Genomic DNA, 68355 nt, shown 5'->3' on the forward strand with positions numbered 1-68355 from the left:
CTCTATCAGTAACTTCTGGGTCATAGAACTAAGGGCTGAAATGACATGTAACTTACCAACTCCAGCCTGTACTGAAGATAGCTGAGCTTCAAAAATAAGGCTAGTGGCCTTTTCTAGTTGGCCCAATTTCTTATCATGTTCTTTGCTTTTAAGATATTGGCCCTAGCCCACAGGGATCTGCTCAATTCCCTTTTTGTACAGAGGAAATAACCCAGGCCTTTTGTTGTGCTAATCTAATGGCAGCCCCTTGTGAGCAATCTGGGTATGTAGAAGTGATTTGAAAACCTGATAAGGGCAATGTCATTTAAAATCCAATTAGGGAGGGCAATACATACTGAAGGATTTATCCAGAACACAGGGCGCAGCCTGTAGAATAAACCCCAAAATCCAATTAATACCACAGTCCCAAGCATGGGTCCCACAAATTTCTTCCTGCCAGTATGTAATTCTTTGTTTCTTCACCAGGGTCAGTTCTCAATGTCCTTTTCAGCCAGGAATTCCTGGACTTTGGCAATGTCAGTGGAGTGAGTGTGTCTTCTTCTTTCCCAAAACAATTGCGGTGTAGCATCCTACAGGGGAGAGGTTGCCAGCACATATCACCCTGTAATGGCTTTGCTTCTTCTTGAAAAGTCTAAAGGCACAGTTGGTCTGTCAGTGGACAAGGGAGAGGTTGCCAGTACGGCACCTTGTCCTTTTTCCTGCTGTCCAGAAGCACAGTGGAACTAGAAGAAAGAATAGAGTAATCATCAGTAGGAAAATTCTCCTGATGCGGAGGGGTCTTTTTTGCAGTGAGAATCCTAAGTCCAAGCAGTCAGTCTGTGGCACTGCACAACGGTGTTGGTAGTCAGCAGGACTTGGAAAGGGCCTTTCCAGCGTGGAGCCAAGGCAGTCCTTCGTTGATGGATCTTTATGTAGACCCAGGCTCCTGGTCCCAACGAGTGGCAAGGTTGCACAGGATCCTTCGGTAGTGCTTCCTTCACCTGTGTATAAAAAGACTTAACACATTTCATTAGTGCCTGACAATACTTAAGCATTATGTTATCCAGCAAATGAATGTCCATCTGAGCTGGGGTTAGTGGGGATGCAGTTGGTAGGCGCATTGGGTGTCCTGTCAAAATTTCATGAGGGCCGAGTCCAGTCTTTCGATTGGGAATGGCTCTCATACACATCAGTGCCAAAAGAAGGGCATCCGGCCACCTTAAGTTCGTTTCAGCACAAATCTGGGCCAGTTTATTCTTTAAAATCCCGTTCTGGCGTTCCACTGTCCCAGCAGATTGTGGATGATGAGGGCAGTGAAGGTTGTGTCGGATCTGCAAAACTGCACATAACTCCTTTACAATCTGTCCAGTAAAGTGAGTTCCACGATCACTGTTGATAGTCACAGGGATGCCAAAACGTGGCACAAAATCTGTAAGCAAAGACATCTACTGTCCTGCAGGGAAAAGCTTCAACCCAAGTGGTAAATACATCAACTAAAACTAATACATATTCATAACCACAACATTTAGACATTTAAATAAAATCAATCTGAATATTTACAAAAGGTCCCCAAGGAGGAGAGTGGGCTGGCCGCTGCACACCAATCTCGTGTAACTGCAGCAACCATTCCCCCCCCCTTCCCTTGGTAGGCAGCCAAGCGGTGTCCTTGACTGGGGCCAGCGCATGTTAGCCATTCTCTTTTTCCTTCCTTCTTGGCGTTTTTTTTTTCTTTTTTTTACGTTAACATACAAAGGAAACTTTTACCCTTTACTTATACACCTTCTTTTATACCATGAACACATAAACATTACTGTTATACAGTACATTAGTCTTATTATTCAATTTATGCCACATATACCCTTTCACTAAAATAACCTTATTACAGAACTTTGGAACAACAAGCCAGGACAAGCACACCCACTTTGAGAAATTCACTTAATATAACCTCTAGTCCAATAGCTTTCCACCATCCCCAGCCCTCTGGCTAAAAGTCTGAGGTAGCCAGAAGGATCCCTCGTACAATATGGGGAGTGGGTTAACTTTTCATGTCCTTGCTTCCAAAGACTGTCAGTATGCAAATTTTAACAACAATTCTCAATTAAAAGATTTGGCCAATGTAGTTTCTTTCTCTTACTGAAGAAAATGTATTAGACTTTAGTATATCACATTTTTTGATGTAACCAAACACTTTGTATTCTAAGTCGAACAAAACAAGTATCTGCATTGCAATGCAACATTTTCGCTTGATGTCAAATCAGACCATCTCATGAAAATATTAAACACAACAATTTTGGCCACGAGACAAACACCACAAGACAGAACATAGAACACACAACATAATTGTGACTGCCAGTAAATCATAGTACGTTGAATGCTGTGCAGCTGGCATTAATGTTCTTTGATTATCTGAAAGACAAAAACAGAGGTCCACCCCTTCAGGGCAGTTAAATACTTAAAATATACAAATACTCTTGTTGATTCTAGGCAAAACAGAGGAATTACCCCATATTTTCTCGTATGTGCTTCTTAGACAGCCCTGGTTCAGCGGCCTCTACCTTATCAGTTAGTTAATTTGCATTAACACAGATGCTCTCCGGCTTGCTTTTTTTACTGTTAACTCCTGCTTTCAAACACTGACAGAAAACATCACCTCTTACAGTGCCGTTAGAGCCTAATACAATTTTAATTACATAGCACTATATCCATTTTTCAGCTAATTGAACAAAATTGGTCACAGCCAAATTATTACAATCTAATAAATTTATTTGCCTGAATTCATTCACAAACATGTCAAAGACACCAAAAACTGTTCTCTTTAGCATTTTCACAAAGTTCAACTGCTGTTCCCCCCAGCAAACACAGAGTCAATTTTTCATTTTCCCTTAAAAATCAATTGCTTTTCCCTTCCAACAGCCACTTTACCAATGCAAATCACCATTCCAAATATCCTTCTGAGTATTTGAAATCCTCATGCTTATATTCACTTACTCCTTCTTTCCACTACACCCTCAAAAGTTTCCAACCTGTTTTCCAAATCTCTCTGTCTGTTGCCCGCCTGCCTGGGCCCGATCCTTTTTTCTCGCTGAGCCGTCCCTATCCTAGGCACAACTTGTGCCACTACCAGTTTAGCTAGGAGGGTGGGCTTCACAACTAGCCCCCACCCTTTTGGTCTTTTCCCTAAAACATTTTTACTCCCAAACTACTCGAATCCTCCCTAGTAAGGCTTGCCACCTGGGCAAAAATACATGGCCATTGGGTAAAGGCCATTTACTTAACACATAATCCAAACCCCTTTGGGGGTCTACCCAGAGACCCACCCATTTGTCTGCTGACACTTAAACAGAAAAGAAAAGTACACAGAGAGCAGAGAAAATTACAGTCTAAGCCAGATTTTTCCACTTCTATTACATTGTCCGTCACAGGGGGCGGGACAGAATTATCTCAATACAACCTCAGAGCTTCATCACACACATGGCTTCCACCCTGAGGAATTACGAACGAGAAGTTCAGTTCCGCTCACACACCCAACGCCCAAATGAACAGAGCAGAAAAACATCAGTAACCAGTTAAACAAAACAGAACAAAACTAAATAGTGCACCAAAACCAAATAGTGTTTCCTTATTCTATTAGAGCTCACCTTTAATCATGCAATCCTTATCATATAACACCAACAATACCAAACAAAGCAAACACAAAATAACAAGGGTAAAACAGATAGATGGTATAAATTCTGCAGGGCTCCCCCATTATTAAGTGCTCACCAAACTGTGACAAATTCCTGTTACTAATTTATCCCTCATGTCAGGTGATCAGACTGACAGAGCACATAATCAAATTTTAAAGCTTCATTAAAAATAATAAAACAACAATGGAGAGTATTGGGAATGCTCCCACCTCACACAGGAAAAACATGAATGCCCCAAGCCTTAAACCACTTTAATACTCACACATGTCTCACTGGGAAGTTAAGCTTTGCAAATATAATTCCAATTCTGTAACTCCTGCTTTTGGTTTGCCTCAGTTTCTATTTTCCACAAGCAGCTGGGGCTGAAAGCAGTTTTCTTTGCACTTAGCATAGTCCGCACTGATTCATGACCTTGAACACAAAACAACTTCTCCTATCTCTGGGTGAAGCCGAATTTCAAATTAACCCGTTCCTAGACAAATTGCTCACACTGTGTCAGAGGTTTTTCTTTGTGATTAAAGCTCCACTGAGATATATGATCTTATCTAGATTGAAGGTACCTTCTAATGGGCATTATTTAGATGGCTTTTTCACGCGTGTGAAGATTCCAATTCGCTAAATACCTGCAGGTTTTAGGACCATAATGTACGTACATGTAATATGCTGGGGTACCCTTAGGGGGTGAGGTGGAATATTTAGACAGTCCCTTACCCATTTTCCACTCACACAGGAGAGACTCACAAGGAAAGGGGAGGGAAGATGGGTTCACACACTCCTAGACCCAGGCAGCTTCCTCGCCGGACTATGCCAGGCCGAGTCAGCCCACCGTGGGTCGGATCTCCTAAAGATCCACTAGTTACCGGGCTAGCCCAGTAACAGCCACTCACACTGGTGTACACACACACACCAAGGCCTCTTTTTCTTCCTTTTTCTCTTTTTTAACTTTTTTTTTTTTTTTAACCACGATGCATCTTTACCTGGTCCGGACCAATACCATGAGGTGGTATGACAACCCCTCTTGAGGCGGTAAAAACCCCTCAGCACCGGTGCATTCTAATGCATTTACCTATGCATTACCTTGGCCAACTCAGCAGTTCCCAGTACTGCTATAAACTAACCTTATTGGGGCCTCTCCCCAATACCACTTTGCATCTGATCCTGCTGCACAGTCAATAAGTTCAGATGGCGTGAGCCCAACAGAGAGACAGACGTCCTCACGGAAAGTCCTCCTCCGATACCCCAATAGAGATTTCAAAAGGTCTCATACCTCTCATGTGGCGCCATGAGGTTCGAAGGGGAATGATCCGTAGTAGTTGTCTGTGGGTCCGTGGGCGTTGCCATCCCGGACGAGCCCCCAAATTATCGAAGAAAAACTCAGTTCTCGCTTTTTGTTTGGGTGCAGCAAAATCAAATACTTTATTATTTCTCCAGTAATTACAATGGAGGGAGAGAGTGCCATAGGACACAGGGTCCTGGACAGGTCTCTCAACTGGTAAACAATTACATCAAGCCTTTATACCTTTGTTACAGACAAGCTTAGACAATCATGGAGACAGTAAAAAGCAACAAATACATTTTGTTTATACATAAGCTTTTCTGCTATCTTACTAGAAAAAGCAAGACTGCACATTGCAAGGTCGTAATACTTTCACACAGTTCACTCTGTCTTACATTATCTTGCTTCTACAAATCTCACGTCATAAGGGTCACAGTATGGCCTGACTCTTGCTAACTGACTAACATGCATTAAAATCCCCTTCAAATCCTTATTAATTCTTTCCTTGCTTCCACACTCCTAAGCATGGAGAGCCAGGGACAGGTGGTAAGTGACACCTTGGGAGATGGAGGGATAGAACGGAGACAGGTTAAACTTTCCATGGCTGGGACAGAGCCTGCTGTGTTGAGAGTGGAGCGTGACAGTGACAGGGGAAGGAGGTTTCAGAGAGGGAGCCGTATTAGTCTGTATCCACAAAAAGAACGAGGACTCCTTGTGGCACCTTAGAGACTAACAAATTTATCTGGGCATAAGCTTTCGTGGGCTATGACGCACTTCATCAGATGCATGGAGTGGAGCATACAGTAGGAAGACACACACACACACACACACACCATGAAAAAATGGAGGTTGCCATACCAACTCTGTAAGACTAATCATCCCAGGTGAGCTATTATCAGTTTTCCCTGATTATCACTACAAACGTTTTTTTTCTCCTCCTAATAGCTCACCTTAATTGACTAGTCCCAGAGTTGGCATGGCAACCCCCATCTTTTCATGTTCTCTGTATGTATATCTTCCTCCTGTATGTTCCACTCTATGCATCTGAAGTGGGTTTTAGCCCACCAAAGCTTATGCCCAAATAAAGGTGTTCGTTTCTAAGGTGGCACAAGAACGCCTCATTCTTTCTTTAGGGGAAGGAGGGAATCTCTCACACTCATCCCGTCACCCTGAAATAGCAGAGAAGCTAACACACCCCATTTTACTGTCCCTGCTCCCCACTTTTTTAGCATCTAGTTAGTTCTGGTGCATAAGGGATAAAATGTACAAACACTAAATGCTTTCCGGCACGGCCTGGTGTAATGCGAGACTATCTGGGAACGAGAAAGTCTGGCCGCCAAGGGGGAACTCAGGAACTAGCAATCACTCTGCTAACGGGAGATTGGGGTGGGGGGGGTCAGAAACTGTGTTCCCTGCAGGCTACGCAGCTGCACTGCAGGCTATCGAGGGCCAGAGGCAGGCAGGGAGGCTTAGCCTGGATCCACTGGAGCTGCAGGGGAGAGGAACCCCTCCCTCAGCCCGGCCCAGGACCACAGGAGCTGCGATGGCTGGGGAGAGGTGCCTCTCACCCAGGGCCGGCTCCAGGCACCAGCCAAGCAAGCTCTTGCTTGGGGCGGCAGATTCTACGGGGCGGCAACGCCCAAGGCTAGGGTGGCATGTTGTTTCCTGCTCTGGCCGCCCTGTAGGGGGCGGCAGTGTGGAGGAGGGGAGCGCCCTGCAGCAAACTTGGCAGGGCAGCCTGCGCCCTTCCCTCCCCGCCGACCGGAGCAGCGCAGAGCCCTCCCGGCAGGCGGCGCGGCGATCAAGGCCGCGGGGTGAAAGCCCCACTGAAGCCCTGGCCGCCTTCTCTCTCTGGCCCCCGCTCCCTCCCCATTAGACCAGGTGTGCACTGCAGCACAGGGAGTCCCCTGGCTCCGGCAGCCCTGGAGGGTTTTGTTGTTTTTTCCCGTTTTGCCGGCCGCGCCGTTCCCCCCCCCCCCCCACAACACACCCCGCTTTGCCGCTCCAACCGCTCCGCAGGTTGTTTTTTTTTCACCTGCTTTGCAGCTCCAGCCGTGCAGTGTTTTTTGTTTTGTTTTCCCCCCCGTGCTTTCCTGCTCCGGCTGTGCTGCAGGTTTCTTTTTTCCCCCTGCTTTGCCGTTTCAGCCGCGCCGTTTTTTTGTTCCCCCCACCCCGCTTTGCTGCTCTGGCCGCACCGTGGGTTTTGTTTCCCGCTTTGCTGCTCCGGCTTTGCTGCATTCCCCCCACACACACTTAGCGGTTCCAGACGCGCTGTTTATTTGTTCCCCCTACCCCGCTTTGCCGCTCTGGCCGCACTGTGGGTTTTTGTTTTTTTCCCCTGCTTTGCCACTCCGGCGCCCCCCCACACACACCTTTTTTTTTTTTTTGCTTGGGGCGGCAAAAAAGCCAGAGCCGGCCCTGCTCTCACCTGGCCCCGAGCTGCTGTGGTGAGAGTGGGCTGGGGAGAGTCCTGTCACCAACGCAGCCTGCAAACCAATTCCCTCATTCCCAGCCCCACCTCACAGGCCTAGCCAGAGCCATCACCCCTCCACACCCAACCCTCTGCCCAGCCCTGAGCCCCCTCCCACTCTCCGAACCCCTTGGCCCCACCCCCACATGAATTATCTTCTGTGCGCCAGTATGGAGATGATGCGTCACATTCGGGTGCATAGAACCAAATTAATTCCGCACATGGATGTAAAAGACGAGGGAGCACTGGTCAGAGCACATAAGATGCTCAGAGTGAGTTTACACTAGGAAATCTGGTGGAGGGTCACAGAGATCTGCTGGCTAATCCCCACCACACCTCCTAGCGGAGCCAGAACTTCAGAGGCTGATGGTGCGGAGGCAGAGGTGGGGTCTCCAGGCCTCATACAAAAGGCCCTGTAGGAACCAGTCCCTCTCAGTGGTGCTGTCTGCATGCAGACGGGCGGGGGCAGAGGGGCTGAGTAAAGAGAGGCAGCACCTCTCTACCCCTGTCAGTGGACAAGGGAGAGGTTACTAGCACTTTATCTTGTCCTTTTTTCTTGCTGCCCAAAAAAAACAGCGGCACCAGAAGGAGAAACAGGCTGATCATCAGTCGTAAAGTGCTCTTGAGGTGGAGAGGCCTTTTTGCAGTGAGAAGCACGGGTCCAGGCAGTCAGTTCTTGGCATTTTACAGCGGTGTTGGTAGTCAGCAGGACTTGATAAGGCCCTTTCCAGCGTGGAGCCAGGGCGGTCTTTCGCTGATGGACCTTTATGTAGATCCAGTTTTCTGGTTTCAGCAAGTGGGAAGGTTGTTCAGCTATAATCATTATTGTCGATTAAAAGAAAGGTAGAAAGTCTTGCTCCAACTGTTTATCTTTGGAGCCCTACCTGGAGGAAGAGAGATTCCCTGCCCGGGTGTGCAGTTCCCCTCTTGCAATTGCTTAAGAATAAACTGTCTCTGATTTGTTACAACCAACCTAAAAGTAAAAACTCTGTTTTCTTCCTCAATTATTGATGCCGTGACTCGGATGGTAACGCCAGGCTGAGCCCGCGGCAGCTACTGCGGACTGTTCCCCTTTGAACCCCAACGCGCCAATCAAGAGGTAAGAGACCTTCTGAAATCTCTAATGGGGTATCGAAGGAGGACTGCCCGTGGAACCATCTGTCCCTCTGGGGCTCATGCCATCCGAACTTATTGATTTTGTAACAAAATCAAATGCAGAGAGGTACTGAGGAACTGTTGCCGCTCTCAATAAGATTACTTTGAAGTGATCAGGGCCAGCTCAAGCTTTTTTTGCCACCCCAAGCAAAAAGTGCCGCCCCAGGCACGTGCTTCCTTGTCTGATGCCTGGAGCCGGCCCTGGAAGTGGTACTGAGAATTTAGTTTTCCCTGATGTGTAACAAGGCCTGATCTGAGTCAATTACATGGAAGCTGCTTAACCCTTTTTGTCATGTGTCACAGAAGTTTACATCCTGTGTGGATTCTCTCATGTTTAATGAGGTGTGATCTCTTTATGAAACTTTTCCCTCAGTCCAAGCACTTGTGGAGTCTCTCTCCTGTGTGGATTGCCTGATGTTGAACAAGGTGTGACCTCCGTTTGAAACTTTTCCCACAGTCCAAGCACTTGTGGAGTCTCTCTCCTGTGTGGAATGCCTGATGATAAACAAGTTCTGACCTCCGTATGAAACTTTTCCCACAGTCTGAACACCTGTGAGGTCTCTCTCCTGTGTGGATTGCCTGATGTTGAACAAGGTGTGACCTCCGTTTGAAACTTTTCCCACAGTCCAAGCACTTGTGGAGTCTCTCTCCTGTGTGGAATGCCTGATGATAAACAAGTTCTGACCTCCGTATGAAACTTTTCCCACAGTCTGAACACCTGTGAGGTCTCTCTCCTGTGTGGATTGCCTGATGTTGAACAAGGTGTGACCTCCGTTTGAAACTTTTCCCACAGTCCAAGCACTTGTGGAGTCTCTCTCCTGTGTGGAATGCCTGATGATAAACAAGTTCTGACCTCCGTATGAAACTTTTCCCACAGTCTGAACACCTGTGAGGTCTCTCTCCTGTGTGGATTGCCTGATGATAAACAAGTTCTGACCTCCGTATGAAACTTTTCCCACAGTCCAAGCACTTGTGGGGTCTCTCTCCTGTGTGGATTGCCTGATGTCGAACAAGGTCTGACCTTCTTATGAAACTTTTCTCACAGTCCACGCACTTGTGGGGTCTCTCTCCTGTGTGGCCTGACTGATGACAAACAAGGTCTGACCTTCGTATGAAACTTTTCCCACAGTCCAAGCACTTGTGGGGTCTCTCTCCTGTGTGGATTGCCTGATGTTGAACAAGCTGTGACCTCCATATGAAACTTTTCCCACAGTCCAAGCACATATGGGGTTTCTCTCCTGTGTGGATTGCCTGATGTTGAACAAGGGTTGACCTTCTTCTGAAACTTTTCTCACATTCCACGCACTTGTGGGGTCCCACTCCTGTGTGGATTGCCTGATGATAAACAAATTCTGACCTTCGTGTGAAACTTTTCCCACAGTCCAAGCACATATGGAGTCCCTCTCCTGTGTGGACTGACTGATGACAAACAAGGTCTGACCTTCTTAGGAAACTTTTCCCACAGTCCAAGCACTTGTGGGGTCTCTCTCCTGTGTGGATTGCCTGATGTTGAACAAGCTGTGACCTCCGTATGAAACTTTTCCCACAGTCCAAGCACATATGGGGTCTCTCTCCTGTGTGGATTGCCTGATGTCGAACAAGGGTTGACCTTCTTCTGAAACTTTTCTCACAGTCCACGCACTTGTGGGGTCTCTCTCCTGTGTGGATTGCCTGATGTCGAACAAGCTGTGACCTCCGTATGAAACTTTTCCCGCAGTCCAAGCACTTGTGGGATCTCTCTCCTGTGTGGATTGCCTGATGTCGAACAAGGTGTGACCTTTGCATGAAACTTTTCCCACAGTCCAAGCACTTATGGGGTCTCTCTCCTGTATGTCTTTTATTAAGTGACTTTTGTGCTGACTTTGGACTGAAACATTTCCCTTCAGCTCCTCCCACAAAGGTCGCCTGGGGTTGCACTTCTCCAGAAACTTCCTTATGATTCTCCTCCTCCTCATTCTCATTCCCTAGCTCAGCACCTGCTGGGAGAGAGACAATCCAGACAGGAGTCATTGTGCTGGGGAGAAAGAGGAATAGCACCGAGGGAAAACCCAACAGAGAGACTGAGCAACTGGATTCTGCCTCCACATCCCACCCAAACACTCAAAGTGAAGGAGAAATGGGAAGGAAATTCCTGCAGCTAAGAGGATGGGTGGAAAGTCGTGAGCGATATTTGCTGACTACAGCCCTGTCCTAGCTGAAACGAGGAAGAACAGGGGGTGCTTACTCACACCATATTTGGGGATTCTCAACTTTTTCCTTCACTCCCTAGATGGTTTCTGTGTCAGTTCTCACCTGTATGGATGCATCTTGGAAGCCTTTTTTCCTCACAGGCCTGGAGATCGGGCACCCACGGCTCTTCCCCTTGCTCCAGGCGGGCGATAAGCTCAGGTTTGGAAAGGGGAAATCCTGTGCAGGGGGTGAAATCAGACCAGATCAGGGTGCATAGAGCACTGGTGGAGTATTTGTCACCAAGGACATTCAGTGAGTGGAACCTGTCCCTGTGCTCTGTTGGAGGAACGTGGCATCCAAGAGGAAGGGAACGTGGTCACTGGGCCCCCTTGCACAGAGGAAGTTGTCTGGGGAGGTGAGTTGAATTATTACTACACCCTCACTAGGCGTTCCCAGGATCTGTGCGCTGGGGGCCTTGCTGACTCACACACAGCTCTGCATTTAAACCCCTGCCTCTTTCTAAACCTGCAGAGCCGAGAGCCCTCCCCTGGGCTGGAGCTAGTCCCAACGAGGGAGGTGAACAGGGATTGTGTGTGCAGCCAAGAAACAACACAGACAGGACAATGCTGGATTTATGCCCCATGGAAAGGTGGCATGGGGGGATGGTTTGGTTGTCCACTGGGTTTTGACACCCATGTTCCACTGGAGAGGGCACAGAGATGCAAGTCTCTCACACATGGCAGCTGAGCATTATGGAACCCACTCACCTCTAATGTAACTGACTGAGGAAGAACCTGAACACATTCAGATACGTAGGTCCCACGGCTTCTAATAACAGAGTGGACGGGAAGCCCTTACCCAGCGAGGTCACCATCTCATAGGTCTCCTGCATGACGTCCCTGTAGAGGGCTCTCTGAGCGGGGTCCAGCAAAGCTCCCTGCCCCTGGGTGAAATACACAGCCACCTCCTCGAAGGTCACCGGCATCTGAAACAACAAGAGTCTCCCACTCAGCACCTGCTGCCCCAGATACAATCCCACTAGTCACGGGAAGGGGAAAAAAAATGTGAAGCTCTGGGAGGGCCAGACTGGCAGAATCCCACCCCCACCCAGCTCAGAGGCTTCAGGGTGGGAAGAAGGTGAGCGCTCCCTGTCCCCCACATCAGACGGAGCAGAGCCGGGATTTCTTATTTCCCACTTGCCTGCCAGCCACAGGCTGACATGGGAAGCAGAGCTCTGAGCTGGAGACAGGGACAGGAATCCCAACAACTTCCCTGCATATTTCACAGCAGCCTGAGGCCAGTGGGTCCAGACTCCAGCACTGGGAGTCTGGAAAATGTTCCCAGGCCTGCCTACGGGGTTGTATCCTGTTTGAGAAATGGAGGAATGTCCCCTCACCCCTCCCCCGCCTCCAATGGGCCTACTCAGAAAATCAGCAGGTTTCTCACACCCTGTCTCCTCTCTGCCTCTCCCTCACCCCGCCCAGTACCTCCCTGAAAATCTCCTACCTGAGCTGGCTCCATCACAGCCATTTCCCTTCCCAGTCTCCTGGAAGACGGGACCATCTGGAGTGAAATGTGGACGTGATTCGTCAGTCTGTCGGGGCGAGAGGAGCAATGGGGGAGGTTACAGAAGGGGCTTCAGTCCATGTCACCCGCAGATTCCCATGGAAGAAACAGAGTCTTCACTCTTGTGTTTGTTAGCAGCAAGTCAGAGGCAGTTTAATTCAAGCAATTGCAGGGGGAGCCTACGGAGAGGGGGGGGTCCCTTTCTTAGGCAGGTCTCCAAAGTACAACAGTTTAAAGCACATATTTATAGGTTCCCCTCACATATATCAACGGATACAGCTGAATCTTGTTATACATTTTCCTTTCCATTCTTATCTGAAAGCAAGGTTAGAAAACAGCTTCCCATGTCGTTTGTCTCGCACAATCCCCGCTTCTACAAATCTCGTGACATTAGGGTTAGGGTTAGCCTTGTTGTGGAAAAACGACCACGCATTCTGTTTGGATCAGAACAGCCTGAGGCCTTTGATTGATTACCAGCGCACAGGGCCGGACCGCTATTGGAAACAGCCTCCCCGAAGCTGGTTACACACAGGCTTATAAAGCTTAAAAGCACAAACTCGTTACACAAGGCTGCAGACATTTCCTTGTTATTTCCTTACTAGAAATATTGCAAAATCAATATAAATTAGAGCAAACTTAAATTCTTCCCACGTTAGACCTCTCCTGGTATTTACTGTCTGTCCTTTTGCGGTTAAACGGTGACCGTGAAGGATATGGCACAATTGATTTGGCTAGGGGACTGTTGGATACTTTCCACTGTCTCCTCTGTGCCCTCATTTCAGCGAGCTGACCTTGGCAGCTCGACATGAGGCTTGGGCCTATAAGGTTTGGATGCCACTGGATTTTCCCTTACAAGGGTTTTGGGGTGCAGACTGCGGTGGGGAGAGGACACCCCCCAGCCCTCTCTCACCGCAGCAGCTCGGGGACGGGTGAGAGGCACATCTCCCCAGCCAGGGCAGCTGCTGTGGTCCTGAGCCGGGCTGAGGGAGGGGTTCCTCTCCCCAGCAGCTCTGGTGGACCTGGGTCGAGCCTGGGGAGGGGATTTTTTCCACTCTGACTCCTTCTGCCCCTTGTACACAGAAACAAGCAGGATCTTAGTTCAAGGCCTGTAAGCAAGCTTGACCAAACGCAGGCCCTTGTCTAAAGTTTAAGGCCGACTAAATTTTCCCTCACAGCCTGTCTTCTGCTCTGTCTCTTAAAAACACTAAGATGGCTGCTGCAAATCCCCTTTTCACACTTCCACATTCCCCCGAGGCTCTTCAGACCCTTCCAGTAACAGCAATTCGGAGCCAAATGCTAGAAAAAGAAAAGGAAAAAAAGGGGCCACTTTGGGGGATTTCCCCGCACTGCCCTGTAAACTCCTCTCCCTGAGGAACAGCCGGAGCCCTCTGGTGGCATCACCCGAAGAACGAGCTGCCCTGGACTCCTGCAGCAGCCCCCAGGGACAGGCAGACAAAGGCTGATTCCATTGGCCCATCCACTCTCCCTACCAGCCAGAATCAGCAGCAACTCCGGTGGGGCTGAGATCTGAATCCTGCAGGAAAATCAGACCAGGGCCCCGGACAGACCCCAAAACTCATGAGACACAGACCCCAGCAGCACGGGGGTGTCTGACAATACATAGGGTGACCAGATATCCCGATTTTTGGGTCTTTTTCATATATAGGCTCCTATCACCCCCCACTCCTATCCTGATTTTTCACACTTGCTGTCTGGTCACCCTAGACAATAACACACTGGGACGGCCCCATCCCAGCCTGCCCCCTGCAGCCCCCGCACCCGCCTCCTGCCCCCACCCCGCTCCCCCGCCTGCCCTCACCCCCGGCACCTCTTTAGCCTCCGCCCCCTGCAGCCCGGGGGTGCCGGGGGGGGCGGGTCTCTCTCACCTTCCCTCCGAGCGGGCCCCCGGGGGCAGGGGCCGGGCCGGGCTGGGGGCTCTGCCCTGGGAGAGGCTCCTGGGGGGGAGCAGCGGGAAGGGCCCTGCTGGAGATTCCCCTCTCCCGGCTGCAGCCAGGGCTCCGGGCTCCCCGCACCAGCCGCCCCCCGGGGCTCGGGGATCTCGCCAGGAGCCTGGGAGCCAGAGTCACCGCAGCGGCTGCGAGTCACTTCCTGCGGCCGGGCCGGAGCCCAGCGCTCGCTGCCCGGAGCCGCCTCCCGGCAGCTCCTGGGTCCTAGCGCTCAATGGGTCGCGCTGCAGCATCTCGGGGTCCGGAGAAACCAATAAATATGCACAGAGGTAAGAGGGGGGAACGTTCCTGCCTCTCTCTTTGCGGGGAAGAGGCAGTGGAGGGGGGCAGCCCAGCAGGTCACACACAGCTTGTAGTGCAGCCGCATTGCTGGGAGAGAGCTGCTGCTGGTCCTCCAGGGAATTATCTCAGTCCATCAGCAGGGCACCCTCCTCTGGTGGCGTCTCACGCTCTGTCACTGCTTCGCTGGCTCCATGTCTTCAGAAGCCAGAGCCGCATCTCTCCTGGACCAGTGTCCTCTTCGGGGTACAGCCCTCTGGCTGAGCCCCAAACTCCGTTCTCCCCCTTTCTGCGGTGTAAAGGTTTGCTTTAGTGGGACACTACTGAGAGTATCCAATTCAGGATGAACTGCTGAGACGAAGGGCAGGCACAGCCCATGATAGGTAGTCCTTCACTCACAAGGTACAGCGAAAAGCGAACTTCTTTGTCATCGCTCTGGCTAACAAAGTCAGAGAAGCAATTCCCTCGGGTACTCCAGTCCCCTTGTATCACCACTAGAAGCATTGCTTAGAGCAGGGGTCTCAAACATGCGGCGGCCCGCGGAGCTCTTCCCTGCGGCCCGCGGAGCTCCCCAGGGCCGCCCAGAGGGGGGAGCAAAGGGGGCAATTTGCCCCGGGTCCCGGGCTCTGCAGGGGCCCCCAAGAGAAAAGCGGAGGCTCCCGCCTCCGCCCCTCTCCTGGAGCCTCGGCGCATAGAGCGCCGAGTCTCCGTCCGAGCGCCTGAGCCCCGCCCCGATCCGAGCCGCGTGGGGAGGGGGCGGGGCTGGGAGCTCTGGGCTGAGCGCTGCGCTCGGCGTGGAGCTCACAGCCCCGCCCCCTCACCACGTGGCTCTGAGCGGGACGAAGCTCAGGCCTCGCCAGAGACGCGCCGGTAAGGGGGAAGCAGGAGCCGCGGGCCGGGCCGGGCCTGGGTGGGAAGCGGACCGCCGGGCCGGGGCCGGGCCGGGGGGGGGGGAAAGGGAAGCGAGACCCGCCGGGGCCGCCGGGGGGGGGGTGAAGGGAAGCGAGACCCGCCGTGGCCGGGCCGGGGGGGGGAAGGGAAGCGAGACCCGCCACGGCCGGGCCGGGCCGGGCCGGGGGGGGGGGAGGGAAGCGGGACCGGCCGGGGCCGGGGTGGGAAGCGGGACCAGCTGGGGTGGGGAAAAGAGGGACCCGCCGCCGCTGAAGCGCAGCCCGGTCTTCGGCGGTGGGGGGCCCCTTCTGTTCCAGGACCCGCCGCCTAAGTGCCCCGCCGCCAAGCCACCAAAGAGCTCTTGGTGGCGCTTAGCACTTTCCAGGAGGGAGGGGGGAGGAGCGGGGAGCCGCGTGCTTAGGGGAGGAGGTGGAGAAGAGACAGGGCAGGGGCTGGGCCTCATGGAAGGGGTGGATTGGGGGTGGGGCCAGGGCAGCAAGGGGGCGTGTCAGTGATGCGGTCCTCGGGCCAATGCACTAGTCCTCATGCGGCCCTCGGGGTCATTTGAGTTTGAGACCCCTGGTTTAGAGGGATGAGTGGTCATTAAAACCAGTGTCCCCAGTTAAAGGTTCTCCTGATCCCAAAGGATCAGCTGCACACTCATGTCAATATACAAATCAGATCTTACCCAGAAAACATGCTGTTGCCAATTCTTTAGTATTTAACATTTAAAAGTTTATTAATAAAAAGAAAGGTGAGTTAAAATTGGTCCATGGAATCAAATACATACAATAATCACAAAGCTCTTGATTTGGCAGCGATGGAATAAACTGCAGGCTTATATCAAGGTTCCTGTTATTCCCAAATCATTAGAAGGACCTCCATTCCCCGGTTGGAATGCTCCCCTTCGTATAAATGCATAGTCCAGGGGTTTGAGCAGCAGAGAAGCTGGAGCAGGAAAGAGGTAAGATGCAGGGCCGCCCCGAGGATTCCGGGGGCCCAGAGTCTTCGGCGGTGGGGGGCCCTTCCGTTCTGGGACCCGCCGCCGATGTCCCCCGAAGACCCGCGACGAGGGCCCCCCGGCCGCCGAATTACCGCCAAAGCGGGACCCGCCGCCGAAGTGCAGCCCGGTCTTCGGCGGTAATTCGGCGGCGGGGGACCCCCGCTGCGGGTCTTGGGGGCACTTCGGCGGCGGGTCCCGCTCCGTCTTTGGCGGTAATTCGCCAGCGGGGGGTCGTTCCGCCCCAGAGCGGAAGGACCCCCCGTGGGAGACCAGGAGCGAAGAAGCTCCTGGGCCCGGCCCCACAAGAGTTTTCCGGGTCCCCCGGAGCGAGTGAGGGACCCCACTCCAGGGGCCCCAAAAAACTCTTGTGGGGGCCCCTGTGGGGCTCGGGACCTGGGGCAAATTGCCCCTCTTGCCCCCCCGTCTGGTAAGATGGAGATGTTTCCAGGGTCTTTTATATCTTGCATCATGTGCAGGGAATTGAAAAGAACACTAATAATGTCCAGTCACATGAGCCATCACATGGCCAAATCACCCATCCACGCATGACTCAGGTCTTTACAGGCAAAAGCCATGGCGCACACACTAGTTTGAATGTTCCCAGGAAGGCTCATCAGATGTGGACTGGCATCTCCCAAGGCCTGTTGTCAGTCAGGTACTTCTTGATGGGCCATGCAATTTGAATCGTCCCCTCACAATACGCTGGCCAAATGCTTCACTGATGCTACTCAGAATCAAAGTCATGGAAGCATGGAAGCATGGAAGTACATGTATGTAGCCAATACTCATAATTTCAAACACAACAATAACATATGCTTGCAACTAGGGGCAGGTCCATACTCACCGTCCGGTCTACACGGTGAGTTCGACTTCTCGGAGTTCGAACTATTGCGTCTGATCTAGACGCGATAGTTCGAACTCCGGAAGCACTGCGGTCGACTCCGGTACTCCACCACTGCAAATGGCGGTGGTGGAGTCGACGGGGGATCTGCGGAGTTCGACCCCGCCGAGTCTGGATGGGTGAGTAGTTCGAATTTGGGTACTTCGAATTCAGCTACGCTATTCCCGTAGCTGAATTTGCGTACCCTAATTTGAACCCCCTTTTTAGTGTGGACCAGGCCTAGAACAAACATACCCAGCTATTGCTATCCTTTCCATAGGCACCTCACTTGACCACCTTTGCACAAGATTTCTTGCAAACACAGAACAGTGGTTGCAACAATGATCCATATGATATTTTAATCAGATCGCGTCATACAGGAGAACCAGCAGCCCTTGCTCCCAGCCTGTCACCGTGGTGCCGAATTGCAGCCCCGAGTACAGCCCTTCCCTCAGGGGCAAACTGCGGTTCTTCGATGGGCCAGTCTCTATGGCAGCAAGTGGGACAGACCCGCTTGCTTCTCTGGGCCCCTCCCCCAGGACCCTCTAGCAGCAGCACTTACTGCCTCCCCTCCAAGTGCTGCTGCTTACCTCTTTATCCCTGGGCCAATTCCCTGTAGCCCCAGCACCTTCCCTGCCTCCTATCGGGACTTCTGTCTGGCAGGCAGTGAGGCTGCAGCTCCGCTTACTCGCCTGACCCCACCCTGCTCTTCCTGACACTTCTCTTTATAGACAGCTAGTCCTCTTCCATCAGGCTGGAGAAAGAGACTGTTCTCTGCTCTGCAGAACAGTCCTTTTTATATGCCCTCACTGGCTGCTCCATCAAGCCTCCTTTCCATTGGCTCTCTCCGCAAGTCCTCCTCTCATTGGCTGGGCTTTGCACAGCCTCCCCAAGGGCTGCTTTAACCCCTCTTCTCCCAGAGTAGGAAACTGCACTACACCTAGGGTGACCAGACAGCAAATGTGAAAAATTGGGATGGGGGAGTGGGGGTAATAGGAGCCTATATAAGAAAAAGACGCAAAATCAGGACTGTCCCTATAAAAATCAGGACTTCTGGTCACCTTAACTACACCTCAACTTGTGAATACCCCTGCTGCATCCACTCCAGCACACACTATACCCCCTCCAGCTCCCACCTTCCTCAGTGTCTCTTTTTGGGCACCTGGGATATGGTCACCCTAGCAACAAACATACACTAAAAATGCACCATTCTACATGCACTGGTGTTACACACATTTCAACGGCAGATCACGACTTTTCCAATGATCCCTCACCAGGCCTACGTTGTACACGATATATCAGAACCATACATAAGTGGTGAGCATGGGGGACAAAGAGAGTCTCTGTCATCCCAACACAGGACACTGAGGTAGATGGGGAAGGGGTGACCAGGTGCACTGCCAGGTTCCTCATCTTCCTCTGGCCTCAGTGATGGGGGTCGGCCTGGCTTCAAGGCTGCCCAGGTCGGTTGACATCCCCGGCTCCCTTCTTGCCTCAGCCCAAGTTTGGCATCTCAAGAATAGGGAGACGCTACTGCCTCCCCTATCATTGTCCGGGGTGTCGTTCATGGACCTTTAGAGTTCAGGGGCAGCTTCACACGACACAGCCAGTCCACGTTGAGTCCCTCCCTCTCTGGTACCGGTGCAGCAAGTTCACACTCAGCCTCGGCTGTCAGGCTCGGAGGAGCAAACCCAGCAGATTCCCAGCTCTGTTCCCCCAACTTCTCCCCTTCCTAACAGTATCTCACATCTCTGCAGGGATCAGACAGTGTCGTGGAAATTACCCAGGCCTTGCGTTTGGCTCAGACAGCCTGATGCCTCTTTATTGTAATACAAGCATGCGGGGAGAGACAGCTGCACCGAGCCACTCTGCAAAGATGAAAACAATAAAAGCTTACATAGATTTTTAACAATATACAGATAAGCACATTTCCTCATTAATATTTCCTTATTAGGAACACAGCAAAACCAAGTTGTCCCGTTTTAAAGAGTTGTTCTTTTGCGGTTAACAGCTTTCTTAAGATTACCTGTTGCAATTGTGTTTCTCAGAGCTCCCTCATTCCCCCTCTTTATCATGTACACAGTTAACTTGACAAAAGTTTAGGCTCACTTAACATTGCTTTCACAGGCAGTAACTTCCATTTCAGTCTCTGCCTCTCGCATTCTGAATCTAGGGGCAGGTCTACACTGGGGGAGGGGGTATCGATCTAAGATACGCAACTTCAGCTACGTGAATAGCATAGCTGAAGTCAAAGCATCTTAGATCGATTTACCTCGGGTCTTCACGGCGCAGGATCGACGTCCGCGGCTCCCCGTGTCGACTCCGCTAACTCCACTCACTCCAGTGGAGTTCCAGAGTCGACAGGAGCACGTTCGGGGATCGATATATCGCATCTAGATGAAACGCGATATATCGATCCCTGAAAAATCGATTGCTACCTGCGGATATGGCGGGTAGTCTGGACGTACCCAACTCTCACCATCAGTGTTCATGCTGAGAGACACGGATCACTAAAGGGATAGCTCAGTGGTTTGAGCATCGGCCTGCTAACCCAGGGTTGAGGAGGCCACTTAGGGATCTGGGGCAAAAATTGGTCCTGCTAGTGAAGGCAGGGGGCTGGACTCGATGACCTTTCAAGGTTTCCTCCAGTTTTAGGAGATTGGTATATCTCCAATTATTATTATTATTATTACTGTCATTGTTCAAACCACACAAAAATCTCACGACAAAGGGTTACACAAACATTAAAATAAAATAATATCTAAAAAAGGATGATTCGTGCAAATGACCATTTGTCTCTTGAAATCTGCAGGAAATCTGAGCGACAAACTATCCAACTAAACTAATATCAAATGTGTGACCTCACGGCCTTCACGAAGAGAGAAAAACCCACAGGCCAGGGTGGACTATAAAATGATTTCACATTCATAAAGTAAAATCTCAGAGACTCTTAAGAAATTTACCCATTTTCTTCTGAAGTGGTTAAACCAGCTTCACTTCTCACCTCCTTATTCGGCTGTATGAGTTAGAAAAGTTTTAGCATCATCATCATAAAAGAAAGAGAATGAAAGACAAAACCACCTTCCTATCTACAAATGATCTGGACTAAACCTAGAAAAAGCCAGGAAGCAATTTTATCAATAGATGGAAACAGGGCTATAAAATCTGAAGTTCAAACTGTGCTTTGAATTTCATTGAGATTTCCCTGCCCACTCCCACGTCTGTGACACTTCCTTCTCTAGCACTCAGGCGTCTGACCTAAGACCATAGCCATCAAAGCTCTGACTCCTAAGCATGGAGAGCCAGGGACAGGTGGTAAATTACACCTTGGGAAACGGAGGTATAGAACGGAGACAGGTTAAACTTTCCATGGCTGGGACAGAGCCTGCTGTGTTGAGAGTGGAGCGTGACAGTGACAGGGGAAGGGGGTTTCAGAGTGGGAGCCGTATTAGTCTGTATTCGCAAAAAGAACGAGGACTCCTTGTGGCACCTTAGAGACTAACAAATTTATTTGGGCATAAGCTTTCGTGGGCTATGACGCACTTCATCAGATGCATGGAGTGGAGCATACAGTAGGAAGACACACACACACACACACCATGAAAAGATGGAGGTTGCCATACCAACTCTGTAAGACTAATCATCCCAGGCGAGCTATTATCAGTTTTCCCCTACTGTTACTCACACCGTCTTGTCAATTGTTTGAAATGGGCCATCCTGATTATCACTACAAACGTTTTTTTTCTCCTCCTAATAGCTCACTTTAATTGACTAGTCTCAGAGTTGATGTGGCAACCCCCATCTTTTCATGTTCTCTGTATGTATATCTTCCCCCTGTATGTTCCACTCTATGCATCTGAAGTGGGTTTTAGCCCACCAAAGCTTATGCCCAAATAAAGGTGTTCGTTTCTAAGGTGGCACAAGAACGCCTCATTCTTTCTTTAGGGGAAGGAGGGAATCTCTCACACTCATCCCATCACCCTGAAATAGCAGAGAAGCTAAAACACCCCATTTTACTGTCCCTGCTCCCCACTTTTTTAGCATCTAGTTAGTTCTGGTGCATAAGGAATAAAATGTACAAACACTAAATGCTTTCCGGCACGGCCTGGTGTAATGCGAGACTATCTGGGAAGGAGAAAGTCTGGCCCCCAAGGGGGAACTCAGGGACTAGCAATCACTCTGCTAACGGGAGATTGGGGTGGGGGGGGTCAGAAACTGTGTTCCCTGCAGGCTACGCAGCTGCACTGCAGGCTATTCACGGCCATAGAGGCAGGCAGGGAGGCTTAGCCCGGGTCCACTGGAGCTGCAGGGGAGAGGAACCCCTCCCTCAGCCCGGCCCAGGACCACAGGAGCTGCAATGGCTGGGGAGAGGTGCCTCTCACCCAGGGCCGGCTCCAGGCACCAGCCAAGCAAGCTCTTGCTTGGGGCGGCAGATTCTACGGGGCGGCAACGCCCAAGGCTAGGGCGGCACGTTGTTTCCTGCTCTGGCCGCCCTGTAGGGGGCGGCAGTGTGGAGGAGGGGAGCGCTCTGCAGCAAACTCGGCAGGGCAGCCCGCGTCCTTCCCTCCCCGCTGCCCGGAGCAGCGCAGAGCCCTCCCAGCAGGCGGCGCGGCGATCAAGGCCGCAGGGTGAGCGCCCCGCTGAAGCCCTCGCCACTCCCTTCTCTCTGGCCCCCGCTCCCTCCCCATTAGACCAGGCGTGCACTGCAGCAGAGGGAGTCCCCTGGCTCCGGCAGCCCTGGAGGGTTTTGTTTTGTTTTTTCCCCTGCTTTGCCGGCCGCGCCGTTCCCACACCCCCACCCCGCTTTGCCGCTCCAGCCGCTCCGCAGGTTGTTTTTTTTTCACCTGCTTTGCAGCTCCAGCCGTGCAGTGTTTTTTGGTTTTTTTTCCCCCCGTGCTTTCCCGCTCCGGCTGTGCTGCAGGTTTCTTCCCCCCCCGGCTTTGCCGTTTCAGCCGCACCGTTTTTTTGTTCCCTCCACCCTGCTTTACCGCTCCGGCCGCACCATGGGTTTTTGGTTCCTCCCCCCCCCCCTGCTTTGCTGCTCCGGCTTTGCTGCATTCCCCCCACACACACTTTGCCGTTCCAGACGCGCTGTTTATTTGTTCCCCCTACCCCGCTTTGCCGCTCTGGCCGCGCTGTGGGTTTTGGGGTTTTTTCCCCTGCTTTGCCACTCCGGCGGCCCCCCCCCTTTTTTTTTTGCTTGGGGCGGCAAAAAAGCCAGAGCCGGCCCTGCTCTCACCTGGCCCCGAGCTGCTGTGGTGAGAGTGGGCTCGGGAGAGTCCTGTCCCCAACGCAGCCTGCAACCCAATTCCCTCATTCCCAGCCCCACCCGACAGGCCTAGCCAGAGCCCTCACCCCTCCACAACAAACCCTCTGCCCAGCCCTGAGCCCCCTCCCACTCTCCGAACCCCTTGCCCCACCACCACATGAATTATCTTCTGTGCGCCAATATGGAGATGATGTGTCACATCCTGGTGCATAGAACCAAATTCATTCCGCACATGGATGTAAAAGACGAGGGAGAACTGGTCAGAGCACATAAGATGCTCAGAGTGAGTTTACACTAGGAAATCTGGTGGAGGATCACAGAGATCTGCTGGCTAATCCCCACCACACCTCCTAGCGGAGCCAGAACTTCAGAGGCTGATGCTGCGGAGGCAGAGGTGGGGTCTCCAGGCCTCCTACAAAAGGCCCTGTAGGAACCAGTCCCTCTCAGTGGTGCTGTCTGCATGCAGACGGGCGGGGGCAGAGGGGCTGAGTGAAGAGAGCCAGCACCTCTCTACCCCTGTCAGTGGACAAGGGACAGGTTACTAGCACTTTATCTTGTCCTTTTTTCCTGCTGCCCAAAAAAAACAGCGGCACCAGAAGGAGAAACAGGCTGATCATCAGTCGTAAAGTGCTCTTGAGGTGGAGAGGCCTTTTTGCAGTGAGAAGCACGGGTCCAGGCAGTCAGTTCTTGGCATTTTACAGTGATGTTGGTAGTCAGCAGGACTTGATAAGGGCCTTTCCAGCGTGGAGCCAGAGTGGTCTTTCGCTGATGGATCTTCATGTAGATATAGTTTTCTGGTTTCAGCAAGTGGCAAGGTTGTTCATGTATAATCATTATTGTCAATTAAAAAAAAAGGTAGAAAGGCTTGCTCCATCTACTTATCTTTGGAGCCCTACCTGGAGTAAGAGAGATTCCCTGCCCGGGTGTGCAGTTCCCCTCTTGCAATTGCTTAAGAATAAACTGTCTCTGATTTGTTACAACCAACCTTAAAGTAAAAACTCTGTTTTCTTCCACAATTATTGATGCTGTGACTCGGATGGTAACGCCAGGCTGAGCCCGCGGCAGCTACTGCGGACTGTTCCCCTTCAAACCGCAAGGCGCCAATCAAGAGGTAAGAGACCTTCTGAAATCTCTAATGGGGTATCGAAGGAGGACTGCTCGTGGAACCGTCTGTCCCTCTGGGGCTCATGCCATCCGAACTTATTGATTTTGTAACAAAATCAAATGCAGAGAGGTACTGAGGAACTGTTACTGCTCTCAATAAGATTACTTTGAAGTGATCAGGGCCAGCTCAAGCTTTTTTTGCCACCCCAAGCAAAAAGTGCCGCCCCCGGCACGTGCTTCCTCGTCTGATGCCTGGAGCCGGCCCTGGAAGTGGTACTGAGGATTTAGTTTTCCCTGATGTGTAACAAGGCCTGATCTGAGTCAATTACATGGAAGCTGCTTAACCCTTTTTGTCATGTGTCACAGAAGTTTAGATCCTGTGTGGATTCTCTCATGTTTAATGAGGTGTGATCTCTTTATGAAACTTTTCCCACAGTCCAAGCACTTGTGGAGTCTCTCTCCTGTGTGGATTCTCCCACGTTGAACGAGGTCTGATCTCCATGTGAAACTTTTCCCCAGTCCAAGCACTTACACAGTCACTCTCTTATGTGGATTTTCTGGTGTTTAACCAGGGCTGATCTCTGTCTGAATGTTTACTTACAGAGCAAGCACCTGTGGGGGTCTCTCTCCTGTGTGGACTGCCTGATGTTGAACAAGGTGTGACCTCCGTATGAAACTTTTCCCACAGTCTGAACACTTGTGAGGTCTCTCTCCTGTGTGGATTGCCTGATGATAAACAAGTTCTGACCTCCGTATGAAACTTTTCCCACAGTCCAAGCACTTATGGGGTCTCTCTCCTGTGTGGATTGCCTGATGTCGAACAAGGTCTGACCTTCTTATGAAACTTTTCCCACAGTCCACACACTTGTGGGGTCTCTCTCCTGTGTGGCCTGACTGATGACAAACAAGGTCTGACCTTCGTATGAAACTTTTCCCACAGTCTGAACACCTGTGAGGTCTCTCTCCTGTGTGGATTGCCTGATGTTGAACAAGGTGGGACCTTTGCTTGAAACTTTTCCCACAGTCCAAGCACATATGGGGTTTCTCTCCTGTGTGGATTGCCTGATGTCGAACAAGGGTTGACCTTCTTTTGAAACTTTTCTCACAGTCCACGCACTTGTGGGGTCGCACTCCTGTGTGGATTGCCTGATGATAAACAAATTCTGACCTTCGTGTGAAACTTTTCCCACAGTCCAAGCACTTATGGGGTCTCTCTCCTGTGTGGATTGCCTGATGTTGAACAAGGGTTGACCTTCTTCTGAAACTTTTCTCACAGTCCATGCACTTGTGGGGTCTCTCTCCTGTGTGGAGTGCCTGATGTTGAACAAGCTGGGACCTTTGCTTGAAACTTTTCCCACAGTCCAAGCACTTGTGAGGTTCCACTCCTGTGTGGATTGCCTGATGACAAACAAGGTTTGACCTTTTTATGAAACTTTTCCCACAGTCCAAGCACTTGTGGGGTCTCTCTCCTGTGTGGATTGCCTGATGTTGAACAAGGTGGGACCTTTGCTTGAAACTTTTCCCACAGTCCAAGCACTTGTGGGGTCTCTCTCCTGTGTGGAGTGCCTGATGTTGAACAAGCTGTGACCTCCGTATGAAACTTTTCCCACAGTCCAAGCACATATGGAGTCCCACTCCTGTGTGGATTGCCTGATGATAAACAAATTCTGACCTTCGTGTGAAACTTTTCCCACAGTCCAAGCACTTGTGGGGTCTCTCTCCTGTGTGGATTGCCTGATGTCGAACAAGGGTTGACCTTCTTCTGAAACTTTTCTCACAGTCCACGCACTTGTGGGGTCTCTCTCCTGTGTGGATTGCCTGATGATAAACAAATTCTGACCTTCGTATGAAACTTTTCCCACAGTCCAAGCACATATGGAGTCCCACTCCTGTGTGGATTGCCTGATGTTGAACAAGCTGTGACCTCCGTATGAAACTTTTCCCACAGTCCAAGCACTTGTGGGGTCTCTCTCCTGTGTGGAGTGCCTGATGTTGAACAAGCTGTGACCTCCGTATGAAACTTTTCCCACAGTCCAAGCACATATGGAGTCCCACTCCTGTGTGGATTGCCTGATGATAAACAAATTCTGACCTTCGTGTGAAACTTTTCCCACAGTCCAAGCACTTATGGGGTCTCTCTCCTGTGTGGATTGCCTGATGTCGAACAAGGGTTGACCTTCTTATGAAACTTTTCTCACAGTCCATGCACTTGTGGGGTCTCTCTCCTGTGTGGATTGCCTGATGATAAACAAATTGTGACCTTCGTATGAAACTTTTCCCACAATCCAAGCACATATGGAGTCCCACTCCTGTGTGGATTGCCTGATGTTTAACAAGGTGTGACCTTTGCATGAAACTTTTCCCACAGTCCAAGCACTTATGGGGTCTCTCTCCTGTATGGCTTTTATTAAGTGATTTTTGTGCTGACTTTGGACTGAAACATTTCCCTTCAGCTCCTCCCACAAAGGTCGCCTGGGGTTGCACTTCTCCAGGAACTTCCTTATGATTCTCCTCCTCCTCATTCTCAGTCCCTCGCTCAGCACCTGCTGGGAGAGAGACAATCCAGACAGGAGTCATTGTGCTGGGAAGAAAGAGGAATAGCACCGAGGGAAAACCCAACAGAGAGACTGAGCAATTGGATTCTGCCTCCACATCCCACCCAAACACTCAAAGTGAAGGAGAAATGGGAAGGAAACTCCTGCAGCTAAGAGGATGGGTGGAAAGTCATGAGCGATATTTGCTGACTACAGCCCTGTCCTGGCAGAAACGAGGAAGAAAAGGGCGTGCTTATTCACACCATATTTGGGGATTCTCAACTTTTTCCTTCCCTCCCTAGATGGTTTCTGTGTCAGTCCTCACCTGTATGGGGGCAACTCGGAAGCCTTCTTTCCTCGCAGGCCTGGAGATCGGGCACCCACGGCTCTTCCCCTTGCTCCAGGCGGGCGATAAGCTCAGGTTTGGCAAGGGGAAATCCTGCGCAGGGGGTGAAATCAGACCAGATCAGGGTGCATGGAGCATTGGTGGAGTATTTGTCACTAAGGACATTCCGTGAGTGGAACCTGTCCCTGTGCTCTGCTGGAGGAACGTGGCATCCAAGAGGATGGGAACATGGTCACTGGGCCCCCTTGCGCAGAGGAAATTGTCTGGGGAGGTGAGTTGAATTATTACTACACCCTCACTAGGCGTTCCCAGGATCTGTGCGCTGGGGGCCTTGTTGACACACACATGGCTCTGGACTTAAACCCCTGCCTCTTTCTAAACCTGCAGAGCCCAGAGCCCTCCCCATGGTTGGAGCTAGTCCCAACGAGGGAGGTGAACAAGGATTGTGTGTGCAGCCAAGAAACAACACAGACAGGACAATGCTGGATTTATGCCCCTTTGAAAGGTGGCGTGGGTGGATGGTTTGGTTGTCCACTGGGTTTTGACACCCATGTTCCACTGGAGAGGGCACAGAGATGCAAGTCTCTCTCACATGGCAGCTGTGCATTATGGAACCCATTCACCTCTAATGTAACTGACTGAGGAAGAACTTGAACACATTCAGATACGTAGGTCCCCTGGCTTCTAATAACAGAGTGGACGGGAAGCCCTTACCCAGCGAGGTCACAATCTCGTAGTTCTCCTGCATGACGTCCCTGTAGAGGGCTCTCTGAGCGGGGTCCAGCAGAGCCCCCTGCCCCTGGGTGAAATACACAGCCACCTCCTCGAAGGTCACCGGCATCTGAAACAACAGGAGTCCCCCACTCAGCGCCTGCTGCCCCAGATACAATCCCACTAGTCACGGGAAAGAGAAAAAAATGTGAAGCTCTGGGAGGGCCAGACTGGCAGAATCCCACCACCACCCAGCTCAGAGGCTTCAGGGTGGGAAGAAGGTGAGCGCTCCCTGTCCCCCACATAAGACGGAGCAGGGCCGGGATTTCTTATTTCCCACATGCCTGCCAGCCACAGGCTGACATGGGAAGCAGAGCTCTGAGCCGGGGACAGGGACAGGAATCCCAACAGCTTCCCTGCGCATTTCACAGCAGCCTCAGGCCAGTGGGTCCAGACTCCAGCACTGGGAGTCTGGAAAATGTTCCCAGGCCTGCCTACGGGGTTGTATCCTGTTTGAGAAATGGGGGAATGTCCCCTCTCCCCTCCCCCGCCTCCAATGGGCCTACTCAGAAAATCAGCAGGTTTCTCACACCCTGTCTCCTCTCTGCCTCTCCCTCACCCCGCCCAATAGCTCCCTGAAAATCTCCTACCTGAGCTGGCTCCATCACAGCCATTTCCCTTCCCAGTCTCCTGGAAGACGGGACGATCTGGAGCGAAATGTGGACGTGATTCCTCAGTCTGTTGGGGCGAGAGGAGCAATGGGGGAGGTTACAGAAGGGGCTTCAGTCCATGTCACCCGCAGATTCCCATGGAAGAAACAGAGTCTTCACTCTTGTGTTTGTTAGCAGCAAGTCAGAGGCAGTTTATTTCAAGCAATTGCAGGGGGAGCCTACGGAGAGGGGGGGTTCTCTTTCTTAGGCAGGTCTCCAAAGCAGAGCCGGCTCCAGACCCCAGCGCACCAAGCGCGTGCTTGGAGCGGCATTTTGCCAGCAGGGCAGAAGGCGGCTCCGGTGGACCTTCCGCAGTCATGCCTGTGGAAGCTCCACCGGAGCTGCGGGACTGGCGACCGGCAGCCCGCCCCCTGCGGCATGACGCCTGCTTGGGGTGTCCGGATTCCTAGAGCTGCCCCTGCTCCACAGTACAACAGTTTAAAGCACATATTTATAGGTTCCCCTCACATATATCAACGGATACAGCTGAATCTTGTTATACATTTTCCTTCCCATTCTTATCTGAAAGCAAGGTTAGAAAACAGCTTCCCATGTCGTTTCCCCATCCGCCTCGCACAATCCCCACTTCTACAAATCTCGTGACGTTAGGGTTAGGGTTAGCCTTGTCGTGGAAAAACGACCAGGCGTTGTGTTTGGATCAGAACAGCCTGAGGCCTTTGATTGATTACCAGCGCACAGGGGTGGACCGCTATTGGAAACAGCCTCCCCGAAGCTGGTTACAGACAGGCTTATAAAGCTTAAAAGCACAAACTCGTTACACAAGGCTGCAGACATTTTCTTGTTATTTCCTTACTAGAAATGTTGCAAAATCAATATAAATTAGAGCAAACTTAAATTCTTCCAATGTCAGGCCTCTCCTGGTATTTACTGTCTGTCCTTTTGTGGTTAAACGGTGACCGTGAAGGATATGACACAATTGTTTTTAGCTAGGGGATTGTTGGATACTTTCCACTGCCTCCTCTGTGCCCTCATTTCAGCGAGCTGACCTTGGCAGCTCAACATGAGGCTTGGGCCTATAAGGTTTGGATGCCACTGGATTTTCCCTTACAAGGGTTTTGGGGTGCAGACTGCGGTGGGGAGAGGACACCCCCCAGCCCTCTCTCACCGCAGCAGCTCGGGGCCGGGTGAGAGGCACCTCTCCCCAGCCACGGCAGCTGCTGTGGTCCTGAGCCGGGCTGAGGGAGGGGTTCCTCTCCCCAGCAGCTCTGGTGGACCTGGGTCGAGCCTGGGGAGGGGATTTTTTCCACTCTGACTCCTTCTGCCCCTTGTACACAGAAACAAGCAGGATCTTAGTTCAAGGCCTGTAAGCAAGCTTGACCAAACTCAGGACCTTGACTAAAGTTTAAGGCCGGCTAAATTTTCCCTCACAGCCTGTCTTCTGCTCTGTCTCCTAAAAACACTAAGATGGCTGCTGCAAATCCCCTTTTCACACTTCCACATTCCCCCGAGGCTCTTCAGACCCTTCCAGTAACAGCAACTCTGAGGCAAATGCTAGAAAAAGAGCAGAACTGAAGGGGCCACTTTTGGGGATTTCCCTGCACTGCCCTGTAAACTCCTCTCTCTGAGGAACAGCCGGAGCCCTCTGGTGGCATCACCTGAAGAACGAGCTGCCCTGGACTCCTGCAGCAGCCCCCAGGGACAGGCAGACAAAGGCTGATTCCATTGGCCCATCCACTCTCCCTACCGGCCAGAATCAGCAGTGACTCTGGTGGGGCTGAGAACTGAATCCTGCAGGAAAAACAGACCAGGGCCCCGGGCAGACCCCAAAACTCATGAGACACAGACCCCAGCAGCACGGGGGTGTCTGACAATACATAGGGTGACCAGATGTCCCGATTTTATAGGGATGGTCCCGATTTTTGGGTCTTTTCCATATATAGGCTCCTATCACCCCCCACCTCCTGTCCTGATTTTTCACACTTGCTGTCTGGTCACCCTAGACAATAACACACTGGGACCTCCCCATCCCAGCCTGCCCCCCCGCAGCCCCGCACCCGCCTCCTGCTCCCACCCCGCTCCCACGCCTGCCCTCACCCCCGGCACCTCTTTAGCCTCCGCCCCCTGCACCCCGGGGGTGCCGGGGGGGGCGGGTCTCTCTCACCTTCCCTCCGAGCGGGGCCCCCGGGGCAGGGGCCGGGCCGGGCTGGGGGCTCTGCCCTGGGAGAGGCTCCTGGGGGGGAGCAGCGGGAATGGCCCTGCTGGAGATTCCCCTCTCCCGGCTGCAGCCAGGGCTCCGGGCTCCCAGCACCAGCCGCCCCCGGGGATCTCGCCAGGAGCCTGGGAGCCAGAGTCACCGCAGCGGCTGCGAGTCGCTTCCTGCGGCCGGGCCAGAGCCCAGCGCTCGCTGCTCGGAGCCGCCTCCCGGCTGCTCCTGGGTCCTAGCGCTGAAGGGTTCGCGCTGCACTTACAAATTTGCAGCGCTGCAGCAGGGTGTGAAAACACACCCTCTGCAGCGCTGCAAATTGCGGCGCTACAAAGCGCCAGTGTAGTCAAAACCCCAGCGCTGTCCGTTATTCCCCACAGGGAAGTGGAGTACGGACAGCGCTGGGAGAGTTTTCTCCCAGCGCTGGCGCTTTGACTACACTTAGCGCTTCAAAGCGCTGCCGCGGCAGCGCTTTGAAATGCAAGTGTAGCCAATAGGTCCGGCTCCTGTTCCACTCCCAGGCGCTATGGTCAGAAGGGCCCATCACGAGCATCTGGCCCAGGGGGTCTCATGACCAAATTTGGTGGCCTCAGAGTGTGGCCAGGAACTCTCGCTGGTGGCCGCTCTGACACTTTCCCCTAGAATCCTAACTAACGTTAGGAGAAACCAATAAATATGCACAGAGGTAAGAGGGGGGAAACGTTCCTGCCTTACTCTTTGTGGGGAAGAGGAAGTGGAGGGGGGCAGCCCAGCAGGTCACACAGAGTTTGTAGTGCACGTCCAGGGAATTATCTCAGCCCATCAGCAGGGCACCCTCCTCTGGTGGTGTCTCACGCTCTGTCACTGCTTCGCTGACTCCATGTCTTCAGAAGCCAGATCCGCATCTCTCCTGGCCGAGTGTCCTCTTCGGGGTACAGCCCTCTGGCTGAGCCCCAAACTCCGTTCCCCCCCTTTCTGCGGTGTAAAGGTTTGCTTTAGTGGGACACTACTGAGAGTATCCGATTCAGGATGAACTGCTGAGACCAAGGGCAGGCACAGCCCATGATAGGTAGTCCTTCACTCACAAGGTACAGCGAAAAGCGAACTTCTTTGTCATCACTCTGGCTAACAAAGTCAGAGAAGCAATTCCCTCGGATACTCCAGTCCCTTGTATCATCACTGGAAGCATTGCTTAGAGGGATGAGTGGTCATTAAAATCAGAGTCCCCAGTTAAAGGTTCTCCTGATTCCAAAGGATCAGCTGCACACTCATGGCTCTCTCCGCAAGTCCTCCTCTCGTTGGCTGGGCTTTGCACAGCCTCCCCAAGGGCTGCTTTAACCCCTCTTCTCCCAGAGTGGGAAACTGCACCACTACACCTCACCTCACCGCATCCCCTCCAGCACCCACCACTCTACCCGCTCTAGCTCACCTCCAACCTTCATCAGTGTCCTCTTTTTGGGCAGCTGGGATATGGTCACCCTAGCAACAAACATACAGTAAAATCTCACCATTCTACATGCACTGGTGTTACACACATTTCAACGGCAGATTGTGACTTTTCCAATGACCTACGTTGTACACGATATATCAGAACCATACATAAGTGGTGAGCATGGGGGGCAAAGAGTCTGTCATCCCAACACAGGACAATAAGGTAGATGGGGAAGGGGTGACCAGGTGGACTGTCAGGTTCCTCATCTCCCTTTGGCCTTAGTGATGGGGGTTGGCCTGGCTTCAAGGCTGCCCAGGTCTGCTGACATCCCCGGCTCCCTTCTTGCCTCAGCCCAAGTTTGGCATCTCAAGAATAGGGAGATGCTACTGCCTCCCTTATCATTGTCCGAGGTGTCGTTCATGGACCTTTAGAGTTCAGGGGCAGCTTCACACGACACTCACAGGCCAAGTTGAGTCCCTCCCTCGCTGGTACCAGTGCAGCGAGTTCACAGTTCTCAGCCTCAGCTATCAGCTATCAGGCTCGGAGGAGCAAACCCAGCAGTTTCCCAGCTCTGTTCCCCCAACTTCTCCCCCTCCCAACGGTATCGCACATCTCTGCAGGGATCAGGCAGTGTCATGGAAATTACCCACGCCTTGCATTTGGATCAGACAGCCTGAGGCTTCTTTATTGTAATACAAGCATGCGGGGAGAGACAGCTGCACCGAGCCGCTCTGCAAAGATGAAAACAATAAAAGCTTACATAGATTTTTAACAATATACAGATAAGCACATTTCCTCATTAATATTTCCTTATTAGGAACACAGCAAAACCAAGTTGTCCCGTTTTAAAGAGTTGTTCTTTTGTGGATCTCGGTCCAGTGGAGTTCCAGAGTCGACGGGAGCGCGTTCGGGGATCGATATATCGCATCAAGATGAAACGCGATATATCGATCCCCGAAAAATTGATTGCTACCTGCGGATATGCCGGGTAGTCTGGACATACCCTAGCTCTCACCATCAGTGTTCATGCTGAGAGACACTGATCACTAGAGGGATAGCTCAGTGGTTTGAGCATTGGCCTGCTAACCCAGGGTTGAGGGGGCCACTTAGGGATCTGGGGCAAAAATTGGCCCTGCTAGTGAAGGCAGGGGGCTGGACTCGATGACCTTTCAAGGTTTCTTCCAGTTTTAGGAGATTGGTATATCTCCAATTATTATTACTGTCATTGTTCAAACCACACAAAAATCTCACGTCAAAGGGTTACACAAACATTAAAATAAAATAATATCTAAAAAAGGATGATTCGTGCAAATGACCATTTGTCTCTTGAAATCTGCAGGAAATCTGAGCTACAACCTATCCAACTAAACTAATATCAAATATGTGACCTCACGGCCTTAACGAAGAGAGAAAAACCCACAGGCCAGGATGGACTATAAAATGGTTTCACATTCATAAAGTGAAATCTCAGAGACTCTTAAGAAATGTATCCATTTTCTTCTGAAGTGGCTAAACCGGCTTCACTTCTCACCTCCTTATTCAGCTGTATGAGTTACAAAAGTGTTAGCATCATCATCATAAAAGAAAGAGAATGAAAGACAAAACGTCCTTCCCATCTACAAATGATCTGGACTAAACCTAGAAAAAGCCAGGAAGCAATTTTACCAATAGATGGAAACAGGGCTATAAAATCTGAAGATCAAACTGTGCTTTGAAGTTCACTGAGATTTCCCTGACCACTTTCGAGTTCTGTTACACTTCCTTCTCCAGCACTCAGGAGTCTGACCCAAGACCATAGACATCAAAGCTGTGACTCCTAAGCATGGAGAGCCAGGGACAGGGTGGTAAGTGACACCTTGGGAGATGGAGGGATAGAACGGAGACAGGTTAAACTTTCCATGGCTGGGACAGAGCCTGCTGTGTTGAGAGTGGAGCGTGACAGTGACAGGGGAAGGAGGTTTCAGAGTGGGAGCCGTATTAGTCTGTATCCACAAAAAGAACGAGGACTCCTTGTGGCACCTTAGAGACTAACAAATTTATTTGGGCATAAGCTTTCGTGGGCTATGACGCACTTCATCAGATGCATGGAGTGGAGCATACAGTAGGAACACACACACACACACCATGAAAAGATGGAGCTTGCTGTACCAACTCTGTGAGACTAATCAACTCGGGTGAGCTATTATCAGTTTCCCCTACTTTACTCACACCTTGTCAACTGTTTGTAATGGGCCATCCTGATTATCACTACAAACGTTTTTTTTCTCCTCCTAATAGCTCACCTTAATTGACTAGCCTCTTAGAGTTGGTATGGCAACCCCCATCTTTGCATGTTCTCTGTATATATATCTTCCTCCTGTATGTTCCACTCTATGCATCTGAAGTGGATTTTAGCCCACAAAAAGCTTAAGCCCGAATATAGGTGTTCGTTTCTAAGGTGCCACAAGAACGCCTCATTCTTTTTTTAGGGGAAGGAGGGAATCTCTCACACTCATCCCATCACCCTGAAATAGCAGAGAAGCTAAAACACCCCATTTTACTGTCCCCCCACTTTTTTTTTCTTTTCTAGTTAATTCTGGTGCATAAGGGATAAAATGTACAAACACTAAATGCTTTCCGGCATGGCCTGGTGTAACGCGAGACTATCTGGGAACGAGAAAGTCTGGCCCCCAAGGGGGAACTCAGGGACTAGCAATCACTCTGCTAATGAGAGATTGGAGGGGGTGGGGGTCAGAAACTGTGTTCCCTGCAGCCTATCGAGGACCGTGGACGCAGGCAGGGAGGGGCCCCTCTGAGGGCTTAGCCCGGATCCACTGGAGCTGCTGGGGAGAGGAACCCCTCCCTCAGCCCGGCCCAGGACCACAGGAGCTGCGACCGCTGGGGAGAGGTGCCTCTCACCTGGCCCCGAGTTGCTGTGGTGAGAGTGGGCTGGGGAGAGTCCTGTCCCCAACGCAGCCTGCAACCCAATTCCCTCATTCCCAGCCCCACCCCACAGCCCTAGCCAGAGCCCTCACCCCTCCACACCCAACCCTCTGCCCAGCCCTGAGCCCCCTCCCACTGTCCGAACCCCTTGGCCCCACCCCCACCACATGAATTCTCTTCTGTGCGCCAATATGGAGATGATGTGTCACATCCTGGTGCATAGAACCAAATTCATTCCGCACATGGATGTAAAAGACGAGGGAGCACTGGTCAGAGCACATAAGATGCTCAGAGTGAGTTTACACTAGGAAATCTGGTGGAGGGTCACAGATATCTGCTGGCTAATCCCCACCACACCTCCTAGCAGAGCCAGAACTTCAGAGGCTGATGGTGCGGAGGCAGAGGTGGGGCCTCTCTTCACTCAGCCCCTCTGCCCCCGCCCGTCTGCATTCAGACAGCACCTCTCTACCCCTGTGCTCTCCCTCTGCCCTTATCCCATGAGCCCCAAACACTCGATAGTCCCAGCACCCAGCTCCCCCTGCTCCCCAGCCATTCAATCCACGGTTTCCCCCCCAGAACCCAAACCCTGGTGTCTCAATATTTGATTCCCCCAGAGCCCAGCACAATGAGGGATTCAGGCCGGGGATATTTGATTCCCCCAAAGCCCAGTCCAGGGGCTGGTGGAAATTGAGGGGTGGAGACAGGGGTCTAGAGTGATGGTGGGGCCTGGCCCAAGTGTCCTTCTTCTCATCTCCATGGCAGGGGGATCTCGGCTGGGAGGGGAAGGGAGAGGCGGGAACTTCAGCCAGGCAGAGGGAGCGGCCGGAGGAGTTTCTCTCTCTCCCTTCCCCACCTGTGGCTCATCAGCTCAGCAGCCAGGGCTGCAGCAGGGAGGAGGGGCTGATCGGGGCTTCTCCTCCTCTGTCTGGGGTTTGCTTAGACCAGGCAGAGGCAGGGGTCACTGACCAGCTGCTGCTGGATCCTCACCCCAGCGATGGGCACCTGGATCCTTGGGAGCCAAATGCCCCTGATGTGTGTGGGAACGAGGAAATGGGGTTGTTACTATGGCCTGGTCAGGGCCCTGAGAGAATTCCCCTGCTTCGTGGAGGAGTCCAACATGGTGTTAGCTCCACTTGGAGCATTTTCTGCACTGAGAACATCTCAGAAGTTTCTTCCCTCTGCGGATTTCTGGATGCTGATACTCCGGGAGCACCTAATGGAGCTTCCCCCATATTCAAGGCCTCTCTGCTCTGTGAGTCACTGAGGTGTGAGGTCAAATTGAATTTTTTTCTGCAGTCAGACTATTCCTAGGGTCTTTCATACCTATGTGGATTCTCGGTTACTGAAGCTTTTCTGACATGCCAAACATCTTTAAAGTCTCTCTCCTGTGTGGCTTGCTTGTTGTGTAACAAGGCTTGAGCTGAGTCAGTTACATGCAAGCTGCTTAATCCTTTCTGGTCACTTGTCACAGAACTTTAGATCCTGTGTGGATTCTACCATGTTTATTGAGCTGTGATCTCTCTCTGAAACTTTTCCCACAGTCCAAGCATTTATGGGGTCTCTCTCCTGTGTGGATTTTCTGATGTTTAAGAAGGTCTGACCTCCATATGAAACTTTTCCCACAGTCCAAGCACTTATGGGGTCTCTGTCCTGTGTGGATTGCCTGATGTTTAATAAGCGCTGATGTCGTTATAAAGTATTTCCCACAGTCGAAGCATTTATGGGGTCTCTCTCCTGTGTGGATTGCCTGATGCTTAACAAGCTTTGACCTCCCTGTGAAACTTTTCCCACAGTCCAAGCATTTATGGGGTCTCTCTCCTGTGTGGATTGCCCGGTGATGAACAAGGTCTGATCTCCGCTTGAAACTTTTCCCACAGTCCAGGCACTTATGGGGTCTCTCTCCTGTGTGGATTGCCTGATGACTGACAAGGTCTGATCTCCGTGTGAAACTTTTCCCACAATCTAAGCACTTATGAGGGCTCTCTCCTGTATGGATTGCCTGATGTCTACGAAGGTGTGACCTCTGCCTGAAACTTGTCCCACAATCCAAGCACTTGTGAGGTCTCTCTCCTGTGTGGGTTGCCTGATGTCTACGAACGTGTGAGCTCTGCTTGAAACTTTTCCCACAATCCAAGCACTTATGGGGTCTCTCTCCTGTGTGGATTACCCGATGTTTAAGAAAGTCTGACCGTCGCTTGAAACTTTTCACACAATCCAAGCACTTATGGCGTCTCTCTCCTGTGTGGCTTTCCTGATGTGAAATTAGTGCTGACTTAGAACTGAAACATTTCCTGCACTCCCGGCACTGAATGGGCTTCTCTCCAGTGTGGCTTCCCCCCTGGGTATTAAGATCTGAGCGGTTACTGAAACTTTCGCTACGGTCCAAGCATTGAAGGGGTTTCTCTCCAGTATAGATTGTCTGATGTGTCACAAGCTGTGATCTCACAATGAATCCTTTCCCACACTGCCGGCAGTGCCATGGTGTCTCTTCATTGGGATTTGTCTGCTGCGCTCTGGGATCCTTGTCTACTCCCCCACTGTTAATAGATTCATCCACTTTCTTCCTTGGGTGGTTTCCCAGCAGCTTCTGTGACCTGTGCCCATTTCCCCAGGCTTCTCCCTGTTCCACACACTGGGAAAAATTCCCTTCAGCTCTTCCCACAAAGGTCCCCTGTGGTTCCACTTCCCCAGGAACTTTGTCATGATGATTCCTCTCCACGTTCTCACTCCCTCGCTCAGCACCTGCTGGGAGAGACAATCCAGACAGGAGTCATTGTGCTGGGGAGAAAGAGGAATAACACAGATGGAAAACCCAACACCCTAACGCTGTGAAGACTGAGCATTTGGATTCTGCCTCCACTTCTCACCCAAACACTCCTGCAGCTCACAGGATAGGTGAAAACGTGGGAGCGATATCTGCTGACTCCAGCCCTGCCCTGGCTGAAACGAGGAAGAACTGAGGGCGTTCCGCTGTATTTTGGGATTCTCAACTTTTCCTTTCATTCCCCAGATGGTTTCTGTGTCAGTCCTCACCTGTGCGGGCGCCTCTTGGGATCTCTCTTTCGTCGCAGGCCTGGAGATCGGGCACCCATGGCTCTTCCCCTCGTTCCAGCCGGGCGATCAGCTCAGGTTTGGGAATGGGAAATCCTGCGCAGGGGGTGAAATCAGACCAGATCTAGATGCATAGGGCATTGGTGGAGTATTTGTCACAAAGGACGTCCTGTGAGTGGAACCTGTCCCTGTGCTCTGCTGGAGCAACATGGAATCCAAGATGACAGGAACATGGTCACTGAGCCCCCTTGCGCAGAGGAAGTTGTCTGGGGAGGTGAGTTGAATTATTACTACACCCTCACTAGGCGTTCCCAGGATCTGTGCGCTGGGGGCCTTGTTGACTCACACACAGCTCTGCACTTAAACCCCTGCCTCTTTCTAAACCTGCAGAGCCCAGAGCCCTCCCCTGGGCTGGAGCTAGTCCCAACGAGGGAGGTGAACAGGGATTGTGTGTGCAGCCGAGAAACAACACAGACAGGACAATGCTGGATTTATGCCCCTTTGAAAGCTGGAGGGGTGGGGATGGTTTAGCTTGTCCATTGGGTATTGACACCCATGTCCGACTGCAGAGGGCACACAGATGCAAGTCTCTCTCAAATGGCAGCTGTGATTTATGGAACCCACTCGCCTCTGATCTAACTGACCAGGGAAGAACCTGACCAGATTCAGATACGCAGACCCCACGGCTTCTAGTATCTGAGGAGACAGGACTCCCTTACTGTGAGGAAGTGGGACTTTTCCTAATGTTTCCTCTGAATACTCTGTGGGTGCCTCAGTTTCCCCTATGCATTTCTTAAGTCTCCAGTGTGCATAAATGGCCAACACTTTGTATCCTGGCAACAAATGGCTGGGGCCCTTCCCCCCCCTGCAAGGGGATAGCTAAAGGTGAACAAAGAGATGAGGTGACCTCCTGGCCCAGGAAAGAGACAAAGGCCAGAAAGGAGGGGCTGGAGGGGGGTTCAGTTTGGGGCTGGCTGGGGATGGGAAGTAAGTGCAGACAGGGTTGTTTGGCTTGCTGGGCCCCAAAATGGACCCGGCTGAGGGGTTCACTGTACCTACAAGCTCTGTTTTAGATCTTGTTCCTGTCATCTAATAAACCTCTATTTTACTGGCTGGCTAAGAGTGTCGTCTGACTGCGAAGCGAAGTGGGGGTGAAGGACCCTCTGGCTTCCCCAGGACCCCACCTGGGGGAACTCGCCATGGGAAGCACACGGAGGTGCATATGCTGAATGCTCCAAGGTCAGACCCAGGAAGGTGAAGCCGTGTGAGCTTCTTGCCCTGAAGACAGTCTGCTCCAAGGGAGAGGAGGCTCCCCAAAGTCCTGACTGGCTTTGTGGGGAGCAGTTCCAGAGCATCGCCCGGGGACTCCGTGACACTTACCCAGCGAGGTCACCGTCTCGTAGTTCTCCTGCATGACGTCCCTGTAGAGGGCTCTCTGAGCAGGGTCCAGCAGAGCCCCCTGCCCCTGGGTGAAATACACAGCCACCTCCTCGAAGGTCACCGGCATCTGAAACAACAAGAGTCCCCCACTCAGCGCCTGCGGCCCCAGCCACAATCCCGCTAGTCATGGGAAAGAAAGAAAAAGGTGAATCTCTGGGAGGTCCAGAGTAGCAGAATCCCACCTCCACCCTGCTCAGAGCACCTAGGAGACTTCAGGGGGTGGGGAGAAGGTGAGAGCTCCTTGTCCCCGTTCCCCCCTACTGCCCCCCAGCACACGGAGCAGGGCAGGGTCTTCTCATTTCCCACACGCCTGCCAGCCACAGAGCTGAGCGGAAAGCAGAGCTCTGAGCTGGGGACGGGGACAGGAATCCTGACAGCTTCCCTGCGTATTTCACAGCAGCCTCTGGCTAATGCAGTGGCTCTTAAACTTTTTTACTGGTGACCCCTTTCACATAGCCAGCCTCTAAATGCGACCTCTCTTATAAATTAAAAACACTTTTTTATATATTGACCACCACTATAAATGAAGCAGGCAAACCAGCTTCCAGTTTGAGACCCACCCCCCCAGGCTAATGGGTTCAGACTCCAGCACTGGGAGCATGGAAAATGTTCCCAGCCGTGCCGAGGGGGTTGTATCCTGTTTGAGAAATGGGGGAATGTCCCCTCCCCCGCCACCAATGGGCCTACTCAGAAAAATAGTAGGTTTATCACATGCTGTCTCCTCCCTGCCCCCACTCAGCAGCTCCCTGAAAATCCCCTACCTGAGCTGGCTCCATCACAGCCATTTCCCTTCCCTGTCTTCTGGAAGATGGTCCCATCTGGAGCAAAATGTGGACGTGATTCCTCAGCCTGTCGGGAGGAGAGGAGTGATGGGGGAGGTTACAGAAGGGGCTTCAGTCCATGTCACACCCCGATTCCCCCCAGACTCTTCAGACCCTCCCAGTAATGGCATCTCTGAGCCAAATACTAAAAAAAGTGCAAAATCAAAGGGGCCACTTTGGGGGATTCCCCCCATTGCTGTGTAAACCCCTCCCCCTTAGCAATAGCCGGAGCCCTCTGGTGGCATCACCTGAAGAACGAGCTGCCCTGGGCTCCTGCAGCAGCCCCCAGGGACAGGCAGGCAGAGGCTGAGCCCAGTGGCCCATCCACACTCCCCTCTGCCAGAGCCAGCAGTGACTCCAGTATGACACGGGTGTGGCTGAGATGTGAATCCTGCAGGGAAAACAGACCAGGGCCTCGGGCAGCCCCCAAACCCCAAGAGACACAAACCCCACCAGCACTGGAGGAGGGTGCGGGGGGGCGGGGGCTGGGTTTTGCCTTGTAATCTCTGCGCCCTGAGGGGTTAGTCCCTGATCACTCCCAAAGCTGGTTTGATCAGTTCCAGCAGGAGAAAAGCTTCTCTCCGCCCTCTCCCGTCGTGTCCCATGGGGCGGAGAAGCTGCCTGGGCATCTCCCCCCTCCCGCCTCCCCATCTCCCCCCTTTTCCCCGCCAGTCTCCCCACACACCCCTTCCCTCGCAGTGCCCCCCCTCACATCTCCCCCCATTCCAGCCTCGCTCCCCTCAGCCCCACAATCCCCCCGCATCGCCCCATCTTCCCTTCAGTGCCCCCCCCGCCCCCATACCAGCCTGCCCCCCGCAGCCCCGCACCCGCCTCCTGCCCCCACCCCGCTCCCCCGCCTGCCCTCACCCCCGGCACCTCTTTAGCCTCCGCCCCCTGCAGCCCGGGGGTGCCGGGGGGGGGCGGGTCTCTCTCACCTTCCCTCCGAGCGGGGCCCCCCGGGGCAGGGGCCGGGCCAGGCCGGGGGCTCTGCCCTGGGAGAGGCTCCTGGGGGGGAGCAGCGGGAAGGGCCCTGCTGGAGATTCCCCTCTCCCGGCTGCAGCCAGGGATCCGGGCTCCCAGCACCAGCCGCCCCCCGGGGCTCGGGGATCTCGCCAGGAGCCTGGGAGCCAGAGTCACCGCAGCGGCTGCGAGTCACTTCCTGCGGCCGGGCCGGAGCCCAGCGCTCGCTGCCCGGAGCCGCCTCCCGGCTGCTCCTGGGTCCTAGCGCTGAAGGGATCGCGCTGCAGCATCTCTGGGTCCGGCTTCTCTTACACCCATTGCCTTGCACACCGGAAAAATGACACCCAGGCAATGACACCTACATTTGGTGCCCTCCATTGGCTCCCCAAACTCCCCACTAACCCCTGCCCCCTCATGTACCCCTAACCACTCATTTGTGCGTTCCCCCTTCACCCCAACACCTGCACTCCCCTCCTGCAACCCAACCCCTGCACTCGCTTTACCCCAACCCCTGTCCCCTCAACCCTGCACGGTGCCCCCATCACACCCACCCCAGTTCCTCCAGCACCGGTTCCCTCAACCCTGCACGGTGCCCCCTTCACCATAACCCCTGCCCCCTCCTGCACCCCAACCCCTGTTCTGTGCATTCCCCCTTCACCCCAACACCTGCACTCCCCTCCTGTGCCTCTAAACCTTGCACCGTGCCCCCTTCACACCAACCCCTGCTCTGTGCATGCACCCTTCACTCCAAGCACTTCCCTCTCCTGTGCCCCTAACCCCTGCTCTGTGCATGCACCCTTCACCCCAGTCCCTGCATTCTCCTCCTGCACCCTTAACCCCTGCACTGTGCGTGCCCCCTCACCCCAGTCCCTACATTCTCCTCCCACACCCTTAACTCCTGCACTGTGAGTGTCCCCTCAAGCAAACCCCACATCTGCCTCTTGCACCAACGTGGGGGAACTGACCTGGATGCATAAGGGAGCTGTTATTGCTGCTCGCTGCCCTGCTGGACTGCTGCTTCTCCACCCTGTGCACCCTAGGGGGGGGAGTCAGAAGCCCAGTCAGGCCTCCCTGCATCCAGGTCACTTTCCCCAGAGGGCAGGACAGAAACAGCTGTTGTTGCCTCATAGTACAGCCCAGGTGGGAAGTAACCTGGCTGCAGGGAGCCCTGGTGTTGTGTTTGGGGGATAGGGGGGACTGTGTGTGTGCCTGAGTTAGTGTAGCAGCGCACTGTCTCTTTAAGAAACCATTCAGCGTTAGGAACCTGAAGGCCTGTTCAGACACAAGCAGCTGGTGGCAACACCTGAAGAATGAGCTGCCCTGGACTCCCCCTGCAGCCCTCAGGGACAGGCAGGCAGATCCCATTGGCCCATCCACAATTTCCCCTGGCCAGAGCCAGCAGTGACTCCGGTCTGACTCTGGTGTGGCTGAGATCTGAATCGTGCATGGAAATCAGACCAGGGCCCTGGGCAACCCCTTAACACTCAGGAATCAGATCCCCAAAGATCATGAGCGTGTCTCTTTTTTTAGAGTGGTTAGTCTGTATTAGGGAAAAAAAACAAATTTATTTGGGGATAAGCTTTCATGATTGTAGCCCAGATTGTAGTCTCCAAACTTTTTTGATCGCGCACCCCATCAGTGTCTGTGACTGCCATGCTCACAAAGGTGTGAGGCACAGTCTGGCAGGTGCAACAAAAACATATTAAGCTCACTTCGCTAGTGTGATGAGTTTTGAGACCAGCCCATGATATCAGTCAGCACTGCCCTTAAATTACAACATTGCAATAGGAACAGGAACTGTTACAGTGTCACCCTGAGATGTGATTGCTGAAGCTACTCACAACTATTCATATTTCCCATGATGATTTGCTATTACAAATGTTGGTGTCATTAGGCATAACCCTAGGTAACTCAGGAGGGTGGAAAGCCATAAGTGTCAATAAAGCCTTCCTGTACTAGGCCTGAATGAACTAAAGTCACTCCATGTCTGACCAAAGCACTTCCATGTTTATGTTTGAACTTTAATCAACCTAACAGGCCAGCAACAAAGCATTGTTATCAGTTGCAACACCTGCACCAGAAGGTAATAATGAGGCCTGCTTGTTCCTGCCTAAGAGGCAAAATAACAGATCAAAGAAGTAAAACAAGATAACTGTTCACAGAAAAGTTACTAACGAGCTAAAGTGGTTTTTGCCAAGTATGATTTAACCTGCTTAGTGTAATTGCTACTTGCATGATGTATCTGTTATAGAAAAATAGACAGGAGGGGGAAAAAGGGAGGGTAGTGGGGTAATGAGAATGCTTACCTGAAATCATGTATAAAGAGAGAGAGCTGCTTGTATCTGTGTGCAGGATTTGAGAATGTTTTTTTCTCCCTGGCACCTTATTTGGGCTCAAATAAACTTGGTTTACTTCTCCACCCTGGTGTGTTAATTAGTGCGGCGCACACCGGGCAACGAACCCCCACTGTTGCTGTCCTCAGGCCCTCTGTGCCGGCAACACAAATATAAATACCATGGCACAATGACATCCCTCCGCACAACGCTAATGGAGTTGAAGAAGAGCTCAGAGTAATGAAAATAATATTTTGATAAGGAACAAATGTAAAGGAGTGAAACAGTGACAGTGAGATCTTTGTGGGGGTGTCTGTAAATATTTCACTCGATCTAGTCTCCTTTAGCAGCTCAGTAACATCTTATACAGGGGGAGAGCGGCCCTGTCCCGGCTCTGCGATGCACTGGGCCTTTAAGGACACGGCCCTGGGAAATGGGAGCTGAGATCCTGGGAAAGGGGGGCAGGAAAACGCCACCACCCCCTACCTTTTTTTTTTCCTCATGCACTGCAGCTGGCTCAGCCCATCCAGGGGAGCTTTTATCCCCTCTGCCCCTCCCTAGTCCTGGATTTCCCCCTCCGGCCCGCCTGGCGGGGTCTGTACCCCAGCTCTCACCTCCCTCTGCTCCCCACGTGGCTCTGTCCTGGGCTCCCGCCGCCCCGCACCCACCGGGGCTGGCGGCAGCTTTCCCGGGCCCCGGGCGGGAATCGCAGCCAGCTCCGCTGGGAGCAGCCTGGGGCCAAACCTCCCCCTGCAGCCCGGGGGTGCTGGGGGGGGGGGGCGGGTCTCTCTCACCTTCCCTCCGAGCAGGGCCCCCCGGGGCAGGGGCTGGGCCGGGCTGGGGGCTCTGCCCTGGGAGAGGCTCCTGGGGGGGGGGAGCAGCGGGAAGGGCCCTGCTGGAGATTCCCCTCTCCCGGCTGCAGCCAGGGCTCCGGGCTCCCAGCACCAGCCGCCCCCCGGGGCTTGGGGATCTCTCCAGGAGCCTGGGAGCCAGAGTCACCGCAGCGGCTGCGAGTCACTTCCTGCGGCCGGGCCGGAGCCCGGAGCCTTGTTCCCGGAAAATGACACCCAGGCAAACTTGCATTTGGTGCCCTGCATGGGCTCCCCACTAGTCCCTGCCCCCTCCTGTACCCCCAACCCCGGGTGCAGGGCAAGGCCCAGAGCAGGGGCTCTCTTGTGCCCCACCCCATGCTCTGGGCCTTGCCCTGCACCCAGGGCCGGTTCGAAACCCTCCCGATTTGCAACCGGTTGCAGTTTCTGCCGCACAACGTAACCATCTGGGCTCCTGCTCAGGACTTGCTGCCGCCTGGTCCATGGGGTTGCGAATCAGGAGGGACAGGGTTTGTGGTCAAAAACACTCACATTTTGCTTCCTCCTGGCTAATGTGCCAAATGGACCTATTGCAGGGTTCTGGGGGGTTCTGCATTTTAATTTAATTTTAAATTAAGCTTCTTAAGCATTTTAAAAACCTTATTTACTTTATATATAACAATAGTTTAGATATATATTATAGCCATAAAAAGAGACCTTCTAAAAATATTAAAATGTATTACTGGCATGCGAAACCTTAAATGAGAGAGACTAAATGAAGACTTGGCACAGCTCTTCTGAAAGGTTGCCGAACCCTGATCTTTTGGATGCTTGAGGCATGCTCTTTCACTTTTTTGTGTGTGAATACATGAAAAGGGAGGTAAGGTTTGTGGGTACAGAGCACTCCCCTGACCCCAAGGTGATAACCAGAGTGGTCCCATTCATTTTTTCCACTGGCTTCCTCCTTGATTATTTCCAGTGACTTGGCTGCCTATGCACCTGTCACTGGTCCAGGGTAGTGAATCTGGAGCGGTAAATGTTTCTGTCATTACACCGGGCCCCCGGAGCTTCTTCCCGCTCCCGGTCTTTGTCGGCGGGGGGTCCTTCCGCTCCGGGGTGGAACGACACCCCCCCCCCCGCCGGCGAATTACGGCTGAAGTGGGACCCGCCGCCGAAATGCAGCCAGGTCTTCGGCGGTAATTCGGAGGCGGGGCCCTTCCGTTCCGGGACCCGCTGCCGAAGTGCCCCGAAGACCCGGCTGCACTTCGGCAGCGGATCCCGCTTCGGCGGCAGGGGGCCCCCGCCGCGGGTCTTTGGGGCACTTAGGCGGCGGGTCCCGGAACGGAAGGGCCCCCCGCCGCCGAAGACCCCAGACCCCCGGAATTCTCTGGGCGGCCCTGGGGTGAGCGGTGGCCCCTGCTCTCTGGAGCTGGTGGCTGGGCTCTGCCAGTGCTGGAGCCAAGCGATGGCTCTGGGCTGCGGCTGCTCCGAGCCACACCCCGACCCGCGCGGACCCCCAGGGCGGAGCGATCATGTCCTAGCCTGGAGCCCATCACCCGCCGAGCCGAGCCGGGCCCCTTCTCTGGCCCAGGGCCTGGTCCCGCCTCCCCACCTGGCCGGGGGCCCCGCCTGGCTATAAAGGCCACTCCCTGAGCTGCGGTTGTGAGTTTCGGGGTCCGGGTCTAACCTGGGTGAGTGGAGCTTCTGGTTCGTCCCCTCCCCGGGCAGGGCTCCCCATGGCCCAGCCTGGGGGTGTCACCGGGGCTTCCACTGAGCAGGGATCGGGGCGGAAGCGAATGCCCCGGTCTCCCTGCACGGCCGGGCGGGCTCTTGGCTGGGCAGGAGATGGGGCGGGGAGGGCAGCGGGGAGGGCTGTTGGCGGAGGGGAGAGCGGGGGTGCCCCATGGCTGTTGATGGTGGGGGGCCCAATGTAAGCGCTCTAGTGATATGCAGCGGGGTTCAGGGCGGGTGCTCCAGAGACAAAGGAGTTTTGGTTTCTAGAGCGACTCTGGATGCCAGGTTAAGGAGTCTCTGCCCTAGCAGCAGGAGATGGCTCTAGCAGGGAGCTGCTCCTCAGGTGACAGCCCACTGGGATGCAAGCTTGGGAAGTCCCTCCTTGGCAGCGCCAGACTTGTCAGGCTTTAGTACCGAAGCAGGATGGGCTCTAGGCACCAGCAAAGCAAGCAACTGCCCGGGGTGGCACATTTCCAGGGGCGTCATTCTGGCCAGCCTTTTTCTTTGAGGCACTTGCACTCTCAGAGCTGTGCCACTCAGATGGGGTGAGGGCAGGGGTGACTCTAGCCATTTCACCACCCCAAGCATGGCGGCACGCCGCGGGGGGCGCTCTGCCGGTCCCGTGGCTCCGGTGGACCTCCCACAGACGTGCCTGCGGATGCTCCACCAAAGCCGCGGGAGCAGCGGACCCTCCGCAGGCACGTCTGCGGGAGGTCCACCGGAGACGCCTGCCGCCCTCCTGGCGACCGGCAGAGCACCCCTTGCGGCATGCCGCCCCAAGCACGCGCTTGGCGTGCTGGGGCCTGGAGCCGCCCCTGGGTGAGGGTGCTGTGCCCTCGGCCCCAGCTGGAAGGGGAAGCCCCAGCCCCGGGATGCTGAGCTGCCAGGGCCCAGCCACTAGCTGGGGAGGAGAGGGCGAGTCGAGCCGGGGCTTTGCCGCCTCAGCTGTGCACTGGCTGCTGCTTTGCCTTGTGCCACCCCTTATATCGGGGCTTCTCTGTGTGGCCGGGTGGGGGAGGGGGTAAAGCTGGGAGAAGGTGACATCACTCTCTCCTCTTCCAGCGCTGCCTGCGAGCCCCAGCATCGCCTGAGCTTGGGTCAGCAAAAAACCTAGAGCCGGCCCTGGACCCAAGGGAAAGGCTGCTGCAGCTGGTGTCCAGGAAGCTCCAGGCAGGTAAGGAAGCCAGGGCCTGGGAAAGACCAGTTGCTGCACCTGAGTCACTTTGGGGAAGGCAGGCAGGGAGTGGCTGTTGTGTCCCCCCGGAGAGCCCAGCACCAGCTGTTATGGGGGATGGGGGGCAGGAGCTGGAGGTGCTGGGAGTAAAAGCTTAGAGCCAGCTGCATGCAGGAGGGTCTCGGAGAGGCTCTGGCTGTGAGGGAACCGCACTGAGCCGCCAGGCAGCTGGGGCCAGGTACAGCTCTGTGCAGCAGCTCTGAGCCGGAGTGTGCAGGGGGGAAGGGCAGGAAAGGAGCCAGCTGTGCCCAGGAGGTGTGGGACGGGTGCTGGGCCCTGAGGGCTAGAGCCAGCTGTGTGCAGGGAGCGGGAGCCAGCTGTGCAGCGGAGGTGAGCTGGGAAGAGGGGCTGTGGGCGCTGCGGAGGGCAGGTGCGAGCACTGGCCACTCTGCAGCATGGCGAGGGTCGAGGGAGCCGGCGCCCTGCTGCCAGGTGCCCTGCCCACCCAGGGAAGCTCCGTGACAGTTTTACAGACCCCAGGCCTGTGCCCTGGGGGAGAGTCAGGTGGCTGCAGTGGATATAAACCCTGACAGGAATCGGGGAGGGGGGGGAGGGGAGAGTGGGATATGAGACCCCCCCACACACACACATTGCTTCTGGGGAGCAGGAAGGGCTATTGGCTATGTGGGGGATCCAACCTACCCCTTTCCCACTGCAGCTTGAGATCATTGCTCCTTGTTCTGTCATCTGCCACCACTGAGAACAGCCTAGTTCCAGCCTCTTTGGAACCCCCCTTCAGGTAGTTGAAGGCTGCTATCAAATTCCCCCTCACGCTTCTATTCTGCAGACTAAACAAGTTCCCCCAGCCTCTCCTTGTAAGTCATGTGCCCCAGCCCCCTGATCATTTTTATTGCCCTCTGCTGGATTATCTCCAATTTGTCCATGTCCTTTCTGTAGTGGAGGGCGCAAAACTGGACACAATACTCCAGATGAGGCCTCACCAGTGCCGAATAGAGGGGAATAATCACTTCCCTCGATTTGCTGGCAATGCTCCTGCTAATGCAGCCCAATATGCTGTTAGCCTTCTTGGCAACAAGGGCACACTGCTGACTTGTATCCAGCTTCTCGTCCACTGTAACCCCTAGTTCCTTTTCTGCCGAACTGCTGCTTAGCCAGTCGGCCCCAGCCTGTAGCAGTGCAGGGGATTCTTCCTTCCTAAGTGCAGGACTCTGCACTTGTCCTGGTTGAACCTCATCAGATTTCTTTTGGACCAATCCTCCAATTTGTCTAGGTCACTCTGGACCCTATCCCTACCCTCCATCGTATCTACCTCTCAGTAGCTCAGGCCTGGTCTACACTAGGACCTTAAATCGAATTTAGCAGCGTTAATTCGAACTAATTGCTCAACCGTCCACACCAGGAAGCCATTTAATTCGAACTAGGGGGCTCCTTAGTTCGAATTTGGTACTCCACCCCGACAGGTGGAGTAACGCTAAATTCGCACTTGCTAGCTCGAATTAGGCTAGGTGTGGATGCAAATCGAACTTAGTAGCTCCGGGAGCTATCCCACACTGCACCACTCTGTTGACGCTCTGGACAGCAGTCCGAGCTTGGATTCTCTGACCAGCCACACAGGAAATGACCCGGGAAAATTTGAATTCATTTTCCTGTCTGGGCACTTTGAATCTGACGTCCTGGCTGGACATCGGGGCGAGCTCCGCAGCACCTGCAATGATGCAGAGCTCTCCAGCAGAGGAGTCCGGGCAATCCAAGAATAGAAAGAGGTCCCCAGCATGGAGGACTCTGGGGCAGGGCTGGGGATAAGGAACTTGGGGTGCAGACAGGCTGCCCCAGGGCTAGGGCCAAAGAGGACTCCCCTCCACCCTCCCTGGCAGCAGCAAGCTCCAGGGGAGGGACCCCTCCTCTCCCCCGCAGTTCACTGCACATGCTCCTAGGTCCCTCTCAGGTCCAGAAAGCCCACTCACCTCCCCTATGGTGGGTACCGAGGGGGGAGGTTGCCATCACGTGTGGCCTCCCCTGCTGCTACCCCTCACCACAGCCTCACTGGGGATGGGGCTGCCCCTTGCCCAGCATGGTGCAGGAGTGGGGACTGCAGGGTGGTAGCTGGGGAAGGGCACAGTATCACAAAATTCACCTAAGCCCCAGCTGCACAGGTCTAGGAAGCTCCCCTCCCCAGTGGTGTAGCCAGGTTCTAACATCAGGGGGAGCGAACACGTAAAAAAAGATGCTAGCCAACATATCCAATTACTAATCAGGTATATCATAGAATCATAGAATCATAGATCAGAAGGGACCAATATGATCATCTAGTCTGACCTCCTGCAAGATGCAGGCCACATTAGCCGATCTACCCACTCCATTAGCAAGCGACCCCTGCCCCATGCTTCGGAGGAAGGCGAAAAACCTCCAGGGCCACAGCCAATCTACCCTGGAGGAAAATTCCTTCCCGACCCCAAATATGGTGGTCAGCTGAACCCCGAGCATGCGGGCAAGACTCTCCAGCCATACCCTCTGGTAGTTCTATAACAGGCTATAACAGGCTGCCCTGGACCCCATCACCCCCTGAAGCACAAGGTAGGGGTAGGCACCACCATGTTGTGCAACAAACACTTGACAAAATTACTGGACTTAGTGATGGACAATGCGGGCAGATGGGTATTATGTCATTCAATCATTCAACCCATAAAATTGCACACATTTTGCCTCAGTGAAATTAAATATCCAGAGAATTACTGGGCCTGTGATGATGATGATGACCAGGGCTTGCTCACCTGTGGCTCCCCCTCCCTGTGCTGTGGAGGCACAGCCAGGCAGGTCTGCATCTGCAGGCAGGCACCCTGCCTCATGTGCAGCTCCCGTGGGCCCTGATAGCCACTAGACTGGGAGCCTCCTGGCCAATGGAATGGGCTGGGCTGGGGGGTGGAAGGCAAAGGGGGAGATTGTAGGGAGCTTTGGAGGAGGAGGCAGTGGGGAGGGGAGTGGGCTGGCATAAAGGGGAGGGCTCTCTGGAGAGGAGTGACAGGGGCACAGGGGTCATTGGGAGTCTCTCGAGGGGGCAGAGGGTTGTGTGGGTCTCTGTGGGGCAGGGGGCTGTGATGGGCGGAGCCAGCTGCAACCTGGGTCTGCTCTGCGGGGGGTGTTGCTATAGTCCCCTCAGGAAGCTCCCCCCATCCTGTGTATTTTATACCAGCCCCGGGGTGCCCATTGCTGCTCCTTTCCCCGCCCACAGCTCCATCTGTCTGTCCCCACAACCCCCCAGCTGTGTCCTGGTGTGTGTCTGTCCCACAACCCCCTGGCTGTGTCCTTGTGTCTGTCTGTCCCCACAACCCCCCAGCTGTGTCCATCTGTCTGTCCTTACAACTCCCCTGGCTGTGTCTGGCTGGCTGCCCCCACCACCCCCAGCTGTGTCTGTCTGTCCCCACCCCCCCGCCCCCCGGCTGTGTGTGTCTATCCCACAACCCCCTGGCTGTGTCTGTTTGTCCCCACCAAACCCCCCTCCCCGGCTGTGTCCATGTGTCTGGCTGCCCCCACAGCTCACCAGCTGAGTCTGTCTGATAGGGACAGACCCTGCTGCTGCTCTGCCCAGGGCTCAGACGCTGCCGGTGGCTCGCTCCCCCTCCCTGCTGTGGAGGCGTGGCCAGGCAGCTCTGGCACCGCCCCCAGCAGCTCCCATTGGCTGGGGTTCCCGGCCAATGGGCTGTGAGCCCAGTTGCTGCTGGGGCTTCTGCAGGGAGCTGCCGCTGCGGTGAGAGCGCCGGGTGTAGCAACGCGGGGACCCCCAAAGCACAGGGCCTGGGGCCCAAACATTGGTGGAGCTGGGCCCAGCTTCAGGATTATTGGTGGGGCCTGGGCTCCACGGGCCCATAGAACTCGCCGCATATGCCCACCTCCCATTGCCCCGGCCCCCTCTGCCTCCTCCGGCCCTGGGCTTTGTCCACATGCTCAATCCCCCGGTCACAGGGCTTCAAGCTCAGGCCACGGGATCCGACTGCAGGGTGTTCGGCTCTCTGGCTCTGGCTCTTGGCCATGCAGTGGCAGGTGCAGGCAGGGGCGGCTCTACCTTTTTGGCCGCCCCAAGCAGTCATGCGTGGGAGGCGCCCCGGAGCCCCGGGAGCAGCGGACCTCCCGCGGGCATGACTGCAGAGGGACCGCTGGTCCCACGTGGCTCGGCTGGACCTACCGCGGCTGCGGACGGTTCGCGGGTCCGGCGGCTCCGCTTGAGCTGCCGCAGTCATGCCTGCGGGAGGTTCAGCCGAGCCGCGGGACGAGCGCCCCCTCCGCAGTTATGCCTGCGGCAGGTCCAGTCGTCCCGGGGCTCCGGTGGACCTCCCGCAGGCATGACTGCGGCAGGTCCGCCGGCCCAGCCTGCCGCCCCCCCCGGCTGCAGGGGACGGGCCGCTCCTCGGCTCACAGCGGCAGGATGAGCTGGGGCCCCAGCCTTTTACCGCCCCCTAGATTTTGCCGCCCTAGGCACCAGCTTGTTTTGCTGGTGCCTAGAGCCGCCCCTGGGTGCAGGCCCCTAGCTCACCTCCCCACCCCCATCAACTTTGGCCCCTGCTGCCACTCCCACTCCCCCCATTGCCCATGGGATCCACTGCCTCCTCCAGCTCCCTGTCTGTTCCCCTCACTGCCCTGGGGCTCCGCTACCTCCATACCCACCTCCCCATCCAGGGCTTAATTTGTCTCCGGGCTTGCCAGTGCTGGGTAAGTGCTGTGAAAAGTGATATTTGTCTGTTTGGTAATGTCACTTTTCACAGCAGACCGAGTAGCGAGCTGGCAGGCTGTGAAAAGCGACATTAACATACAAGTGTCACTTCTCACAGCAGCAGATTTACTAGCTCGCAAGGCTAAAAATAACCAACGCAACCAAAAAAGCAAAAGAAACTACAACAAAAAAGACAAGAATGTGCAGAGCCCCTTGTTTGCGTTTCTATTCTGCTTAGGGCCAGTGAAGAATAAAGACAACTGGACTTTATTTTTACTATTCAGTCTGCAAAAAAACCCCAAATCCTCCATAAATAAATGACACTGCTTTGGACATGGGTATGTGCACATTTGTTTATTTTTCCTAATATTATTTAAGTATTTTAGGAACAAGGGTCAGAGCGGCCACCGGCAAGAGTCGCCCCCGCTGGTGCGGGGCCCTTGCGCAATGGTTGGGGTTAAGAAAATTGGGGGAGATGAAAGAACGGAGTGTTGACCTGTGAGCGACTGGTTCTTGGAACACCAGGGTTGTGCAGAGTCGCAGTGAACACTGTTGTGTGGTGCTATCGAGCCGGCTTCATTTGCTACATGGAAAAATGGAGCAGGATATTACACACCATGAACTGGTTTGCTTCATTACTAATGTGTCGTGTAACCAGTGACTGGAGTCTTTGTATTCGCACATTTGTGTCTGAACGGGGTGGGGGCCCCAATGTTCTTTGTGCCCAGGCCCTCAATACATTTGAACCCGGCTCTGCCTGCTGTGACCCAGAGGCTGGCGCCCAGTCACTGGCAGGGAGACTCTGGGCAGCTGAGGGGAGCGAGGGGCAGCAAAGACACAGGTCTCATTGCCCAGTTGTTTGTGTTATACTCCCCCACCCCCCTCTTCTCTGCCTGCGGGGTGTGACAGCAGCACCCACATGGGTAACGCCACCTGCAGCAGGGAACCTTGGGCCGGGTTCCCCAGCACACCAGGCCCAGCAGCTCCAGGCGTTTGAACCTGGCAGAAAGGCTGATGTTCAAACAACTCAGTGGCTGAAAAATAAAACCAGAATAACAGACCTCCTGGATGTAGCTGCTTCTACACCACGTAGGCAGGAGCCCAGCCCCAGCTGTGCTGCCTGGGCAAAAGGGCCAGGGGTTAACCCCCCTCCCCTCCTAACCCTGTCCATGTGAGCCTACTGGGGTGGAGGGGCAGTCACTTTGACAGTGGGTTACACAGCTGTTTATTAGATGGCAGCAGGATATTGGGGCTCAGGAGTCGGGTTTTGCATCTGTCTTGCGGAGGAGAGACAGGAGTCACAGCCAGTAGCTGGGGGGCAGGACTCCCGGAGTCTAGTTCTGGTACTAGGTGGGGAGTGGGATTTAATGGATTATAGTGTCAGATTTCAAGGCCAGAAGGAACCACTGTGCTCAGCTAGTCTGCTCTCCTGCAGAGAGATCTGTTAGCCAGAGACCCTCAAGTTTTATTTAAGAACTCCGGGTGATGGAGAATCTGCCCTCCCCTCTGAGTCAGCTGTTCCTAGGGTTAAGTCCCCTCCCTGTTAACCATTGTCACCATATTTCCAATCTGACTTTGTCTCACTTCCGCCATTGGCAGCCATAGGTGTTAGCCTGGTAAGGCATAGGCATACGGGAAGGCAGAGATGCAATGAGCCTACACTTCCCAAGGCCTGGAAGATAATAGCTTAGCTAAATTAATTAGGGTGTAAGACCCAAAAGCCTTAGAGTCAGGGCCGACTCTAGCTTTTTTGACACCCCAAGCAAAAAACAAAAGGGCGAATGGAATGTGCCGCCCCAAGATTGGCTGGAATGTGCCACCCCTTAAAATGTGCCGCCCCAAGCAAGTGCTTCCTCTGCTGGTGCCTAGAGCCAGCCCTGTTTGGTACCTCGGTGCGGTGAGAGTCTGGTGTCTCCTCGGGATACACCGCCAGTGGTAACCCTAGGGAGGCCACACCTCTTTGCCACACAGCACTACAAATTTGTGTCAACCTAAATTATGTTAGCATACAGCCATTGCAGTTATTACATTGCTTGTGCGTGTGCACACTGCACTCCTTGAGCCAGTGGTGCGTGGCCTCACCAGGAGTGCTTGTATCAATGCAGAGTGCACCATGAGTAGCTATCCCACTGTGCAACTCACTGCCGTTCCAGCCCAGAGTGGTTAGAGAAGTTTTTGAAATGCCTCACGAGGCTGAAACGAGTCACACTGCGCAAATCCTGCAGGCTCAGGCGCCCCGTGCTCGCAATACTCAGGAGAGCAGTGCAGAGCTGTGCATGCTCCATGCTTCTGCCAGAGATAGCAGACAGTGAGAAGGGACGCGCAGGTTTTGGGGGATTTTGAAAAGAGCTGTGAAATATTATGGGATGCAGAACACTGCCTTATAGGAAGTTGAACACATGTTCCCAGTCACCCCTGTGCGTCCTCACTAGGAGCGCTTGTGTCAATTCAGAGTGCAGTGCATGTCTGGAGTGGCTCACGACCATGAGTGCCTAACTCAGAGCAGACTGCCAGTATCAGGGCAGACCCCCAAGTAACAACTGTGAACTCCTGGATCACTATATGAGCCTTACCATGGAGTCACACACAGTCCCCTTAGACTCTCCAGTCTATCCTGCCATCGAGACAAACTGGGCTTAGTGATAAATGGTCACTAACACCAAAAATGACACCACATTGAGGTTGCTTCCAGTCCCAAGAGACCAGTCACCTATCCCAGATCACTCGATACTTTCGATCCTGCATCAAAGTGATGCCTGTAGCCAATCCTGTAAGAAACAAGCTAAAGGTTTATTAATTAGGGAAAAGGACCAAGAGCGTCATTTACAGGTCAAAGCAAGCGAACATGTACAACCAATGAGTTACCATCTGACTCCTGAGAGTGACAGAATTGTCCTGATCTGTCTATTCAAAGCATCTTTCAGGGCACCCCAGGAGGCAGCCCCTGGAGATCTCTGGCTTCAGTTTCAAGTCTCTGGCCCTTCAGAGTTCAAACAGCCACAAAGGTGCCGTTTCTTCTTGTCGGGGATTTTTATTCCCTTTCCCCACAGTTCAAGGTGATGGGAGGAGTCCATGTGCACATCCCTCCTCTGGAGGTGGGGAGAGCAATCAAAAAAGTCTTTTGTCTTCTGAAGTCCCACAAGGGTTTGTCTGGTATCTATGGGCCTTCTTGTGTTGGCCAGAAGATGACAGCTCCTGCGGCAAACTAGTATTTCACACCTGGTGATGTTTCTCTCCTCTCTTTGAGGGCTTCCAGTTTCAGAGCAAACACTGAAACTTACCTTATGAATTGGGATACAGATATTACCAGTAAGATTGATGCAGCAGCAACAAACAAGCATTTCACAGAGTCTAAACAGTGAACACATTCTGATAAGACGAATCCTTATTTTGGGCAAAACTAACCTGGTCTGGTCTCCAGCTCTGAGGCCATTTGCTCTTAGCTAATGCCTGCAGCCTGGACAAGAGCTGGCTCTTGGCTTGTCAGCCTCACACTTGGTGCCTAGGAAATCACGTAGGAGTCCTGCGCTTAGGATAGAAGAATCCCATGCACTGCTACAGGCTGGGGACTGACTGGCTAAGCAGCAGTTCTGCAGAAAAGGACCTAGGGGTTACAGTGGACGAGAAGCTGGATATGAGTCAGCAGTGTGCCCTTGTTGCTTGGCTAGCTCCCAGTCCCAAAAGAAAGGGGAAGGGTCGATGGGAAATCAGGACCCTGAGACTGACAGTCCCCAGGGGCAATGGGGAGAGGCCAGTGCTCCAGGTCAGCCTGATTGACAAGGCAGGGCAGGCTAATGAGGGTGTCAGGAGGCCAGGGGGGTCCTTTCCATGTGAGCTGAAATTGCCTGGAACAGAGTGGGGCTGAGCTAAGGAGAAAACAGGAGCCTGAGCTGATCTGGGGTGCAGAGCTGCACCAGCCAGAGCCGCACCAGCCAGAGCCAGAGAGAACCAGAGAAGCAACCCAGGGAGCAGATCCATGCTGGGAGCAGGGCCACAGAAGCAGTCCAAGGAGCAGGCCTGTGCTGGGAGTAGAGCTGCAGCAACCAGAGCCAGAGGGGCCAGAAAAGCAGCCCAGGGAGCTGGAGGCAGAGCAGCATCAGTGCTGGTGCTGGAGCTGGAGCTGGAGCTGGAGCTGGAGTTGGAGCAGTGAGCACTGTGAGGAGCGAGGGGGAACCTGGGCAGCAGGCGCAGTGCAGGGAGATGCCCCCAGCCAAGAGGCCTTGCAGGGCAGACTTGGAGGGGGATCATAACCCTGATGGGGGGACTGACCCTGGGAAGAAGGATCCTGCCACCTAGAGCCAGAGGGCATGTGGCCACTGCCAGAGCAAGTGTCCAACCTACAGCATCCCTGCAGCACAGCCAGGGATTGGGCAGGAGACCTGGGAGGGTGAGGCACAGACTGTGAACTGCCCTCACATTCCCTAAATATGTAGCATTCTATTAGTTATATGCTGGTACCTGGCCAAAGGGGGCTTTTTTGCTTGCTTTATTATCCTCTTGTCCGTTTGTTGTGCTGTTAATATGTGTCAATTAATTACAGTTGAGGACCAACTTGTTCTATGTCTGTACAGGTCCTAGCGCAATGGCATCCTGGTCTGTGACTGGGACTATGAGGCAGTGCTGCAATACAAATAATCACATGCTGATCTACAGAAATACTTTTGTACCATGGCCATCCCCACTGGCTTAAGAGATTAGTCACTGAAAATGGAAGTATGTGAACTTAACATCTGTAGTTAAACTCAGTCCCCTTGTCTCCTGCACTGAGTGTTCTTTCTGCTCAATACACACTCAACGGTAGCATATCCACATAATAGGGTTATGAAGATGGGTCTATGGGAGGGTTTGACTTCCTCTACCATGGGCTGCTATTGCAGGAAGGAAGTTTGCTGGGAAGAGATGGGGTCCGTCTGACCAAGAAGGAGAAGAACATCTTCATGCGCTGACTCACCAACCTTATGAGAAGAGCTTAAAATTAAGTTCAGAGGGGGCAGGTGAAAAGAGCCACCAGGTAAAAAAAAAGTGACTTTAATAGAGGACTAGATATTTGGGGAGAAGTAGATGTGGAAAATTGCAGTAGAATTATAGGAGAAACAAGAGGGAAATCCATGGGGGCATCTGCTTAAAATCTTTGATGTCTATAGGTTGGATATTAGGAAAAACTTTTTCACTCAGAGAGTGGTGAAGCACTGGAATGGGTTACCTAGGGAGGTGGTGGAATCTCCTTCCTTAGAGGTTTTTAAGGTCAGGATTGACAAAGCCCTGGCTGCGATGATTTAGTTGGGAATTGGTCCTGCTTTGAGCAGGGGGTTGGACTAGATGACCTCCTGAGGTCCCTCCCAACCCTGATATTCTATGATTCTATGAGGAATAATAATAATGGGGAAAAAACAGTAAGAACTGGGAGTTTTAGTACATAAGTCATAACTGAGCTTAACTGGCATCACAGATACTTCATGGGCTAAATCTCATGACAGGAATATTGGTATAGAGGACTATAGCTTGGTCAGGAAGGACAAGCAGGAAAAAAAGAGAGGAAGTATTGCACTGTAGACTTGTTCTGAGGTCCAGAAGGAGGTGAGAAGCAGACCAGTTGAAAGTCGCTGAGTAAAGATAAAAGAGGGAAAAACAGCAGTGATGTCCTGGTAGGGGTCTATTACAGACCACCAAATCAGGAAGGGGAGGGAGATGAGGCATTTCTAGAACAAATAACAGAAATATTCAAAACACAAATCCTGATCATAATGGGGGACTTTCCCTACCCAGACATCTGTTGAAAAAGGAATATGGCAAAACACAAAATTATCCAGTAATTTCCTGGAACGTACTGGCGACAATGCTTCCTTTCAGAAAATGGAGGTAGTAATCAGAGGGACAACCATTTTAGACTTGATCCTGACCAACAGGGAGGAGCTGGTTGTGAATGTGAAGGTGGAAGGTGATTTGGGTGAAAGTGATTACAAATGATAGATTTCATGATTCTAAGAAAAGGAAGGAGTGAGAATGACAGAAGAAGGACTACAAAAAGCAGACTTCAATATACTCAGAGAATTGGTAGGTAGCCACCCATAAGGAAAATATCTAAGGCATAAAGGAGTTCAGGAAAGCTGGCAGTTTCTCATGGAGACAATATTAAAGGCACAGCTGCCAATACAAAGGAAAGAGAGGAAGAATAGTAAGTTTTTTAATGACCTGAAAATCAAAAAGAAATCCTACAAAATGTGAAACATGGACGAATTACTAAGGAGGAGTACAAAAGAAGAGCATATACATGTAAGGATAAAATCAGAAAGGGTAAGGCACAAAGTCAGTTATACATAGCAAGAGGCAAATGTAATTGGAATTCTTTTTCCATATGTTTTACTGCAAAGAGTGTCATCACTCTGAATGATTTAAAGGCAACATAACTTCCAAAATCAAGAGTTGGCTCTACATATGGCCCTACATATGACACCACACTGTATCAAACACAATAAAAATTAATGTCGTTGATTTGTTTGGCAGGACATGGAAATTGAGTATAAATTTCAATTCATTGTAAAAGAATATAAAAATCAATATTTGTAATACAGTTCAATAAGGTTTCATCAGGCTTTTTGATCAACCAACTTAAAAAGCAAAGGAAACCAACCAACCACACTCAAGGGTCACTGTGCATTCTCCAAGGCAGTTTCTTCTCTTTCTTTGTTTGGTGCTTTTATTTTATATAAATTCAACCAGGAGCAGATTTTCAGGTAAAACCAATACTGGAAAGTGTGGTAAACTGAGAGAGGGACCAAACCAAAATTCAAAATGATGTTGAGAGAATGAGAAATTCTACACTGGAGCAAATGTAGCCACCTATTGAACTGCTTACATGTATGGGCCCAGATATTGAAATGTATTTAGGTTCCTAAAAGCTACTGATTTCAGTGCGAGTTAGGAGCCTAAATACCTTTGAGGAGCTTGTCCATGTAATTACAGCACATACCTGGTCAGCAGCTGATTGTGTGGTATGCTACAGTCACATCGATGTCATAATAGTGCATGCATAATCTGAATTGGCTATCCTGGCCGTGACAGACTGAGAGGCCAGCTGCCTACCAGGACAGGAGCTCTTTGGAGAAAGGACTGGAGGAAGTGGTGAGAAAAGACTAAAACATGAATAATCTTGTGAGTGAACAGGAGGTAACAGAGAGAGGTAAGGGTCAGCACTGTATTTCCTAGATCCAGTCTATATTCACACACACATTCAGAAAGCCTAGGCATACAGATAGATTAGTTGTAATCTTCTCCATTTGTATGACCAGAACCTCAGCTGCTGTAAATCAGTGTCGCTCTGTTGACTTCCTTGTAGCTGTGTTGATTTACACCAGTTGAGGACTTGGCCTACAGCCTCTGGACCTGGAAACTTTCCTGAGAATCTGAGTTTCTATTGAATGTTATGGGGGAGGTCTGACTAAGCAAAACTCTTAAAGCACATGCTTAACTTTAGGTCTCTTTGTTGGCTTAGAGTTAAGCATGTGATTAGGATGCTGAATCAGGGTGTAGGTGCCTTAATATGGATTTAGGAGCTTAAGTTTAGGCACCCAGTTTTGAAAATTTGGGCCATAAATTATTATTCTGTATGCTATCAAACCTCATCAATTGATAGTAAAGAGGGAAAGGAAGATTATTTTACATGGGGATTTACTTGAAAGGAGCAAATTTTCTTCATTATGATTTCCCCCCAAACACACTGGGTCCTTCAGCACACAAACCTGGTCATCAGGAGGAAGGAAGAGGATTTACATGATTCCCAGGTCATCTCCTCACAGTGTTTGGGCACCTGCAGAATCTTTACTGGATAGTGAATTAAAGAGGCCAGCACCAATTCTACTATTAATGGTACCCAGCCGAATCCTTTTATTTAATTTCAGGTGTTTATAATGAGGTTGTTTCCCTCCTGGCACATATGGCTGACCAAGATAAGGACAGAATTGCCCTCAGGATTGCCTCTATAGCTAAGACCAACCTGGCTAGTGTTGTGAGAGATCTGCTGGAGAAACTGCAACAGGCTGAGGTAGGGTAATTTCATGAAATTAAATCTGCTTTCCATGTGTCCACACCAAATTCTGCCTGACTTCCTGGGGGAATGCATGTGGGTAATTCAGTATAGAACTTGGCCTGGTGCACCAGTAGCATAATCAGTATTGTGGAAGTAGGAAAAAAATTAACAAGGATTTGAAGGGGATCTTAATGCATGTCAGTCAGTTAGCAAGATTCAGGCTAGTAGTTAGCAAGAGTTAGGCCACACTGTAACCCTAATGACTTAAGACTTGTAAAAGTAAGAATGCTGTAAGGTGAAAGGGAAAAAAACTATGTAAAAAGTTATTACGACCTTGCAACTAATAACCAAATATGTAGACTGGCGTTTCCTAGAAGTAAAAAAAATAAGATAGCAGGATAGCTTATGTGTAAACAAAATGCAGTTGTTGCTCATTATTGTCTGTATTATTGCTTGTTATTGTCTGTAACAAAAGTATAAATGCTTGCTGTAATTGTTTACCTGTTGAGAGACCTGTCCAGGACTGGGGCAACCCTGTGTCCTAGGACACTCCCTCCCTCTATTGTAATTACTAAAAAAAAAAAAATAAAGTATTTAATTTTGCTGCACCCAAAAAAAAAAGCGAGAACTAAGTTTTTCTCCGACAGTATTCACCCTTCTATCCTCATCATGCAAAATGCTGTTATTACAGATCAGGCTGATGTCGAAGAAAAACTTGTTCTCGCTTTTTTGTTTGGGTGCAGCAAAATTAAATACTTTATTATTTAAGCAGCAGACATTTTGGGATAATTCCTGATGGTTAATAGCCTGGGTCTTTCTCCAGGAAGGTCCCAGAGCATGTTAAGGTGGGGGGTGGAGAGAAATTAAGTGTCATTCTGTTTCCATTAATTCATAACTGCTTTGACATCCTAAAGACCCAACTTTACTGGTATAACTAGAGTGTATTGTTGGAAACATCTACTTCTCTAGCAGGGCTGGCTCCAGGGCTTTTGCTGCCCCAAGCAGCAGAAAAGGAAAAAAAAAAAAAAAGCTGCGATCACAACCTGCAGCTCTACCACCACCGCTTCAGTCTTCAGCGGCAATTCGGCGGCTCGTCCTTCGCTCTGAGAAGGAGTGAGGGACCAGCCGCCAAATTGCCGCCGAAGACCCAGATGTGCCGCCCCTCACCATTGGCCGCCCCAAGCAGCTGCTTGCTGGGCTGGTGCCTGGAACCGGCCTGGCTCTCTAGACACCTGAATTGACCTCACTTTGGAAATTAGCAGTGGCTGTTGGTTTCCTGGTAGCATGACAGCTTCAAGTCCAGTCCCTGGCTGATTACAAAGAATAGGGCCAATATTGTCATCAGATCGCCGCTTGGTATCGGTAAGAGTGTGGCTCCTAGAATAGAGTTGCTGTCCTTGGGACTTAAAACTGAACTGGAAGCAGATCCATCATTTCATTTAAAGATCCCTAACTGAGTTATCAGTGCTGGAATCTAAGACCATAAGAATGGCCATAGTGGGTCAGATCAAAGGTCCATCTAGCCCAGTATCCTGTCTTCCGACAGTGGCCAGTGCCACATGCCCCAGAGGGAATGAACAGAGCAGGTAAATGTCAAATGATCATCCCTTCTTGCCCAGGCCCAGCTTCTGGCAAACAGAGGGTAGGGACACCCTTTGTGAAGGGGACCTAGGATGGCCATGAATATTCATTCTCATAATTGTATGTTCAGTTAGTAGGAATGTGGCTTTTCTTTCATCAACTTGCCTTCCAAACCCTGGATCTTTGGGAGCCACATGCTCATGAGTCCATATTTCCTGGGAAGTGGGAAAACAGGAACTGAGGTTGGCGCTCTGTGTCCTGTCCTTTGGAAGTCTAGTATTAATGGTTAGGCTGAGTAAGACTAGGTCACTTAACCCAGTTCTGTAACTGGAAACTCAATTAAACACGAGGAGCGTTAAAGGAGGACAGTGCTCCTAACTTTCTCCTCATAGGCAAGGAGAAAAGTTGGTCTTTACTTAAATAGGACACATTCAGTCTGAGCCACAAAAGTGTCCAGGGGTCACATGTAACTTGTATTTAAATTGCAGTGACACCAGTGAGCTGTGGAGGTCTCTGGGGGGAGACTCCTTGCTTGCCACTCAAGTCCTACAGGTCCTAATAGAAAAAATAAAGACTTCAACAAGCCAAGAAGGAAGCGTCACCTCAGAGACTGAACCTGACAGGCATTTGGCAGCTGCTGAACCTCTCTCAGTAAATTAGATGACAGACACGCCTTTCAGGCTTTCCTCTGCCCTGTGACAATCCTGCTGATGGAAAGCTAGAAGTGTGGTAGATATTGCTGTGTGGGCACTTCTCCTCTGATGTACTGTTTCCCTGAGTCCAGCTCTGCTGTCTGTGGAACAAATACCGCAGTTTTAGAGTACATGGCTGATTTACTTAACAACATCTGGCAATTAGAAAGTCTTTGAACAAGGTTTCTCACAGTGCTTTGTAAATATTCCTTAGGACTCACAACATGCCTTGGTAGGTCATACACATTTTTATAGATGTGGGAAACTGAGCCATGAGTTAAGGGAGTTGCTTGCAGTCATTCAAGTTACTGGCAGAAGTGAAAATTCAGTACAGCAGATATCAGAAGGAGAGAGAGGGTGTGATGGTGTTGGGAGGAGATCTCATTTTTTACCAGGCTCTCCTTTCAGGCAACATGTGCCATCTGAGGTGGTGTCAGCACTGCAGTCAAGCAAAGCTGTGCGGGAGCTGCTCCCAGAGTTGTTTTCTGTTCTCCTGCAGCAGGTCAGCCGAATCTTAGGACAAAAGATGCCTTTGCCAGTGATAAGCAGCTAGAAGCTATTCCAAAAAGACCGACAACATACTGAGGACAACCCTTGCCGGTAATTAGAAGGAAAGGAGAGAAACAAAGAATTCCAATAGAGTTGTGTGACACTCTCCAGGAGTTCCCAAGGTTATGAGGCACTTTACCATCGCCTGCCCTTAGAGTGAAGAAATCTTGTCTGTGTCTGCTGTGGGTTAGTTCCCTAAAATGACCAGGCTCTGGCAAAACAAGCACTGCCATCCAGGGCTCCTCAGACCCCAGTCTTTGTACAGGTTAGTGATAGGGACACACCAACCCCCGAGTCTTCTGACCGTTCCGTATAGCATCCCGACCTTTATCCACTGAACACCCACAGAATTACCAGGCCTGCTATTCCCAATGGAACAGTACACGCCAGGTTATTACTTATACTTTAGACTCTATACTTTATACTCTATAGTGCAAAACACACAGCACTTAGATATATTTATAGTGCAAACAAGAACCGAGATGATCAAAGAACAGAGATTCCAGTGATAGTGAGTAAGAATGCAAGCAAAAAATGGTTACATGTAAAATGAAATCATAACCTGCTCCTAGAGACTAAACTTCACCAACAGGTTAACCTCCTGTCTAAAGATGTTTCTCACCCAACATTCTCAACCAAGCCTGATAGCGACCCCGCTGTCCATCTCGCTGTCCATCTACTTCGTAAGTGAAAGATGCCAGGGTGTCATCTTTGTCCCCCAAATATACTAGAGCAAACCTTTGAGGTGTACCCCAAAATTGGGACCCCACCCCCTGTCTACTTCCTGCTACTTTTCTTTCTTTGAAGTTCTCACAGTCCTTCTGAACTGAATGTGAACCCTACATGTTTAATTCACATGTAAACAAACAGATGGAAAAACATTTCTTGCCTTAAAGAAAACCATTTTTTCACCTTTCCTGGTGACTCGTCCCTAGACACAGATCATAAGAATGTAATTTTCAATGCATATACATGGCTCTTTACACAGCATCTGTAGATGTTTCACAATGATATTGGTGACATGAGCTTTTATTTGAGACTCATATGGCAATCTTCTAGTGAACTAGAATGTACATACCAGCCCCCTCGGCACCCACTCTGTACCCCTCACCAGTTAACACTAAGAGATTCCTGAGTCAGTGGACTTCAGCTCTGGTAGCCCATTAATGTACATTTCCCACCAATCTCGCAACAGTTTCTATTATTGTTGTTTCTTTACTCCGTGCCAACAAGGTGCTCAAATTACAGACTTCCTGGTTTTATAATGTCTCTGACTTTTCCTAGGAAACTAGGATCTAAACTCTGTTCACAGATGGGCAGCGAGTATAAAATAAACATAAGGAAGTATGACTTCACACAACACATGGTCAACCTGTGGAACTCATTGCCAAGGGATGGTGTGAAGGCCAAAAGTATAACTGGGTTAAAAAAAATTAGATAAGTTCATGGAGGACAGGTCCATCAGTGGCTATTAGGCAAGATGATCAGGGATGCAACCCCAAGCTCTGGGTGTCCCTAGGCCTCTGACCACCAGAAGCTGAGACTGGACAACAGAGATTGGATCACTTCATGATTGCCCTGTTCTGTTCATTTCTTCTGAAGAAGCTGGCATTGACCACTGTTGGAAGACTGTATACTGGACTAGATGGACTGACCCAGTAAGGCTGATCTTATGCAGTGGCCACAGTGAGTCAGGTTTTCAAGCATGGGTGCCCAAGTTTTGTCCATAAAACTTGAGTTTGTTCCCATGGATGGGTACCTAGCTATGTGAATTCTTACACTGCAGACATAAGTGTATATTCTGCTCATGCTGTTGGCCCATGCGCAGGCCAGTTTTAGGTACCTATATGTGACTGGGTGGTTTGCTGTGCCCCAGCTTCTTCCATGAACACAGACTGCTCTGAGTCCCTCCAAAGTGTTCTAGGGATGCCTGCTCCTGCGATCCTGGTGGTAAGGGCTCTGATGACTGTTTGACCCCAATGGATGATCTTAAGTCACCTTTACTCTTGACTTTTGTTTTCTTTCTCCTCCCTTGTCTCTCAGGGGACTTCTCCATCCTCGCCTCCTCTGTGGCTTGTACTTTTGTGTCTAGGTTCCTCCAGCCCCTTTACATATATTTCCTCTTTACCTGGCCCTGCAGGTTTTACTTCCACCCTCCTGGGCCTCCACACATGCCTTGGTGTCCCTGTTAGAAAGGGATCCCAGTCCATGCCCAGGAGAAGGCAGTGAGGCAATCCATCCACTACCCCTACATGTTTCTGCCTAAACTTCCCCTTGATTTCCAGAGTCACCTCTGCCATTGGGCAGAATGTATTGTCCCCATGTACATATTCAGTTTTGATCCTACCTCTGGGAAGTATCCAGTGGGGTTTCACTAACTCCTGCCGGATCAGCAAACAGGATAAAGCTGTGTCCATTAGTCCCTTTGGTGGCTCCTCCCTACCCATACTGGTATGGTAGCTACTTTCCTTTTTCTTCCCTGCCTGGGAGTCTTGTCCCAGCCACAAAACTGTGCAAACCCACAGCCCATTTTAGGACAGTCTCTTTTTAGCTGTCCTTCACATCCATGTCGGAAGCACACTATAGGCCCAGCTCCCACTACAGTTCCTTGAGGCTCCTTCCTCTGCTTCTTGCTGCCCTTCCCAGCTGGAGGCACTCTGGTCCTTCTCAAATCTAGTCCCTTAAAACCACTGACTCACTCTGGGAATGTCTGCCTCTGCAAATTCCTCTGTATCTTTAACTGCAGGGTCCAGATTAACTGGCTGGTGCCACGTAACCTATGCTCAGGGAAACTCTGAAGAAACTTCCAGAATCATGCAGTCCATGATCTCCCCCACAGTTTGAGTATCTGACCTTACCAGTGAGTGGCCCAGTCTTTTCAATTTCTATGCAAATGCACAGAGGCCTAATCCCTCAATCCATCTTTCAACTCTCCATTTCTGGCAGTACTTTTCTGTGGACAGGCCCCACCTCGTCCAGCATGGCTGCCTTAATCATGTCCTAATCTCTTGCCCATTAATCACTAAGAGCCATATATGTGCTTCCCCACTTAAATAGGGTGTCAGTCGAAAGGCCCACATTGTTCTGTCCCTATGAGGTCTCACCACTGCTCCTTTAAGAGTAACCAAAACCAGATCAGGGTTGTTCGCAGGTCCCATTTTACAGACTCTGATCTCCTGTGCCTGGTTTCCATTTCCTGTCACAGGACTTGCCAGACTTTGAAGGAGTTGTTGCCAGACCTGGGCTTGCTCCCGTATAAATTCCTGAAGGCTCTTTTGCTGTTAAACCTACCAGGCAAGCAAAGGCTGTTTTTCTGCCTGGTGGGATTGTTGGAAGGTCTGTGGGGTCTTCTACACCAGCAGTTCTCAACCGGGTCGGATTTAGGGGGTCCACCATGCAGGGCTGGCAGTAGACTAGCTGGGGCTTAGGGCAGAAAGCTGAAGCTCTGAGCCCAGCTAGGCTGGAGCCCTGAGGCCCAGCACCTGCACTAAAGCCCCGAGCCCCTGCACCCTGTGGAGTTAAAATCTAGAGCCAGGAGCCCCAAACTCTGATGCCTGGCAGGGCAGAGGCCTGGGAGTGGGCCATGGAGTATTTATAGCTTGTTGAGGTGAGAGGAGGCTCAGAAACAAAAAGGTTGAGAACCCCTGTTTTAGACTTCTTTGCTGCTTCACCACCCATTTCAGTGTTCCCTCCATCACCCAGACTGCCAAACTTCTACCCCAGCTTCGCCAGCAGGCTCTCCATTTGCATAGTGTGGTAAAGTTCCTCCTCTCCTCTAGTAGGTCCTGCACTTATTGGCGGATTTCTTCCCCTCAGTGGTTTTCCCCTTGGATGAAACCCATAGTCTGGATCAACTACTCCTATGTCTGATTAGGAGTAGTGGGGCTAGGGGGGAACCCGGGCCCGCCCTCTACTCCGGGTTCCAGCCCAGGGCCCTGTGAATTGCAGCAGTCTCTATAGTGCTACTTGTAACCGCTGCTTGACCGCTACAGCTCCCTGGGCTACTTCCCCATAGCCTCCTTCAAGCACCTTCTTTATCCTCACCACAGGATCCTCCTGGTGTCTGATGCTGCTTGATTGTATGGTGTTTTCCTCAATCCTCCAGTAGTACCCCCTCTCAGTTCTTAGTTCCTTGTGTCTCTTGCTCCCAGCTCCTCATGCACACTTCTTTCCTCTGGCTCCTCCTCCCTAGACTGGAGTGAGCTCCCCTTTTTATACTAGGTGCCTTGATTAGCCTGTCCTGATTGGCTGCAGGTGCTCCAATCAATGTAGTTCTCTCTGGTACCTTCTAGAAAGTTCTTAATTGACCCCAGGTGCCTTGATTAGCCTGGAGCAACTGCCATTTTGGTTCCCATGGTACTAGGGATTTGCTTAGCCTGGAGCTAACATACCTGCTCCTCAATACTTTCCTATAGCCATCCGGCCTTGCTCCATCACAATAGATAACAGGGAAATCCCTGATGAGCCCCCAGCTGTGACAGAGAGGGGTGTTGCACCCCCACATCTTCTACAAACACAGACCACGTTGAGACTTTCTTGCTTGTAAACACCAACGTATAGTCTATTTTATCCCCCTACCAATACATAGCACCTTTATCTTGTATCTCAACTTTCTAAACTCTTCTCCAAAATGGGGGGTAAGGTGTTTCCACTCGGAGAGTTCACTTTGTCAGGCTCTCCCAGCTTTTTGTCTTTCTGTTTCTCTTTGGGTGACCAGACAGCAATGTGAAAAATCAGGAGAGGGGGTTGGGAGTAATAGTCACCTGTATAAGATAAAGCCCCAAATATCGGGATATCTGGTCACCCAAGTTTCTTTTCTCTGTCTGTTCCCCTCAAAGGGCTCCTGCCCATGTCCTTTTATACAGTTTCCCTGTTAATGGAAAGATTGGTTCCATGACTCACTAGCCCCAATCTGACCTTGTAATCAGGTACACCTCTGTCCAATTAGGCTTTCTGTAAGGAACTGAATTAGTACTAATAGTGACCAGAGTGCTGACTCAAGTGCAAACCCTCACCACTCTGTCACATCATATCTGGAGATACGACCCCAAAATATCCACTAGTGATCACCACACTCTATGCCCCCAGTTTTGGGGTCCTGATCATGTATCTTTTTTATATCCTTGTACTCTGCTAGTGCCCATACTCCTTGCAGAAAGTGAAAAATGACTGCAAAATTTTGTCCCTAGCAAAACTAGTTATATGAGATGTATGAGACACAAACTTACCTCCTAGTATCAAGTCCTTCCAGGGACACTGGTGTCCAGGATATTGCCAATGGATGAACTGCCGATGAACAGCAGACCTGACAAGTAACCTGGGCTTCCTGACTCTGTTCAGGCTGCACCTTCCTACTGATTGCTGCAGTTCTGTGCCTCTCTTTCCCCAGGTTTTCTGTCCAAGCATTAGAATCTGTGCTTTTCAAAGTTGGGAATGAGAGACTGGTAAGAGTGCTTGGGAAGCAGAAAACATGGATTCTGCTTGAAAACCCCCAGACTCACCATGAGGGAGTGTGTCTGCCGGTGAGGTAAGAGATCTAGGAGGCATCATTTTATCTTTGGGAATCGGTAGCAAATAGAGTGGCTGAGAGGGAACCTCCAGTTTATAGCTTTGTGGGGGGTGCCCTGGGTGGAAACACACAGCTTCCACCCATAGATATCAGAGCTGTCTGCTCAGAGCAGCTGAGTTTTTGAAGTGTGCAATCGACCCCATAAGCGGTTTCTTTTGCCTTCCAGTGTTCTGCTAAGATCTGGACTAGTAACACCTGAGATCATCCAGAGCCTCCTCCCTTGGGTGAATTCCCCAATGGAAAACTTCCGAGTCACCAGCACAGCTTTCCTTGCCCAGGTAAGACACAGGGCTCTGAAGAGCAGTTTCACCATTAGACCATTGTCCGTTTGCCTTTCTTTCGGGAGTTGTACAGTTCAGTTCGTAGGAGTAACTGTCATTTTAGATAGTAGACTGGGT

The 68355-nt window shown here is 51.9% G+C and overlaps 5 protein-coding genes and 2 long non-coding RNA genes across 11 annotated transcripts in view; 1 reads left to right on the top strand and 6 right to left on the bottom strand.

The window, feature by feature from the left end:
- Window positions 1-10743: 10743 nt before the first annotated feature.
- LOC120383482 (zinc finger protein 34-like) lies at window positions 10744-13602 on the bottom strand. The gene is made up of 5 exons (XM_039501641.1): window positions 13212-13602; window positions 12242-12329; window positions 11519-11720; window positions 10859-10972; window positions 10744-10760 (listed from the first exon to the last, which is right to left on the bottom strand). Exons 1-5 carry the CDS (start codon window positions 13241-13243, stop codon window positions 10744-10746), a joined length of 453 nt encoding a protein of 150 aa, XP_039357575.1. The 5' UTR covers window positions 13244-13602.
- A 9134-nt stretch (window positions 13603-22736) lies between these two features.
- LOC120382896 (zinc finger protein 664-like) lies at window positions 22737-38977 on the bottom strand. The gene is made up of 4 exons (XM_039500358.1): window positions 38924-38977; window positions 37526-37639; window positions 34954-37234; window positions 22737-23096 (listed from the first exon to the last, which is right to left on the bottom strand). The coding sequence occupies exons 1-3, from the start codon at window positions 38955-38957 to the stop codon at window positions 35958-35960; spliced, it is 1425 nt and encodes a 474-aa protein (XP_039356292.1). The 5' UTR covers window positions 38958-38977; the 3' UTR covers window positions 22737-23096; window positions 34954-35957.
- LOC120382907 (zinc finger protein 551-like) lies at window positions 23090-25591 on the bottom strand. The gene has a single exon (XM_039500385.1). It carries the CDS (start codon window positions 25567-25569, stop codon window positions 24292-24294), a length of 1278 nt encoding a protein of 425 aa, XP_039356319.1. The 5' UTR covers window positions 25570-25591; the 3' UTR covers window positions 23090-24291.
- LOC120382930 (zinc finger protein 251-like) lies at window positions 25648-27449 on the bottom strand. The gene is made up of 3 exons (XM_039500415.1): window positions 27289-27449; window positions 26554-26667; window positions 25648-25932 (listed from the first exon to the last, which is right to left on the bottom strand). Exons 1-3 carry the CDS (start codon window positions 27413-27415, stop codon window positions 25889-25891), a joined length of 285 nt encoding a protein of 94 aa, XP_039356349.1. The 5' UTR covers window positions 27416-27449; the 3' UTR covers window positions 25648-25888.
- A 22-nt stretch (window positions 38978-38999) lies between the features above and the next one.
- On the bottom strand, window positions 39000-40417 carry LOC120382939. The gene is made up of 3 exons (XR_005588278.1): window positions 40053-40417; window positions 39745-39832; window positions 39000-39050 (listed from the first exon to the last, which is right to left on the bottom strand). It is a non-coding gene; the product is annotated as an uncharacterized LOC120382939 (long non-coding RNA).
- Window positions 40418-54364: 13947 nt separating this feature from the next.
- On the bottom strand, window positions 54365-67202 carry LOC120382948. Its single transcript, XR_005588289.1, has 3 exons — window positions 67152-67202; window positions 55999-56160; window positions 54365-54821 (listed from the first exon to the last, which is right to left on the bottom strand). It is a non-coding gene; the product is annotated as an uncharacterized LOC120382948 (long non-coding RNA).
- LOC120382921 (protein maestro-like) overlaps window positions 58600-68355 on the top strand; it is a 13307-nt gene continuing 3551 nt past the window's right edge. The window contains exons 1-6 of one of the 5 annotated variants that reach the window (XR_005588270.1): window positions 58600-58720; window positions 59439-59581; window positions 61636-61798; window positions 62248-62439; window positions 67778-67915; window positions 68124-68235. Coding sequence is in view for 2 of the 5 variants with exons in the window: in XM_039500405.1 (XP_039356339.1) it covers window positions 68194-68235 (42 nt within the window). In the remaining 3 variants the exon portion in view is untranslated. The remainder of the gene's footprint in view (window positions 58721-59438; window positions 59582-61635; window positions 61799-62247; window positions 62440-67777; window positions 67916-68123; window positions 68236-68355) is intronic. The other 4 variants (XR_005588271.1, XR_005588272.1, XM_039500405.1 and 1 more) reach the window with 4 other exon arrangements.

The sequence above is a fragment of the Mauremys reevesii genome, linkage group 15 (genome assembly GCF_016161935.1).
Source record: "Mauremys reevesii isolate NIE-2019 linkage group 15, ASM1616193v1, whole genome shotgun sequence".
In the NCBI taxonomy this organism is placed as follows: Eukaryota; Metazoa; Chordata; order Testudines; family Geoemydidae; genus Mauremys; species Mauremys reevesii.

What these genes read in the sequence shown, in the direction of transcription:
- LOC120383482 (XM_039501641.1), bottom strand. Translation starts at nt 13,243, where the DNA reads ATGTGCCTCTCACCCGTCCCCGAGCTGCTGCG. An exon ending in CCCGTCCCCGAGCTGCTGCG is followed by an intron (nt 12,330 to 13,211) that starts GTGAGAGAGGGC and finishes TCGCCCCGACAG; the next exon opens with ACTGACGAATCACGTCCACA. An exon ending in CTGTGATGGAGCCAGCTCAG is followed by an intron (nt 11,721 to 12,241) that starts GTAGGAGATTTT and finishes TTGTTGTTTCAG; the next exon opens with ATGCCGGTGACCTTCGAGGA.
- LOC120382907 (XM_039500385.1), bottom strand. Translation starts at nt 25,569, where the DNA reads ATGTGCTTGGACTGTGGGAAAAGTTTCATACGAAGGTCAGAATTTGTT.
- LOC120382930 (XM_039500415.1), bottom strand. Translation starts at nt 27,415, where the DNA reads ATGCCGGTGACCTTCGAGGAGGTGGCTGTGTATTTCACCCAGGGGCAG. An exon ending in CGAGATTGTGACCTCGCTGG is followed by an intron (nt 26,668 to 27,288) that starts GTAAGGGCTTCC and finishes CCCCCTGCGCAG; the next exon opens with GATTTCCCCTTGCCAAACCT. An exon ending in TCCGAGTTGCCCCCATACAG is followed by an intron (nt 25,933 to 26,553) that starts GTGAGGACTGAC and finishes GTTTATCATCAG; the next exon opens with GCAATCCACACAGGAGAGAG.
- LOC120382896 (XM_039500358.1), bottom strand. Translation starts at nt 38,957, where the DNA reads ATGCAGGAGAACTACGAGACGGTGACCTCGCTGG. An exon ending in CGAGACGGTGACCTCGCTGG is followed by an intron (nt 37,640 to 38,923) that starts GTAAGTGTCACG and finishes CCCCCTGCGCAG; the next exon opens with GATTTCCCATTCCCAAACCT. An exon ending in CCCAAGAGGCGCCCGCACAG is followed by an intron (nt 37,235 to 37,525) that starts GTGAGGACTGAC and finishes CTCTCCCAGCAG; the next exon opens with GTGCTGAGCGAGGGAGTGAG.